The 72,089-nt window shown below is 33.1% G+C and overlaps 1 protein-coding gene across 1 annotated transcript; it reads left to right on the top strand.

The window, feature by feature from the left end:
- The first annotated feature begins 45,620 nt into the window (after positions 1-45,620).
- On the top strand, positions 45,621-56,940 carry LOC143917287 (uncharacterized). The gene is made up of 5 exons (XM_077438771.1): positions 45,621-45,753; positions 50,057-50,201; positions 50,279-50,389; positions 51,804-54,784; positions 56,648-56,940. Exons 1-5 carry the CDS (start codon positions 45,621-45,623, stop codon positions 56,938-56,940), a joined length of 3,663 nt encoding a protein of 1,220 aa, XP_077294897.1.
- Positions 56,941-72,089: the final 15,149 nt, after the last annotated feature.

Genomic DNA, 72,089 nt, shown 5'->3' with positions numbered 1-72,089 from the left:
ATGAAACAATTAAATTCATTATTTATAATATATCATACATATATGTATAGCAAAATTACAACGTAAAATGCCTTCAAAACAAATATAAACAAAGTCGAGATAAATATAAAACCCAAAATATATTAAAGCCTCTGTTTAAAAAAAAAAAATTTATTTATGTACTAAAAATATTATCAAATAATATCATATTTTTAGTATATAAAATGAATAAATTCAATTTTTTAAATTTTACAACGGTCACTGAAAAATTTCGTCAATGTGATCACAAAAATTGCATTTGATAAAATAATTTTTTGCAAAACAAAAAAAAAATAGAAAAGTCTAATGCTTTATCACTCGTTGTTCGATAAATCGCTTACATATATGTATTTACATATGTGTAATATTTAGTATCGCTTGCTATGAGAAACTCATAGCGAGCAACTTTTCGCGTGATAAATCGTTGGTTGAATCGAGATTTGTAATCTTGTTATAAAATTTAGGAAACAAAATATTATTGAAACGAAAAATTCACTATTTTTTTAAATCTATTTCTTTCAAATAAAATTAATCCAAAAGCATAATAAAGGTTGACTGACCATGATGAATCTTGGATTAAAAGGTGTAATATGGCAATGAAATACGATAGCAAAAGTATCCACAAACTTTCGGTCAGTTGTATACATATTAATTAGTAAATACATATTTATTTAGTTTATTATTTACAATAAAATGACCAGTGTGACCTGACAGGTTGCCCCAAAGCGTCACAACTAGTTTTACAAAACAAAAGAAAGAAAATAGAATATGTACATTACGCTTGAAATGTAATATGTAGTATAATCAAAAACCGAGAACGAAAATACCAAACAGTGCAGGGTTTGCAACCTCATAGCAACATAGTGCATTGAATTCAAGTGAATTACACAGAGCGAAACTTTCTAAGTGCGAGATCCACGAACGAAACCCTCCGCGGGGTTAATTAACCCTAAAGCACCAAGTTCCGTCTGTCGGCCTGTTGCCTACTTCGCAGCGAGCGAATGCGCATCCTTAACGTAATTATTTGTAAGATGATATGTGATATAATTAAGATAATACACGCGAGATTATGTTACACTACCCTTCCTAGCTAGCTCACCCCTGACGAGCGACATTAAGAGACTTCAGGACAAATCTCCAGCAGGTCGAATTGAATTTGCTGCGGGGCACACACATCGTGTTTACTATATGGCGACACTAGCGCCCTTTCATTTTATTTTATGAGATTTGACGCATTCCGAGTGGAAGGGATGCGTCCGACCCTCTTTTCCTCCAGTGAATGGTTGTGGTCGTAAAAAATGTTCAAGTCGTTTTCATCACACGGCTACCTTTCCGTTTTCTTCATAACGACATACCTATAAAGTGTGCAAGGGCAAAATATACAGGACGATTTAAAACGCACGGTAGATTGCTGCAAACGCTGATAAGGATAGTCATTAAGTACAGATCATTAAAAAATAATGAATGGACAACATAACCGTTCAAATCTTTATTTTTTTAATTGCTGTTATTATACATAAAAAGTGTTGTTATTCAGGCAAATTAATTCTAAATTTCATCATTAAATAATATTCATCCTTCATTATAGTTAGGTTATAAAACTGTTTTTCGACTGTCTGGTTTATACAAGTAATTAATTACATATATTATTGTATGTACTAGTGTTGCGCCCTAACTAGAGAGACCATTGCCGGAAAACCGGCTTACCGTAAAAGGGACCGAAAAATAGCTCGGCAAATCAAAAACATATTCACTGCGTTTTATAACATGCCTCTGTTTTATTTTATCATCTGGCAACACTGGTCCCATTCCAGTGCTTCATTCAGGAGAAAAAAATATACAACAGTGAAAATAATTCGAAATTATAGAATGAATTTACAAAGAAGATGTAGTAAATCTACCAGATTCAGATTCCGATGATGATATTGCATTAGTTCTATTTACAACTAAATGTGTGTTATCAGTAAAAGAAAGGCTATAAAAATAAAATAAAACTGAGGTCAGTTTGGGAAAGGAAAAAGAAGAAAAAATAAATTGTGAGAAAGGAAATGAAAAATAAAAATAATGAAAACTCAAACTAGATCATATTTGTCGGAATATGTTACAGTTGAAATGTATCTTTCAGTTGTAATATATTTTGACTATGGAATATATTCCGTCTAATCCACGTGAGTTGATTCATATGGCGAATTACATTCCAACTGGTCATAATATATAACAACTGAAAGTACAGTTCAGTTATAAATTGGTACCAGGTTATATGGAGAGGTTAGGTTTTCGTGAAAATGTCACTCAACTGGTAAATTGAGTTAGAAAGTCACACTTTTGTTTTGAACACATTCTTAGCGTTATTTTAATACGGTACTTATTACCTTTATTACTAAATCTTAGAAAATATTAACGCATTGTTTAATTCTAAAGCATTCGTATAACATTAGAGCTGTGAAAACTCAACTGTTATATTAAAACTGGCACACATCGTTAAAAGTGTATTTGCGGTTTAGAGATATAATTTACAAGTTAAATTGTATTCGATATATTAAAACTGAAAATACACTTCGACTTTAACATAAATATTATGTTTTATTCGCTGTTATTTTATTAAACGACGAATGAAAATACATATAAAATTTTTTAATCCCTTATTGACAAATCATTGCCACTCATACCTTTTTTTCGGGAAATATACCTTAGTATATAATAAATAGTGTTATTGGCATTTGGTTAAATATATTAAGTAAAAAAAATTGTTTCTTTTTGAGATTGCAAAATCCAGCAATCTACTGGTTAATTTGTAAAAAAAAATAATTGGATTACCGGTAAACGGAGATTACGGTAAATTGGAGTTCCTAATCCTAGCCAATAAGGAATCGCGTACGTTGAGATTCATATGAAAGCTTTTAGGCTAATATGTAGGAATCGAAATCGAGTTTGCTTATAACTTAGTTAACTTTTTTTTATCTACGTAAATTACTTTTACTATATATATTAGAAATACATATGTATGTATAGTAATTATGTTTTATTCGTCAATATGTATCATTTAATTATACCGATAGTAATTATGTGATCAAAAAAGATAATAAAAAAATAGATAGTCGTTTTGTAAGCAATTACGATATATTCGTTTTAATTAATTTGGGTCATAAGAAATAAATGGTAATTGCCCCATTCACTCGAAGGATAGAGGGGGATATTTTAATTTAATGAGATCGTTGTTCGCAAACGGTTCGCTCTGGGACAAGCAAATCCTGTCTTCGTCAGCCTCGTAAGGGTTCGTATGCGAAAATAAGGGTTCTAGAATGGGGGGGATGGGGCTCGGAAAATGTGCTCAATTCTATTAGTCTACTTGGCAATGGCGAATCTGCTCCCGCTAAAACGTAAAAGATTCACTTCACTACGAGCTGTTGAGTCAAATTCGAATTCAGCGTTCCCCCGCGGGATAAACGGATAAAGCGAGATTCGAATAAAAATTATTCCTCTCTAAAAAGAAAAATATTGAATATTTTCGCACCAAAATGAAAGGGCGGGAAATCTTTTGAGATTACGCGAAAACGTAATAAGTAAACAAAAAATTTCCAAGCAACGCTTCAAGAGGATTTCCGAGTCGAAAGTTCTTTGTCGAAATTCTTCGACGAAAAAGAAAGAATAATCAGCAAAATTACTGACCTGTAAATTGATTTGCCACAATCAGTGGAGCTATGGATGTGCATTGACGAAAATCAAACGAACCGCGTCCCACTCATTCTTTTACTCTCTCTCTCTCTCTCTGTCGTTAATTCTTCATTTTCGTTTGATCATCTGAAACAACAGAAAAGCCTATTATACATATGCACAAAATAGCATAACATCAAATATTATTTTTAATATTAAAAAAAAAAACAATTTTGATTGAAAAATACTATTGTAATATGTACGTATTTCCTGGGAGCTTTTCACGCATTTTTCACCGATTGGAAAAGCGACTTTCACACACGTCAAAAACGACACCATTCCGCGCAAAAGTGTTCTATTCTAATCGCGACGAACAGATATCGATAGTCGATAATTTATATCGGCGACATTTCTGTAAAACGAAAGTAAAAAAAAAAAACACCCGAGTATAGCGTATCCGCGTAACAGTCACCCGAGACGGGCCGGGAAATTTATGCTAATCTGACTGTCAGATAAAGTAAATCCAGCGGCAGCTCGACGTGACTCTCGAATGTGTCTTTCCCTCTCTACCTCTTTCGCTTTTCAAATTTGACGATTTCATACCGGCCGAGATTATTGTATTACAATTGTTCGCGACGAGACGTAAAATAAACCGGGAACCGGCGATACCGTTCTCCTCACTATTATAAAATACAAGAGCGAAATGACAGAGATGTTCCAAATTATACTATGACTATTTGGATCGTATCCTGTACATCCATGATATAACGAACGAAGATAAAATAAATAAATATTCATATTTTACATATTTTCAGAATAATTCGCAATGTATTATGGCATAATAATTACGCTATAGTTTATACATATGTACATACATATATCGGAGAGCTTTGTTATTTTATTTTATTTTTTACATAGATATATACCAGGAAGGCTTGACAGGAAAACCTCAATGCAGCATTTTATTATTACACAAATAACTGTATTTCCAGAAGCAGAAGAACACGAAATAACAATAAATTAATTAATTAATTAATTACAGAATTAATCCATTGAGACATCTATGGATTTTAGATTTGTACAAAATTTTTACAAATTGTACATACAATAAATACAGAAGTTATGAACCTATGTTTATGTACAATACACGAACCTCTAAATATGTGATTATCATTGGATATAACATACATTTATTTGTTTACTCAATGAGGTATAGAGTAGCCCTTTACTTTATTAAATTTCTAATGCACATGGTTTTAAAGTTGGCAAATAAAACAATATAATAATTAAAGTAGGCAAAGACAGCAATAATATCTATCGCTTAGCGGTTTTTGATTATATTGTAATTACATACACTCTTTTTCTGTAGATTTTTTCTTAAGTTTAATTTTTTTTATTAAAATTCATATTTTACTATGATGCCATTACGGGTTTTAACCCTGAGTGACACCTATGGTATTTAACTTATATCTAATATATATTACAAATTTGAAATTATATTCAAATAGTGGTGACAAATAGTAGGTAGGATGGATTTGCCAATTTGATGAACAACCGTTTCAAAAATTACATATATCAGATAAATCGGAAAATTCTGATAGGAAACGACCGAATCGGAGTGAAAAATACTTGAGTCTGACTAGCAGCATTACAGAAATACTCCGAATCAATTCTCTTTAATCGAGGTCAACCAAGAATTTTAATTCGGGAGCCTGGCTACTTCTAAATATTTCAATATAAACCAGCTAAATCATCAGAATAGACTAGTGGTTAGCATATAATGTTCTCGAATAAAGTGGTCACGGTTTCAATTTTCAACTTTTTTGTTCCTAAACAATAGACACATTAATGGTTCGGGGAAGCTGGGATGTGGAACTTGTCCTTTATTAGGAGGTACACACGGTACATTAGATCATTTTGTAGTGAGCGGTGGATCCGTGTGGACCTCTGGAATCGTTGAATGAATGCTGTGAAGTGACTTTGGCCTTTATTTGGATCCTGAACCCACCTTTACGCAACAATACTTATCATATTTCTGTACAATGTTTGACCATAGATGTTGTATTTATTTTGATACTCGTATATAGTACCGAATATATAAGAGTTTTACTATTTTTGCTTACTAATACAGTTTCAATATAAATTTATTTGCTGTCAATAGATTGAAAATCTTTCTACAGATTGAAATTATTTTCTTTTTAAATTAAACCTTTGTAAGATAAAAGCTCTACATACTTAAGGTAACAAATATAAAAACAAAAGGTATGATTTTCTTTGAAAAAGGTGATTTGCTTGGTTATAATATTAGTATGCTTGCAGGCAACAAAAATATTGTTGTAAATTAATAGCAATACATACATCCTCGGTGGCGCCGGGCTTAGGGCTATTTACCAAGACGAAGATTAAGAATACCTACCCTTCGAGAGTGTAGAACAAAGTTGCGCAAACGTATTACACGTGAATAATTTTACGAGCCTCGAGTAGGTAAAATCTATGTACTCGCGAACGCCTAGTGTAAAATCAGTCTAGTTGCTTTACGGTTTGAAACTTCGAGTTCGGCCGAAAGGGTGCACGGGAGAAAACGGGATGAGGAAAAGGATAGAGAGAGAGAGGCTCGCTGACCACACGGGAATACAACAGAAGACCGAAAATAAATATTGATTTTATTTTTCGGCAGCTGTTCTGTTGTTTTAGGACTAAATATCTGCGGAGCCGATTATGATACTCTCGTTCTCTGCTCTAAGCGCGGTACTTTTTGCGAAAACATCACGCATTTTCCTTTTCATCGCACTTATCACTAATTTTCTGTTATTATCATTTTTTATCGTTTTCAGGGTGGAAATAGGGGAGGGGCTCTAATGAAATTCGCGCACGAACAAAGGGGACAAAGTGAAATTACCGACGTCAGGTATGTTTTCTTTTCATCCAGGTGAACAATGGATGCGTTGTGAAGGGTCCCGTCTCAGAGGAGCTCAGAGGATGCCCTCTTTTATCGGGGGCCTTGCGATAAGGTTTTACCTTGTTCGAATGCTCCTTTTTAGCACACGCAATAAATATCGCTCGAATGTGTGTAAGTAGACACAGCCAACCTTTTAGAGATTTTACACTGTAATTAAATATGAATAGAGCACACGTTTATATATTACATAAAGTAGCGTCAATTTCAAGGAACTTGAACACTTTCGGTTTCCAAACAAATATTTTTTTCAATTATTTCACATCGTGCAATATATGCACGGTAACTATAAGTGACTTTTTAAAATTATAATTAAATACAATCAAATTACATATTATATATATATATATATATATATATATATATATATATATATATATATATATTTATATATATATATATATATATATATATATATATATATATATATATATATATATATATATATATATATATATATATACATACATGTATGTATATATGCATGTACAATAGAAAATACCTCTATAAAACAGTTTGCTTTGATACATACTCAATTTGGCGAAGAGATTATATCGCAGAATCACTAACAAATTAATGAAAGGTCTCGGTGATTACAACAAGCTGTCTCTACCCTTCAGGTATAAACACAGATTAACCAGAGCACAATTTGCTTTAGATCCTCAACTTTTAAATAGTCCTTAATTAAACAACATTTTAAATGTATAATGAAAATTTGACAAGAATTATACAAAAATAGATTTTTGATTTTTTTCACCTATTATGCCTTAAAAACTAACATTATAATAAAAGAAACAGGAAATATAATACCAACAGCGAGAAAACGAGATAATGATTAGCAGATTAGTAATTATTAAATTAGACCAAAGACGTACATATATACAATTACCATAATTTAGTTACCATTCTCACAAGTTCAGCTCACCTGTATTTGTTGATTGTTGACAAACATTTGTAACGTGTATACATTATTATATACATAAATTATGATATGTGATATTATATTGAATTTATGTATGTAACATGCATGTTTGTCTTACCATAACGCAAATTGTAAAATTAGTACCACTATGATACAATTGTAAATTAAATAAAGTAAAAATATAGATACAAACATGTAATAAAATGAATAAGATAATAGTAAAAAATTTAATTAATAAAAGAAGTACTAAAATGTGAACTAAATAACTATAATACCCGCTATAATAACTAAATTTCTATCTTAGACAAATGATCTACATACATATGTATATGAACTTAATATGTACTGTATGTATACTGGATGTCGACATACATATTAAATGGTAAAAATAGTTTTAGAAGAATTTCTTTATATGACCAAATATAAAATCTTGGAGTGTATGGACATGCTTTAAAGGTAATATAATATATGCAGTATATTTGGTAATTTCACTCTGCTAAGTTATGAAAAAAGCGTATGTAAATACACTAAAGAGGAATATGAGGGGAGTGGAGGAGTAAAAAAGAAAGGGGAGGTAGAGGTTAGTGTTATGCAATTTTTCATCGTTGAACCACTTCTTTATTCATGTAATATGTTTCGCTGCCGTTTGTAAAGAATTTTACTTTAATAACGATAAAAAGCTTTCGACAAACAAAGACATTGTGAAAATTACGTACAGGTAGGTACGTGTAGGTTTTTAGTCAGCCAGTCAGGTAGATCGTTACGTGAAAATTACCGGATGTGTACTTGTCTCCCAAGAGAAATAAGTGGGTATGAAGAGAAAGCGATCTCTTAAGCTCAGTTTTCCGTCAAAGGTAAAGCCCTCTCTACGGTTACTTACGAGTGTGTAGTTCGGTAACAAATCGCGAACGACTTGGCGTATCTTGTAGCCATTTCTAAATGAAGCGCGGCCGTGCACAAAGCACGCCATTTGTCACCGGTTTGTCGGGGAGGAGAGTGCGGTGGGTGGGTGAATGGGTGGGTGGGTGGGTGGGTCACGCTTGTGTTTTTAAACCGGTACAGTTTTTGCCGGTTCGCCGTAATATTTCAACGTTAGTCACCCAGGCATTGTCCTGCGACGCCCGCACCCATTCGGACACAAAGGATCAAAAGGCTCAAAGGCGCTGTTGCGATTTACATAATTCACCAGGGGATGGGATTAATCCTCGCGCTACCCGCTACAAATTATTAAATGGAAAACGTTACCCGCCCGCTTTCCGTCAAAATAGTTTTTCCGCGTATCCGTTTGTCGCGCTCGTCCGCTCGAAATTATTAAAACAAGTTAAGCGCGCTGCCTGGCAGTACATCCGTACGGAGATTTAACCGGATTTTACCAGTTAGGATATCTGTCTGGAGAAGAATATGTGTGTAGGGGAGAACAGCTTGGGGTTTTTGAATTTGCTAAAATTACAACGGCAGGCAAGCTTGGTTCAGGCTATTTGTATCGTGTTTGTCACTTGTCGAATTTATGCCTCTTATTCTAGTTTTCTTCAAGTTGTCAATTAAATTAGTCGCTCCTGATTAGTTTCTCCATTCCGAGAGACACAATTAGAATTAGATCTAAATATACATATGTAAATATTGATTACAATATGATATGCTATTTTGGATATTGCAAATATCCAAAATTTAATATATTGATATTGTTAAATTATTTAGGGTAAGAATATTTTAAAAGGGATATTCTAGATGTATTCGAAATGTGGTGTTGGAAACGGATGCTGAACATACTATGGACTGCAAGACGCGCGAAAATCTCCATTCTCAAATGCAGGAATAGGGTCCTTTCATACTTTGGCCATATGTGGTAGTCACCGGATCGCTGGAGGGAAGGCGAGTGAGAGGACGATCTCCTGAGAGAAGGTCTGACCAAAGCTGGGTACAGAACTGGGAGGAGTGGAGGTGGATCGTCAATTAAATCTAAGATGCCACCAATGACCACGACTATTGAGCAAGCGATAAAGAAAAAGAAGAATGATTAAGAAATAAGATTCGTTTATACCAGTACAGCAGTAACTGACACGATCTATTCATATTATACAGCAGTACATGTCACTGAAATGTATCAAGCAGAACCAGTTATATTTGGGCCACTATGGTATATTCACACATGACTTGAAGTCATAGTGGCGAGTGCACCCGTAGCCACTTGCTTTGCGCTCTTTCGAAATAAGTATGAACGTGCTAAAAATGAGCGGTGCTGTAGAGTGTGATTAGAAGTATTATTTTCCGTACAGTGCTGTGCCGTGCTATTGACGTGCAGTGCTGGATAATATAAACGGACCTTAACACGATTAACGAAGCTAATTACTAATAAACTATTAGTTGCTACATAAATATGTATATACATACATATATGCACACACACACACATTAATATACATACACATATACACATTTTTACAAATACACACACACATATTTTTTTCTAAACCATGAAAATGTGATCAGTGATCGTTTAAATCAGTTAAAATTTCGAAGTCGAATTTTGCATGATCACAAAACTTCAAATTTACTGTGTTACTGTATATACTTTACTGTTTTACTCTGTATTTTTACTTTATCTATGTACGTAGTAACAATAGATGAAGTTTTGTGATCATGCTAAAATTCGAACTCGAGATTTTGACTGATTCGAACTCGGAATCGATTACTGATCACGTTTTCGTGATCAAGAAAAAATGTGTGTGTGTGTCTGTGTATTTTGGGGATTTTATGAACACCGTGAGTCCTATCGAACTGAAACTTAGTATCGGTTACTGAAATCCTTATCGACATGACGTAAATTTTTTAGTTTGTCATAGAACTCGAAATTATTTTTTCCAGGGTCCGAGATTTCTCTTCGTGGCCCTGAGTACTAGAATATGTACATACATAGGACAAGTTTCAGCCACGTATTAGTCTATGTATATTACGTAATTGTAATTTAAATTATATGTATATGTATGGCTTAAGCTACAAAAACAAAAATAATTAAGCCAAACTAAAATTAAAAGGTTTCCCCAATAATCTCTAATTGGACATGTACAAAATAAAAATATTAATAAAATAAATTGAATTGAAGACGCTAAAAAATGAAAATACGAATTGAACAAGTTGAACCTTAAAATAAATTTTTTAAATAGTTTGTCTACAACTAATTATTTTATTAAATATAGAAAAATTTAGTATTAGAAAGACCTAGTAAATAAATACATATGTACATAGATCACAGTGAAATTATAATTTCACTGACATTTCAGTGAAATAATAACCAGTTACATTTTCCCTGGGTATTTTATTTTATTATACATCAATTAATCAAGCATACTCGTCTAACAGATGGCTCAAAAGCGACGAGTGTGCTAAAAAGATTAAGAATGTAAAAAGCACATGAAAATACAAGTAAAAATACAGAAATGGAAGAAAAGAAATAGAGAAAAATAAATAAACATGACATAAAAATTCTTAACTGATCAATTCAACCGTTCTAATTGGTCGCAACTTCCGTAACTTAGGAAGTGGTGCAGAAAATGACGTGAGATGTACCATCCGGTGAATCTAAGAAACGGAGGCCACGAAGAATGGGAGAATTGAGTGAAATCATAACCAGTTAAATTTTCACTAGCCCCTATCAGTGAAATAAGAAATTATATTTTTGAGAGTTGGATGATATTGCATCGGCGATACCAATCGCGTCACCCCACGTCACAACCCCGCTCTCCTCATGGTGCACTATCTGTTTCGATTTGGTATTTTGTGATGCCGCATGTCTGATTTTGTAATTTGAATTACAAAATCACTGAAATTGAGCAGTGAATTTGTAATTTTGTTATACCCATACTCACTGCTCGAGTCAGTGAAATTATAATATCACTAGTGAAATTGCAGTTGCACTGTAGCATATGTAGATACAACGAAGATATTGGAATCTATGATACAACTATTCTACATATCCGTGTAGAAACGAGCTAGGCCTACCGTCGAAGCGAGGCTTTGTTGTGGCGAAGCTTTCTTTCCATTGTGTGTATCGCGAAGGTTGACTGCGTTAATTAAAGCAGTTTTATCGGAAGACGTATAGTCGGTTGTGCGGTGATTTGAGCCGGTTACGTGGGAGCCCCGAAGGCTTCCTACCAGTAATTGATTATCTCGGCAAGACCGGATGCAGGAGGGGGCCTTACACGCCAGTTACTCCCCTCCACCGTCAGAAGCAGCTGCTTCTAAGAACGGTTTGAAAAGTTTCCTCCGACCTCCCCCCACCAACCGTTTTCTTACCTAATAATGAGGTTTTATTGTTACCTGATACGACGTATTTGAAGCGCGCCCTTCCAAAGAAACCTAAACCTCTTTCGGTCGACTAGCCTAGGAGCACTTGTTGATTTCACAAATGTCTAATGAAAAATGATAATAAATTCCAGACAATTTCTACACATAGTAAACACACACATATACATATAGTGCAGATGTGTGTGAGGGAGAAACGGGTAAAATACGTTAATTGGAAAAATAATACCGTTTCTGAGGAGCGCCAGTTATCTGCGCATCGTTCATTTCCTTTAGGAAATTGTGCTGACTCGTGTGCGGAATATAATCGCAAAGTCGGAATTAGTTTAAAGGATTTTCCAACACACAGGTGTGAAATTTATCGGCGATAATAGATAATAGTAGAAAATTTTGCCCAAGTTAAAATATACGTATAACACGAGCAAAAGTTAAGCTTTTGAATTATTTGCGTTATACGCGTACATTATGAACACCTAGTTACTAATTAAATCATGATATTATATACGGGTATGTTATAAAGCGAATGTATAACCTACATATATATATACATACATATATATATATATATATATATATATATATATATATATATATATATATATATATATAAAATATGACGTAGATATTGTACGTTCCTTTTTATGATACTAATTAATTAATTAAAATAGTTACAATTTAGATACACCGTGTTCAGCATGCTAATGACATCTCATTAACGTAATAAATGTGTCGCAACGTATTAATTTCATACGAGCCGAAACATGAAAATCAACAATAATGACGATAAATGCATATATGGGGAGTTTGACAGTGATAAACTACCCACAAACACCAACATTTCCAATTCCATTATCTTTCAAATACGTTCGTAAGAAACTAATGGAATAACCAGCAAGTAACCGAAATACGTCCAATTGTTTTTGTGTAATGGAAATAAGGTAAATGTATCATTGAGAGAATGTTCTCATTGTACAAGGAGCTACAAAAAATAAATACTATTATTTAACTATGAAAATAAACTATCACAAATATTTTGTACGTTTATTTAATTTAATTATTTATTTTGTACATTTATTTAATTTCATTATTTAATTTGTTTATTTAATTTCATTATTTACTTACAACACGTGTTTTTATAGTGTATTCCATGATACTGAGATACTTATTTTTAATTTTTTAAACAGTAATAAAAAATAATCGGCTGGAGGACCTAAACCGAAACCTAACGAATTTTGAGATAAGGTTAATGTTTTCGAAAACATTTTGACTCCTCAAAATGGAAATACTTTTTATAGGTTTATAAAATATGTCAAATCTTTTTGTAATGTATTATATATTTTACTTTTAAATTCATTCTATATGGTATATTTACATATACGGATAGAGTTTATATTTTTCTGTTTTATTTTATTTTATTTATTATAAAAAATAATAATAATAATAACTGATCCAAAATCCCTTTCCTATAAATGGAAATGTAAGTTTAACGAACATAATAATAAAATCATACGACACGAAAACAACGTGATATGTTTCTAACAATCTACGAAATGAAGAATATAATGTTTTTTTCACAAAGCGAAAGAAATGCTAGAATAAAAAAATCCACAATTCAATAATGCTTCAACAAGATCAGCATCATCATCATCTACAGCTACTCACCATCCACTTTTGGATGAAGACATCTCTAGCACACTTTCATTCATCTCTGTGTTGCGCAACTTTCATCCATCTCACTCTATACATTTTCCTTATTTCGTCTAACCAACTTCCTTGCGGCCTTTTTTTCACCATTTTACATTTTCTCGGATACTATACTAGCACTTATTTTGTCCATTTTTCTAGCTACGTGACTACTACTAATACTCTTCAATCTCTCCACTATACCTACTACCATTTTTTTACTCACGTATTCCGTTTCCTATCTTTCCTCGATTTATCCTAGCATATATGTATTTATGTTCATAGCTGATACACGAGGGAATTGTACTTTGTGTAGCATCTTGGCGTTCAATGTTCAAGTTTCACATCAATACGTCATCACTAGCAAAATATATTGATCGAAGATATTTTTCTTCAGGGAAAATCTTATATTGACTATATCCATGTCGACAGCAATCTAGTTGAGCAATTTTATAATGAGATCATCATATTAGTACGTGCAAAAAGACAAGGAATAAGCTGTAATATATGCATATGTACATATGTATATGAGAACTCGAATTTAAAAGTTCAGAGTCTAAACTTAAATTTACAACATGCTTTGACATTTATCCGTTGGAAAACATTGTATTTTTCCTCAGAACGTCGGTAGATGATTGTTCAGTCAACTCTATAAAATACGATTCGCTTCCGACGCACAAGCAACAGTTTTATTTGTTTTTTCCTTTTGTTTTTTTTTTGCTATACCGGGGGGAGGCACTAACGGGAAAATATACGACTTCTCTTAGGCCCCCAGTCGGACGAAGTTCTTGAAGAATAAGACTAAGGGTGGGAGAGTGGGCGTTGTAAGAGGATGAGGTGCGAACGATTGACCCATAATAAAGCGATTCTTCGCAGACGAACGGCGCTGGAAACTCACCGCTCAGAACCCATTGGAAATAGGAAGGAGTACATCCGGGTAATAAATGTTCGACACGGGGACACGAATGTTTGTCTTTCGGGTCAGCGGATGCTGCAGGGGCGCTTATGCACCGGGCTGCTGCACTTTGTCCCGGGGCGTTTCGTTTTGTATGCATTATTTCCGGAACGTTTGGATAAGTCTCGGGGTGCTCGCTCTTCTGCGTCAACGGAAACGTTTCCGGTACGATTGGCGTCGCTGAAAATCGCTACTGCGGATTTGTTTCCATCGATGATAAAAAAATTATGCATTGTTACTAAGAGTGGCCGGATTTCAATTCGGAAAATGTGAAACTGTGAGTTTCCCGCCGACGAGCAATCGTGGAAAGTTTTATGCATTCGAAGTGAGCACTTTTGCACGATGCGAAAAACTTAAATAAAATTCAGAATAATTTTGCATTTACACCATGTCTGCTACAGAATACATCAATAAAAACCCGGATAAATTTTTAAAGAAATCAAAAATATGTTCGGTTTTCTGGACTCAGCTTCAAATCAACACTTTTATAACATTTTTTTAAACATAATTTGTTTTTGTCATATATATATGTATATATATATATATATATATATATATATATATATATATATATATATATATATATATATATATATATATATATATATATATATATATATATATATCATCACCAAATCATCACTTTTATAACATTTTTTTAAACATAATTTGTTTTTGTCATATATATATATTTATATATATATATATATATATATATATATATATATATATATATATATATATATATATATATATATATATATATATATATATATATATATATATAAGTATGTCATGTGATAAACCGCATATTATTGTGTTCTATTACTGTTTCTGTTGATACTGTTTTTTTTATTGTTATTTTTTATATTATATGATTTAATGAAATATATTTTTACCTGTACAAATAAATAAATAAACATGAAAAATATATAAATTAATACTGACCATACTTTTATAGCGCGTAGAGCAGTTTTTAAGGCTATTCAAGGAGGAAAATGGAACGATAGAAGGACTTTTCCCATCGATCCACCTATGTTTTTTGTATGTTTGTTTCAGCATTGCAAACGGGGTGCTGCTGTCACCATTCATAATTCACTATACTGTCTATTAAGTAGTTTTAATTCAAAAGGCTTACAATAATCATGCGTATGATCAAAAATTCGGAAACTTCGACGAGATTCTTGTTTAAATTATTATTATATGTATTATACAATACATACATATCTACCGTGCCCGGATAGATTTCCCCAAGGCGACATCTATGGTCAAATTTTTGTTCATAAGTACTAAGAATTACAATAAAATTATTAAAATACAAATAAAAATAAAGTCATCTATAGAGAAACTGGTATAGTTAACAAATTCGATCTTCTACAAATGTGTGCGAAATACATTCTACTGACAATGTTGCAAGTATATTTTTAATATTAAAAAATTACATATGCGACGTATTTACAAGAAATAAATATGAAATTATATTCAAATAATGGCAAAAAAAGGTTGCAAATTTGTTAGGAACCATTTCAACAATTGAATCAGATAAATTGGAAAAGTCTGATAGGAAACGATTGAACTGGAGTAACATCCGTATAGTTTAGGTCCGGTCAGCAACACTAGATCATGAATTAAACCCACAGTCGGAAGCATTATACGGTAACCACTGAGATATGCTACCGGTTACATATGGATGAACGATCAAAATTTTCTCTTAACATTATTTCAACATCGAGAAATTAAAGTATACATTCGAGGTAGCTAGTCTAAGCCTTAATTTACACAAACAATATTATCATCTCGTAAAACAAACTTCAATATGAAAATATTTATATATATACATATAGTAGGAAGATTTTAAGACGGCAAACTCCGCCCACGTTGAAAATCATATTGAAATACGAACCTAAAATGATGCTCACTCGCTATAATTAATCTGACTCGCAATTAACGGTGGCTTCGTGTTTGTTGAAGCTTTATTTTTTCCCTCCGACTATTACAAAGGTACGCACACCTTGACTGGGGAAAAGTGGATCACTCTCTCTCTAGGCGTAATTAAACGAATAAATGAGTGAAAACGAGCGGAGCGAAGGAAAACCCGTCGTCAGCTCGTTTTATGAAATCAAAGTAGCTGAGGGTTGTAATAAGGGGCGGAGGGCGCGTGCCGCCCCTGAGAGACCTATAAATCAAGGCAGAAGCCTTCATGACTCTTTGTGCGCCACTGACAGTGTTTTCTTCTACCCCTCTGACTCTCACGCGTATGGACACGTGTTGTGCAGGAGCACCTGCACGTACCCCTTTCGTCGACATTGCACAATAACAACAAAGAAATTCTTTGACAGGAAGAATTGCTCTGCTACTTTTTTCCCTATATATGTGTATGTATGTACAATAGGCCGGAGCGAAAAATCGAAACTATCCTCAAAAAAGAGGTAAATCAATAAGTTGGAGCTACAGGGCACTGTTATAAATCAATGTTTATTTTGTTTTACGTTTCCTTAATACGGCAAAAGTTTTCTAATAGGTCCATCGATGAAAATATACAAACACAAACATGGCAAGTGTGACAATTCAGAAGATTTGTGATCTTATGATGAACGGAGAAATAGCGTGAAATTGTTTATTTTTATTTCTTTCTTTCTTAAAAGAGTCGGATCATGTAGAAAAGCTTTCCTACATGATCCGACATTGCATCACCTTTCGTCATCGCCCAGCCTTGCAAATATTTCATCGATGACTTCAAATACCGCACTCCGTAGCACTTTTACTATCACTTATTTTTAATAAGATACTATTAAATTGCTTAAAAATGAAAATGTTTTTCAAATTAATTTTTATACGAAAAATCAAATGACAATGCTTAATGGTTTTGGTAAGAGAATTTTGGTCACAGTTTTCGGAGACAAATTAAAGCACTTCAATTCACTGCACTTCAAAATGTTATATAATTTATAATTTATAGGTGCCTACAACATAATATGTCTGCTAAAACATGTTTTTGTATACCAAAATTATAAATTCTTTTATCAACGTAAGCAGTTTATTTTTATAATAAATGATAAACCACAATTTTATATTCTTATAATTAATAGAAGAAATAATTTGTCTTTCGAAATTGAAGTGGAAAATTTCATATGAAAATATGTTGTTATTAAAAGAAATTTTATTTTTTATTGAACGTAAAAAGTAATTGGCGTTGTTGGAGATAACCTTCAGTCAAGAAGAATAAGACGGAGAATATTTATGGTAATGAAAAATAACGTCTGTCAAAATAATGAAATTTTAAACTGTGTAAAACATTTTTCACTACAACGTTGGCTGTTTTATTTCAAATTAACAAATACAAAGAGGTAACCAGTTTCAATTATGTTTGTTAAAACCTATTATTCCTGTTAAGGGATAAATAATTATCCCGAAAACATCAAACATGTAACATAAAACTACGTCTTTCTTTGTTTACTTTGATCTTTTACGACTAAACTCATTTGAAAGGTTTATAGTTACATACCTATATAAACACATTTGAAATAAAATATATAATTTTCCGTCAAAATTGAGCCCAAAAATAGTATAAACAATAAAACCAAAATTCAAAGGTTGAAATAAGATGGCGTGATGATTTGAATTCGGCGGACACGAATTGACACGAGTTATTATAGTGAGAGGAGAAAGTAAGTGGGCGGGGGAGCAATTGCGATGCGTGTCCGTATTCATTATGGCGGTAGCAGCCCCCATTGTTTTACTGACCAATTGATTCCCATTGTGAAAACAGGGCCCCATTACGGAGGGCCAGGAGGGCCAGCAATAAACAAGAATAGCCGCATCCGCCACCTACCTCGTCTACTCATCCTCATCCGGGAAAAATCATTCCCCCCCAACCTTCCATCCATCCATTCATCCCCCACTGATATCCTCCCCCTCACCCTCACTCCCGGTTCGCAATTACGAGTCACGCGACCATAACCCGTCATCGTGTGTGCTCGGGGACCGACACAGCCTGTCCAGGTTAATGTATGACCGACCTTGAGAACAACACCACACCTTGTATACATTGTGTGCTTTTTATATACATATGTACGTATGTACATATATGCAATATGTACTAAATAGTTTAACCGGTGTTTTATGTGTGTGTATGCATACTTGCTTAAATAAATAGTAGAGAACGGTCAAGAAATATGTCATATTTTCCGTATAATTTCAATCATTTTCCTTATATTGTATGTATACAAAATGCAGATTTTGAGTTTCCTACAATGAACCTAGTGAAAAACTCGTGTCATGTCAAAGGAAAGTCAAATGAAAAATTTCGTCAATTTTAAAAAATGTCCTGTGCTTCCAACTAATTGACAAAAATGATGAAAAAGTGGGGTTTTTCACATAGGCTAAAATTCATATTTTGGCGTGCAGAAATAACAGTATATTTTAATATTTTTTTGAGTTCGAAATAAAGTTTTATGAGAAAAATTACAATTTTATGAAAAAACTGTTTCCGAATGACAATGACCGCTGCGATCGCTTTGTTTGAGAATTTTTCATAAATGTAAAAAAAAGTGCGATAGGTGATTACTAAGCAATAAGTGATTGTTATGTTAAATGGTAAAAAAACGTAAATATGAATATGAAAAAATCCATTTTTCGATGATTTTTGTCGAAATAAATCAGAACATTATTTTAAATCGATTTTTTTTATTTAAATTTCTCTTTATGTTATATCAAGAAAGTTTTCCATCAAGTCCAACGTGGGAAATCCAAAATTCATAACCGGTCTATTGTACACCATCCTCATATTATATATATTAGCACATTAACAATTTACTTCAATATTCTATTATGGAAATATGTACATATGTATGTACATATGTTTATATGTGTACATAAAATTGGTTTACTTTCCCCACTATTGTAACAGTGTGCTTTGCATTCGATGATTGTTATGATTTATACATACTCGTATTGTATAACTCTCGTCACAATGTAACGACGTTGACAAACATCGATGATGTTTTAAATATGATTATTTGATTGTGTATATTAGCCATTATATTTGAAAGTGGTCCAATTTTCATTTCCAAAAACACTATTTCTGTTTGACTTAATTTACAAATTGTTATCATTTCTTTTAATCCGATATGTCCAGAATCTCGGAAAAGCAGAATAAACGTATTACAGACTACCAGTATTTTTAAATATTGTTGAACGCAAATATTATATTTAATGTTTTAAGAAAAGTGGACTTTTGCCACTTTCAAATATAACGACTCATATGTGATTTGTATGTACACGGTTAGTTGTAAAAAGTGTCTAAAATGTCTAAAAATAAGTATAATCGAAATGTATTACACAAAAGGTACCTAATTTACGTAATTCAAACATTGTATAAACAAGCACTTTAGAAAATAGAGTAAATTACACACATAGTGGATAAAAATGAAAACCGATACCACTAGATACATAATATGGTACATACATACATATTTTTCAAATTCATACTGTATTCCTTAGACAAATGCATTCAATGAAAAATTATGAATGGGTATTTGAATTTACCGGAAACCATGTACATATGTATGTTACATGTTACATTAAAAACGTCCTTCTGTATTAGACAGAAGCATGGACCCATACAGATGCCATGTGTAAAAAGCTGCAGGCATTTGAGATGTGGACATACAGAATGCTGAAAATCTCATGGTTCGCGTGTAAAACCAAAGAAGAGGTGCTGGCCGTGATTGGAAAACATATCGAAGTATTCAAAATGTGAAAAGGCGCAATAGAGTATCTAGGATACGTGATGCGAAACTAGAAATACGATCTCCTGCGCCTAGTAATGCAGGGAAAGATTGGAGGTCAACGTAGTTGGGGCTGGTGAAAGACATCGTGGTTAAAAAATCTTCGGCAGTGGTATGGCCCTCAAGCACTCAAGTACATATAGCCCTCAGCACCCAAGCACTATTTGAAGCAGCTGTTGATAAAATACGGATGGGAATTCTAGTTGCCAACATTCTAGGACGAAATGGTACGTGAAGAAAAATAAATGTATGTATGTATGTGTAGAATTTAAGAAAAAAATTTATATGTACTTAAAATCAAGTGGGTACAAATTATATACAAAGATATATCAGATCAGTAATCAAAAAAGTTCTGAAACCTCTGCAATATACGATTTTGCTTCAGATTACCCATTTTTTGTCGATTTTGTGCTTCTAACATGTTTGAAATGAATAATACTAATTACCGGATGGAATCAGTTGATAAAGATTCTAAAAAATAATTAATAAAAACTGAGCAATATATGTATATTTTGTTAAAAATTGTACATGTGTAATTAATTTAAGAAGCATGCAACGTTTTAAATCAATTTAATGAAATGTATTTATATAAATATATACGTATTACGGAATGACGATTTTTTAAAACTACATATTTAACCAGTGACATAGCTCAGAAGTAAGGGTATGATACCAACAATTAAAGAGTCATGGGTTTGAGCCTTGATCAAGTGTTCCTTGTCAGATCTTGGATACATGTACATATTATATATACATATGTGACTCCAGGTTTGCCAATTTATCTGAATTCATGTTGAAACGGTTCCTACCAAATTATCAACCTACCCTATTTAATTACAAACTTATGTATATACATATATGTACATAGTACATACATAAATATGTATAACTTGGCGATAGGTATCGCGTCGCCTTGGGGCAATCCCGTAATGGTAAAAATAATACCAAATTAAATTTTCATACATCCTTACATTATAACGTAAATGATTTGAATAATGAATGCGGAAAATACACAAGAAATCGTATTAAATTATACAAATGTGGAAGAGAATCTCATTGATATGAAAAATATATTATTCATTTTATTCACGAAGCGGAAACGTATTTAAAATTTTAACATTTCAGCCACATAATGAGGTTGCGTTGGAGTTGATATATCATCATTAGTTTTTATCGTAAAAGTAAGGGATCGCTCATACGGTGCGGTGATTTTCCGCACGGCAATTACTCAATTTTATTTCGCACCGAGTGGCGGTAAATTTTCTTTTGTTTTCGTACAAAATTGATGTCGGAAAACTTGTTCTGCACATGCGTCGTCCCGGACTTGGCAGTAGTGTTTCTGTTGCGGACGGGCCTGTGCCAGTCAGACGCGAGCGGCCGCCCCTGGCGACCGCTGCCGCCCCCCTTCTATCCCCTTCACGATTGCGTATAACGCTTCTCAAACTATTGTTCCGTATTAATTCGAAAGCAAACTAACTCAAATCTCGAACCGGCCGTTATTAAATCAAAGTATTGAACATGGAATGTGTTGCAGTTTATGGTGCAAAGCACTATGAAGAGTGCCGAAACTTCACATCAACGACTAATTGAGTCGTTATAGAGGTGATTTATTTACTTTCAATTACAATATTATATTTTTGACTTTTACATTTAAGACGAATTAGTTATCAGATAAGAAGGATATGTTAGGAAGATGTTAAAAACTTTTTTTTTATAACGTAAAATCGTTATTCTAAATGTAAATTAAAGTTTTAAAAATGAAATTATCATAACTTGTTTGTATCAAAGCTTAAAATTAATGTTATTATACTGTTTCATAATCGTTTGATTCCTGAAATAATTTTCAAAGGAAAATTCAAAATACCCAAAGGGCTGATAAATTAAAGTAAGTTTTTAATGAAAAATTTTCGCCCTGTTTACTTTGTAGTATAGAATAATTACAAAGTAAACAGAATTTAATATGAAATATATTCAACTTAATGCTTAATAAAATTAAAATGAAATATTAATCTTGCAAAAAATAATCAAAGCGAAAATTCTAGAAAGGGAAATATCGTTGAACGATATTCGTATTAATTTAATCGAAAATTTATAAACCCATATTAACTGTGGTAGGCTTTTGAATGACTTCTACAAGATAAGACTTACACACACAAAAAAATCGTCATAGTATTTACAGCAACAATGTTTTACATTCAAAGTTTTAGAATAAAATAAGGGTATCATATACATACATATACATATAAAAATTTCAGTCTGTTCCATCACCACACCTGCTCCTTCCTCCGATGTGCCATTTTCGTAAAATTTATGCAACGGTTATGATTTAAAATATTTTAATTTATGCCCGAGTATTGAAACGCGACGGTTGTGGGCGAAAATCGCGTGCCATCGCCTCGAACAATTAGCGCCGTATAATGATTCCACATAATTTATTATGAAAGCTTCATTATTCCGCTCGCACTCTAAATCATTATATATATATATATATATATATATATATATATATATATATATATATATATATATATATATATATATATATATATATATATATATATATATAAATATAAATTGAATATACGTATATTTATATGCAAAACATAAAGCTTTCAATAATAATAATGAAATAAAGCGGGAGATATTTATGCCCCGATCGTCAAATTGTCACCGCGTTGTTTTGTTCTCGACGACTAGACGGCTCGAATTTCGCACTTAACCGGATGCGGATGATTTCCGGTCGGCTCTGTTATTATATATATATATATATATATATATATATATATATATATATATATATATATATATATATATATATATATATATATATATATATATATATATATATATTGTACGTCGCAGTCGTAAAATTCGTAATATACTGGGTGTGTTATTGTGGACGTGCATACATACATTTCGCTTTGAGTGGTTTTGTTACGCTCGCGAGTTTTCCGCGTAATAAGTAAAAAGTAATTTTGTGTTCGCATCTCGCGGAGAAAATGAAATGATCGAATGTTTTCGCAGAAAGGAAATTTATTTCGCAGAATGAAAAATAACATTGCTTAGATGTGTCAAGTCGAATGAAACATTCCTGCAACATGTTATGACGGATGAAATTTCATTCGCCTTTTAAATTTTATTTTAAATATATGTAAAACTTTGTACGGTGTGCGTAAAGCATCGAGTTATTTCAATACAAATATTTTCAAAATGGTTCCACTTGAGAAACTAATAATAAACATACTTGAATCGTATCAACTTGTACGACGTAAGGGTAAATAAGTGAAAGTTCAAGGAATTTTCTGCAATCGAATTACGTAGGTGTGTATAGTACGATTATGGCAAAATAGCATCGAGCAATAAAGGAAATAGCAAAGTTTTAACTTGAACTATTTCCGTTACTAGCTTTTCGACAGGCCAAACAATTTTCCCCGGTTTTCACGGCGAACAGTTTTGCAAATGTACTGATTTATTATTAAACGTTGCTGGAAGTTCAGCTTACTACCTCTGCTAAACTTTTCGAAAGTTTATTGAAGCTTTTAAAGGCGATAGTTATAACGAGATTTATATATACATATATATTTGCATTTAATACGTTTGAAATGCAGTTAATTAAAAACTTCAATCAATGTTGAACGGAAGGAGAAATAAGATTTATAATGTAGTGTTTTATAAAGAACCAAGACACACATTGCAGTTTCATATTATGATGCGTTCAAATTGTTTCATATTGCTTTTCTTTTGATGTTTTTTTATTTTTTATCAAAGATGAATTCATAATATAAACTTGGTCGTTGATCTCAAAAATACTACGCAAACACGAGGGATCGAAATATGTACTTATTTCGAAGATAAGGCTAAAGACTATGATCAAAGTAGTAGAAATACTGATTATTCTAAAGTAGAAAGAGATTTAAATAAATTAACAGAATATAGACAAAGAGTTCTGGGACTGTAACCAATAGATATCAGAGAAATCAGAGTGGAGACGGATTGCTGAAGGCGAAAGATAGACTTAAATTAATGGATTAGAGAAACTGTTATTATGATTTCAAGTTTAAAATGAACTAATTTTGAAGTACATATATCAGCTAGTACAAGTAATTCATTATTTGATTATGCAATATATATGTATATGTATGTGATATAAAAATTACGTTACTCGAAATTCGCAATGAATATTGATTTATATAAATAGTACAATTTTGTAAATATAATATGTTTTTAAATAATATCATACTATATAATATGAATTGATGTATTATATAATATGTACTCATACTTGTATGCATATACTTTGAAAGAGTTGAAGTTCTTTTGCATACATAACCGTAAGCCTACAAGAAATTTAATATGAAAATAACTTCGCCTCACAAAGTAGGACATTTTTGGGTAGGCTGTCAACTCCATAAAACTATTTGAGTCAACCACCTACTTCATTCGTTTACACGTACTTACTTACTGTCGTGTATAATAAAGACTTGTGGACGAAAGTTTTCATACATTATTCTATATTACACGCCTGCGAGTGTCAAAACAAACTTGACGCACTCTATTGTCAAACGTTTTTCTCAAGTCTGTCAATTATAAATAAAGTATGCAAACATTATATGGGGGGAAAACAAATTGAATTTAAGCAGGATGAGAACTGAAATACCAATATTCAAATCATGAAATCACACAATTAATTATACTAGAAAAATGAATCGTCGCCTTAACAATGCAGAACGCATAACGAGAGAGAAAACCAGAGTAGAAATAATAGATAAAAAATGTTAATAGTTATGCAAATCACGTTATTGCTTGGCACAGAGCTTTGGTTTGGGAGAACTCCGATTAAAGGGGTCAGGAGGTGCACCGTCTGGACTGCAGCTGAATACGGAGGATTTTCTCACCCTCTCTCTTTTCAGCCACCTCTTTTTCGAGCGATGCAGTTCGAGGGACGGGAAAAGTGGAGAAAATCGTTCGCCTCGCGAGAGAGACACTTTAATAGTGTAGAGGATCGCTCGTAAAAAATAAAACTCAAGGGAATGTTATATGAGAGCATGACGTGCCTTAGGAGGAGTTTAATGGCAATCAAACATCGATATACAAATGTATATGTAGGTATGTATGTATATACATATCAGTGATTTAAAATCAAATCTAATTATAGTAATTACTTATACTGGCATTTAAGTAAAAAATAGTATTATAAAGAAGGAAAATTTCAACGCTTTACATATGTATGTACCTATACATACATATGTTAAGTAAAAAAAACGATGGAAGCAATTTTGGAAGATAAAAAAATTCGGATCCAACAAAAAAGGCTGAAAAAACTGACATTTTGCGCGCCATTTTAGCACTTTTCTGTTTTAGTTTTTGAATTTTTCCCGTTCTTGTGATTTTCCAGTTTCCGTTCGAGTGTAAAAAGATAAAATAAAATAAAAAAAGTCACACCGCAAAGAAACCAATAATCACGTTCGTCGAATAAAAAATATTTTCGTCTGAAAAACTTTTATGCCAATGTTTTTCGTGACACAAAAATATTTTTCAACCGGCGAATGTCACACTCCGGGAAAACTTGCAAAGATTCAACAATGCGCGTTTGGGATGATTTTTACCCTCGACATTTCTCGACGCATGAAAATGTGTGAGAAATCGATGACTTTCCTTTTCGTGAAAACTTTTACAATCGGAAGTCGTTGTTTCTATATACATATGTACATACTTATATATGTGCATTGTGGAATATACTATTCAATATAAAAATGAATAACATCTGTAAATAAAACACATAAACCTGCAATACGGGCATTTTAAAAATCTAAAGTTTATTGCACATTCAATTTTATGACCCTTAACATGCCAGAAAAGTTTTCATGAACGCAATGGAAATTAAATTTTGATTTTATTTTTTAAATTCATCTTTTAATTGAATTTATATTGCGTAGGTTTGCCAATTGCTAATAAAATTGCAAAAGCAGATGGGAAATATCGGTGAAAATCTTTAAATAATTTACTATTACGACAATGTTGTGTGTACAATGAACATATGTATGTATGTCCATACATATATTTTATTACTGCTTCAATTTGTTCCAAGTGAAATAAATAATAAACGAGGCGTCGAGCGTACAACTTCATTTTTATTTCTTTCTGTCGCACAAATTTTCGAGCATTAGTCTTATTAGTAAACATTAGCCAAAAATAATATTTTAATAATACCCATTCCATTTTATTTATGTCATGTCAAATTAACGTGAAAGCTCAAATTTCATTAGAATTTCATTTTATTATATATTTCAAAATATACATAACAAGAAAAAAATTCGTCACAAAAATTCCGTAGATAATTCTTGATTAAATTTTTAATGATATTAAATTGTTTTATTTTGAAGATACCTCGTAGAGTAAGAATCTCGAATTTTTATGCATATCATATCTTTTGATTTTGATTTTGAATTATTACTAAATTATGTGCACAATACATCTCATATCTATTTTAATAGCTACTGATCTACTGATCATTTTTTATTTTAAAATTTTAATTTAATTTTGTTACTTATCATAGTATTATATTATTCTAATGTTAATGTACAGCATAATAGGAAAAAAGAGTTCAAAAACCTATTTGCAATTTTTACATATAAGTAATACAAAAGTAATAAAAAATCGAAATATTCTTGTATTTTAAATAAGTTCTGATATCTTCAAATATGTACATAGGTCAAGATGAATGATGCATGTAGGAAAAAGACTATGTTGCAAAATATTGTTTCTGAATTTTTACGGTTTTTTTTATGTCTTTTGATAAGCCTGGTATGTATTGTATAATTTATAATATCTTTGTGATAGAAATAAAATTAGAAATACAGGATCGTCAAAATATCATTAACCGCATAGCCGGTTACCTTTCGAAGTCAGTCGGGACAACAGACGGGAAGAGGAGAACGAGGAGGCGGGATGGGGTGGGAAGTCGGAAAATGCTAGTAGTGGGGAGGGAAAAAGCTTCGGAAAAGCGGGTTGGCGAGTGGTAGTCGCGGGCCGACTACGCTCGCGAATGGTCGCGCGGTACGAATTTTAGCCCTTTTTGACCTATGCAACGTGCCAAATAATCCAAACAAAACGCGCGAATCTAATTATGAGCTATAGAGCCCTCGATTGGGAAGCACTTTGAAGATGTTGAACATGTCAGGACGTTTATTTATGACAGTGTTTTTGATGTAGAACTATCGAACAAGTAAACAATACCAATGGATGTAATGTAGCAATACGAACGTTTTCGATCTCAACTTTGGCAGCAAATTGAGGTTTAAATTTGAATTAAAATTACTTTTATGATATACATATATTGTAGATATAATATAAATTTAATACCGATTGATCATATGTATGTACATATATCGTGTTCTTAGATTGCAAAAATGATGAATCTACAAGACAAGAGCGATCAAATATAAAAATTATACTTTTTTTTTATAATTCAAATCACCTAAATAATTAAATATCTTTGAATTGAACTTTTGTTTTGATTTCATATTCTATTATTGTTTTATTCGTTGATATTTAAATCAATGGGTGGTTTTGAAAAATAATTGTTTTGATGTGATTTGTAATTGTGTATATCCAAAAGAGATGAAATTTATTTTGAAAAATTACCAACGTATTCTAATAAGGTATGAAATCAGAAATAAAAATGCATTTACCTCGATTTAGCCAAATTGTGGAATTATCGCTTTTGCTATCTAAGGACGTGTATATGTTTGTATGTATGTATGTATGTAAATGTTTTATTCGTATCAATATTATAATATACAGTTTTTGTTTTTTATACTTTAATATACATATCTATGTATTTTGAAAAATTTAATTTATTTCTTAATCATTAAATGTTCGTTATTTCACCATGTGAAGACACAGTATATTGTGAATAAAATATGTAATTAAATATATTTTAAGCCTGTTGTTTGAATAAAATATTTGATTAAAGGGTTCAAAAAATCATGTAATGGAACTTTTAATGGCATGATTTTTTTTCAGTCTACGAAATATTTACATATTTGACTACATATTATGTTTATTTAACATTAAAGATGTACCTAACAATTTAAGATAATTTGATTGTTTAAACAGAGTTGCTATATGAGATAGGCATAAGATATACATGCATATGTACATATTATATATGTATGTAATCTTTTTTTATACCAATGTATAAATATCATTAATTTGGTTTGAATGTGTGCATATTTTTAGCGAATGTGATCATTGGCGAAACAACATTGTTCGTGTATTTAAATTATTTTTATGAGAAGATATACATATATAATCGATTGAGAATTATCGTTCGTTTTCATCAGGTAACCAATTTTGATTAAAAAAACGTCAAAATCAATTTCCATCAATCAATACATTTCATCTGTCGAACGGGCGCGCAATGAAGCGACTTTGTCTAGGTTTCCCGGTGTCGCGACGAGGGGTTATATTGGGATCGGTAATGGTATTGTTTGCTTTCTAGTTTCATTTAACCATTGTCAATCATTGTCTACTACAACAATAGGTTCCAATTTTGTCGAAACTTTCATTGTGAGCACGCCCACCCCCCTCTAACTCCATCATCCACCACCGTTTTGTGATATGATCAAAGCGAGTAAACAACATCAAAAGTAATTTATATATTTGATATATCGTTTTCGCATACATATATATGTATGCATACACGTACAATTTATCTGCACTAAATCTATACCGTCTCTATTTTTATTATTGCTACATATTATTCGATGCCGCCGCGCCGTCTCGAAGTATGCGTCTGAATATTTCAAGAGATTCTCCATCTGTGAAATATGGTCCGCATCAGTACTATTTTTGCCCTGACGTATCATTTATATGTGTCGGAGCTATTGAAACAAAGGTCGCCCTTAGAAGCCCTCCCCAAACCAACCCTCCGCGCTTCGAATGGAAGTTGAGGGGTCATACGTCGTTTGTGTCAATATTCCCTGTCAAATGGTACGATTTCGAGCAAGATTTTCCATCCCCATTCCGTCGCGTAGCGAAAATAACTATTCGATTGAGAATTTAACCGGGGAAAGCTTCTCGAATTTGCCGTGTCGAAAATTGGAATGGACAGTCACGAAACGTATGACGTATCGCATTCGAGGTTGTGTCAATTTTTCGTGAGGCTTTCCAAAGTTCCCCTCACCGTTTGGATCGGGATAAAAATAAGAAATAAAAAAACCGAGGCGTTAGCATATTATTCAATGAAATTGGGTGCGCTGACCTTCCATATATATTGTATGAAATATCCAATTCACTGGGGAGATTGTGCGCGCGCGCGAAAAAAAAAAGGTTTTTCTCGCCTCTTTTGACTCAGCTCGGTAGTGATTTTAAGGGATTTTACGAGCGACGTGAGCTCTCCTAGTCGGATATCCTTAGCAACTTTTTTATGGTCCTTTTAAAATAAATGTAAATTCATCGAGTCCCTTTAGAGCGTGTCGACCTTTTCTTCGAAAGTGTCCCCAGAAAAACCCCTTGAAACGTATGGCCAGAATGACACTGTACGTGAATAAATACTAAACGACATTACACGACACTTTGAATATTTAAATAGTATTTAAACGTCAACGCAAACAGTTTCGAACCATGTAAAACATATTTACATTGTAAAATAATCACGTTTTCAATACCAGCGTGTGTATTATTAAATAGCGCACTCTGACAAAACTATAGTCTATGTGTATGTATGTAGGTATGAACATATCGATTTATTCATGTACGTATGAAAAATACTAATCACTCGATACGGTCAAATTGATAACCGACAGATAGACTTATGAAAAAATTATGTAAATTTACTCAATTATGTTTCATTATTGACATAATGTGTCGCAACACGCGAAAAAACAACACAGAAATAATTGAAAGAAATCATAATGATAGTATTTCAAATGTACATACATATACATATGTATATATATTCAGGGCCGCGCCTATGATATATGTACATGTGTGTGCAATGCACACCGGCGGCTGAAATATACAGGCAGTCGAAATAAATCGAAAAAAAATATATTCCTTAAAAAATACGAAACAGGACATCGTACTTTTTATAATGCATTTAGGTTGTCTTGTTGTATACTTGTGAATTGCTGTTGCAAGTTACAACTTGTAACACACCTGAACTATAATTCGTGGAAATAACGGGTTAGGAGGTATACATAGCTTCGGTCCGCGTAGAGCTAGGTCTTTTATGTTATATTATCTTTGCGACTGCCACATGTATTTCTTTAAGGATGTTGAGTATTGGTTGATCATCGAAAGATCGATGTCCTAGATGTGTGATTGGGGGTAAAAACAATTTTTATTTTTACAAATTAGCTTGAAAACATTTAGGGCCTGGCCGCACCGTGCAACTTTGTCGGCCGACTTGTTGCGCGACACGAAAAAATGTATGGAAATGTGTGCGACAAACAAGTTGACGAGTGTGGCATGTCCCATCTACCTGCATGCATTGGTCTGGTCGCCCTCAACCAAGTTGTTCACGAGTTGAGCGGTGCGGCTCGGCCCTTAATCTCTCTTGTCACCTGATCTAAACGTTTGGTTTTCTGTTTGTTTTTCTGGTTAATTTTTATTATAATTAAAAATTTCAATACTAAATTTCTCATACAATATATATCACAAGGTAAGATTTTTGCACTAATCGCATGCTCTACATTTTTTAATTTTTTTTTTATTTATTTGATTTATACAAATGTTGATAAAATTAAAGAGCTGCCGATTTAAGTTTGCACACAGGCAGCCGAACTTCTAGGCGCAGCCCTGATATATATATTTTTTACATAGATTGTATATATCAGAAAGGCCTAACAAGTAGACCCCAATGCGCCTTCCTAGACAATTAATAAAAAACACTGCAGCATTTTTATTACATAAATCCCTATATTTCGAGAGGCTGAAGAACATGAAATTAACAATTAATTCATTAATTAATCTATAGAGACAATTATAAACAATTTAAATTCAGATATTTGTGACAGCGGGTAGGATGATTTTTACCAGTTTGATAGAGGAACCGTTCCAACAATGAAATCAGATAAATTGGCAAACTCTGAGAAGAAACGATTGACTTGGCACAAATATCCAAGTCTGACCAGCAGTATTAAAGATTGGCATGGGATCGAACCCGGTAACTTCTCAATGCTAAACATAAACGCAACCACCGAGGTATACTGCTGGCTATATAGTATATTATATATGATGCATGCGGTTCTATCATTGTTTTAATTTTTCATTTAATGTTTTCTTCATATAATATATGAAAAAAAAATGTTTTTAAAACCCCAATTGTTAATGAATTCGTGTCATATTGTATGGATTTTTCTTAATTTTTTAGATGAATAGAAAACGTTAACATTTTTCTAGGGGTCTAACAATAGCTTCAGTACTTGCAAGTTTCCATTTTGTATAGTATTGAGTAGTACAAGTAACAATTTAATTTATATGGTATATTTTGAAATCGAAAAATTACATGCAAAAACAAGCGAGTTTTCTGGGAAAATTTTATTATAAAAATATATATTTTGATTACATCATCAGTTCTCAATTACTCAATTTTGTGGAGTATAATTTGAGAAACACTGTTGAAGACTGAAATTAATATGAACGTTCGGATCGAATATCTATATTGTTTTTCGGAAAAATTATCTGCGAAAAATTCAATCATGTCATCTTAATTAGAGAGCATGCGTTTTAATTTGAAATTTAATATGTTACAGCTTAATTTAATTTGAAATTTAATATGTTTATTTTTATTTCTTTTCGGCGTAAATTTATAAATCAAAATTGAACTGAAACGACTCCCGACATGCAATATGTTACGGGTAATTTTTTATTTTATTTATTACGAACATCTTTTTGATATACGACTCGGTTCACAGGGCACTGATTTACGGTTGAAATACTAGCACGTGTGTGCACATTCCTTTGATTCAAACATCGATAAATTGAAACAAAATTTAAAACAAAACTATGTACGTAGGTATAAAGAACCAATTTCCAATTCAACCACAACCATCGAAAAGCATTATGATCGAGCCAAAATTTTTAAAATATTGAGTTACAAGCGGCCATATGAAAAAATCAATAGACAAATTAGAGTACATATGAAGTCGTCAAACTTAAACACCATTCATTTCACGAAGCGTAATTTCACAAAAAATAAAAGGGCAACTCGTCATTAGTAACACGGGACGAAAAAATGGTTTTGTCGTATAAAATATTCAAAGATCGATTATAAATTAACGATCGTAGGCGTTTCTCGATTGAAATATTTCACCGGTCGGAACTTACGAGTAATAGAAATGTACATATGTACATTCATACACATAGTAGTGTGGATACTATTATGTGAAGAATGCAGAATTTTACAAAATGTGAAATACATCTATTCTATTGTACACTGCGCGCTAATTTGGCCTATTGAAATTCGTCGTGTCGACCGGATACTAAATATTTAATACTACCCCGAAAGGTCGGAGAATCTTGGGGGTTAATTTAACTAGGAGAATCTTAATTGGGGACATTTAAATTGTTTCCACAGTTGATGATTACAAATGGAGTCGGAAAGCGGGTCACGACACTTCTCGGTCTTGTTACTGCCCATTGTCTGTGATTAGATTCGAAAAATCAATACGATTCGTGTCGAATCATTTATACTTAAATAAATTAAAATTCGAAACACTTTGATTCGTCGGAATTCACCGATAATATTGCATAATTGAAGCTGAAAGATGATGAAAAATTAGCGAAGTAAAATAAATTAACATTCAGCCTTTCCGAATTACATTGTTTCTATTGAGAATAAAACACGATTGAGAGTTGAAAGAAATACTCATTTTTATTGCATGAGACTAATTTACGTATAGATTATGTAGATTTTTTTGAATTCTTTTCAAAGTATGTTACATCACGCAATAATGTGATTTATTAATTTCAGAAGCATTATTTTGCATTACAACACGTAATTTATTGAAACACTTAATTAAAAATACGATTTTTGTGCAAAAAGAGAAGTTTTGTTTTGCACAAATGAAAATTATACATAAACATCACTCTACCATTGTTTTCCTTTGGCATTTCAACCATAAAATGGAATTATAATAGAAAAAATATGAGAATTAATTGAAAAATTATGTAACGGCAACGGAATTGATTGGTTTTTCAAATACGTGGAAGTTTTTTCAGCTAAAGAAAATTCTCGTTTAAAAATTGGAAGAAAAAATGTATAATGTAATAATAATAACAGCGGTGAATTTTTCAATATGGTTAAAGTTCGCCGTAAAAATAATTTAACTTGGATTAAACGGTTTAATGTTGTTATCATTTTTCAACGTGGATACTTTCATATTAAAATTCTACCCTTGGCGAGAGAGTATCGCTAATAATTTCGAGAAAAATAGGGTAAGTCTCGTAATATAGAAAGAAAACACACCGTCCACCCTCGCAAATATTCTAGGCACGCTTTTATGCGACGCGATCCCTAACAACAATTTCGGAACTTTCAGTTTCTATTTAATTACGTCTGTTTAAACACAGATAGAGATTAAACTCAAGCATCGGGAAAATTTCGGAAGCAACAAATAAACGACCTTTGCCGAGATTCATTCCGAAAAACTTCTCATTTACCACTAAATATTATATAAAATTATTTAAAAAATTTAAACAATGATTACATGCTATATTATTCCTATACAGTGAGTGAGTGAGGGTAGAGTGAAAATCGACCCATTCGGCATTCGAGACATGTGAAGAGTGACACGTGAGTTTTACGATTCCCTCAAAGGATAACATTGGGACCAGCTGTCGATGCTGGTCGGTGTTATGAAACAAACAATCATAAAGGTAAGCTTTCACATTTGACATTCGTATATTTTTCTGTTTTTATATGAGGAGCGAGGTCGATATTGCCGTTGAAAGAAAAAGCTTTTTTCAATCGAAAGCCATCTCCGGAATCAAATATTATGCATATATTACAAAAAGAGTTAATAATGATCGGCTTTTAATCATGATAAAGTATAACCTATTGTGGAAATAATGCATGAAATTTTATAACCAATAAGTAAATATACTATTTAGCATATCCAAACATGCATCGAGTACGTGTTATAAATAATTCAAAAGTAGACTTATACCAATTTTTTTTGTTATACAACCATACAAAGGCCGACCGAGTTCTTCTTTTGGCTACAAAGGAATACTTTTTATTGCCGTTTCCGGTTGTTCATGGGAAAGCGAATAATGTGAGTCGAAACTCGCCGTATGCAAAAAGCTCGCACAAATGCACAGCGAGTAAATGCCGCGTTCGTCAACATAATAAATGGAAAATTTCGGTACAAACTCACGATATGAAGAATGTCGGAAATTATTCTTCTTTCGCTTTTAACGGTAAAAAATGAATGCGTATAAATATACGTAGAACGGTGGGGGCAAAAAAAAAACTCGCAACGTAGCGCCACTATATATGTATGTATGTATGTACATAGAATGAAAATTGATTTAATTACATGCCCGTATATTTTGTTTTAAGAAACGTCGGTAGCACGAGAATTTATTTTTTGCGTATGATATGTAAAAGAAGGTTTACGTGATATACTGGGATGTGGTTATTAGCGGATATAAGAAAAAACTCGCAACAAAAAGCGAAAGAAAATGAGGACTGAATTTCTTAAAACAACAAGATGAATTCGATCGCATTTGCTTATATCAATTCGGTATTAATTAACCTGATGATAATGCCTGTACACACGGTTCTTACCGAAAAATGTTTGATCCATTTACATCAAGCCAATTTGGACAGTATCATTTTCTATCAAAATTTGAATTATTTTACTTGTTATTTTATTTTCAATCGAACATGTATTTACATACATATGTACACTCACCTTTACAGATCACTCTAAAGCGACGAGTATACTAATACAGATACAATACAATAATACAATTATTAGGTACAATACAATAATACAATTAGCCAGCAGCATAGTCTCATAGGTCTTTAAGCTTCTGCCTAACACCGAGAGGCGCCGGGTTCGATCCCATGAGCTGACTTTGATTGAAAATAATTTTTGTGAGTATATCTGTAGCTCTGCTGGTCAGACTTGGATATTTGTGACTCCAGGTCGATCGTTTCCTATCGGAGTTTGCCAATTTTTCTGATTTCATTGTTGAAACGGCTAAAAACCTTCCAACCTACTATGTCACCACAATTTGAGTATGATTAATGTACAGTAAAATGTATGTAAAATGTATGTAGCCAGCAGCATAGCTCGGACGTTAAGCTTCTGCTTACCGTCAAGAAGGTGCCGGGTTCTATCCCTGAATGAAAATGAATTTTTCAGAGTATGCTGTTGGTCAGACCTGGATTTGTGACTCCAGGTTGATCGTTTCCTATCAGAGTTTGCCAATTTTCTCTGATTTCATTGTTGAAACGGTTCCCGGAAAAAAAAATTGGCTAAAAATCCTTCCTACCTACTATGTCACCACTATTTGAAATTTGATGGATGTACAATAAGAATTTATGTACAATTCATAGATGTCTCGTTAATTTGCGAGTTTTTTCAGTGTCTCGCAATTCAACGAATTATAATAAAAAATGCTGCATTTGTATTTGTAATTGGCCAGGAAGGCGCATTGGGATTTTCCTGTAAGGCCTTCCTGGTATATATGTAAAATAAAAATAAATAAAATAAAATAAATAAATGTACAATTCATAGATGTCTCGTTAATTTCGAGTTTTCAGTGTATCGTAATTCAGCGACTTATGTAATAAAAATGCTGCATTGTTTGTAATTGGCCAGGAAGGCAATTGGGGTTTACCTGTAAGGCCTTAATTTTTTATAGAACATTTTTATTATTTTAAAGTACATTTTTATAAAATGGGAATTCATACAAACATCATCCACAGTGACATCTATGGAGAAATTTTTGCAGCATTTTATTATGCAAATTGTTGCACCCCAAGACGCTGAATAACCTGGAGATTTGCAAGAGAGATTGGAAAGGAAATGGTAATTTACAGGAACCGTTTCAATGAAAATTGGAAAACTCTGAAAGGAAACGACCAACCTGGAGTCACAAACCATGGTCTGGCCAACAGCTACTAGTAGGAGTCGAACCGTGACCATTTCGCTCGAAAGTATAATACACTAACCACTAGTCCACGCTGCTGGTTAATCTTAAAAAACACCTTCTCAAATATATCTTCGATTAACCTTCTCAAAAAATAAAAGAAGATTTTTCACGTTTTTGAATCATCAGCGAGAATGGATTTCGTTGGAAAACCTGTTTAGTTTGTTACCATAATAATTAATCGATATTCAATACTTGTATTATATTATAGTCTTGTTGAATAATTCACATTTGTGAAACAATTGTTTTTATACGATATTTTATATATCAATTTACTGAAAATGAAAATATTTTAGAAATGAATAATAGATATACATATATATATTTTTAAATCAAACCATTTTGAATTTTCGAAGTATTATTCAATTTAACTATTAAATATAACAAAAAATAAATATTTACTATTCTGAGCAAAAAAATTATATGAATATTTTCGTGAATACTTGCGTTTAACAGCTGTAACTGAAATATTTTCAATCCCGAATGACACGGGTAGTATTATAATTTATATCTTACGAATGTTGGAACGACAAAATATAACTTATGGAGGTGTGGATTAAATATTATATGATTAATGTGTAATGTTTCAGAATTGTTTGCATTTGGGAAAACGTTTTTTTTTACGCCTATTAATTAAAATATAATGTAAATATCAACCTAGTATCCGTGTCAAAAGCGGTTAGTCATGCTACCGAAAATAAAAATACATACATACAACTAAAAAAACTCATTTCCGATTTTTCGTTGTAAAATAAAAACAAAATAAACGTCACATCAGGTGATTACATAAGCGCGATATGTTTTTTTTGGCAGTAGATTGACATTTTACAAAATTGTAAATTTATATAATAGTGTGAAATTTTATCGAAGTTCGAGAAGTGGCGGTGGTTTTGGGACTTAAAAACTTTTTCTAAAAATATTTCTTTCAAAGTATGGGAAAAAATGAACGCTATTTTCATACTAATGAGGCTTTCCTTTCAGTTCATTGAATGCGATCTTTTTTTCAACTCGCCGTATATATATAAAATAAAAAAACACTCAAAGCTTCAACGGATTATGAGCGATAGGAACCGACGGTCACGTTAAAATGTAGGTCTATAAAATGAAATGGAAAAGTTTTCCGTTCGAGAGGCATATCGTCCGCCCGGGAAAAACTTTTGTTAATAAGTTTGTATTGAATCTCAAATTAGGCACTTGAAATATTCACCGGCTGTATTGTACATACACACATACATATAAAAATTGAGTGTCCGGTAAATTACTCGATCGTCATATTTTTCGAAATACGATTTCTTCGACTGTCAATTGCTCGATTTATAATCCGCTCGAATAAAATGATGCTGTGAAATATGAAATATCTTTTATATAATTTTCAATTATTTATACTAATGAAGAAATGTCCACACAAGTCAAGTATGTATATTCATATACATATGTATATGTACACATGTATGTGCAAAAATATATGTGTTTGAAGGCCATACAAGTAAACCACAATTCACTTTCCAGGTCAATTACAAACATCGATAAACAATTACATATGTATATTTATATAGGTATCATATGTATATACATCTATTTTTTTATGATTTTTAAATGCTTTTTATTATTACTAAATTATGTTCACAATACATACATCTTATATATATTCTAAAAAATACTGAACTACTGCTCATTTTTTATTTTACAATTTTATTAGTAATTACATGTAGTATGTATTATATTATTTTGATCTTACTGTACAGCATAATAAGAAAAATAGCTCAAAAACTTATATACAATTCTAATAGAGACATCTATAGACAAATTTGACAATACTAATATTTCGAAAAATATATGCAAACATTTTACAGAGTGGGTAACATTTAGAATATCAGATAAATTCGCAAACTATGATAGAAAATGATCGACCTGAGTCACATTTATTTTTATTTTTATATACACATACATATACGTATGTATACCAGGAACGCCTATCAGGTAAACCCTAATGCGCCTTCCTGGCCAATTACGAAACAACGAAATACAACTTATAGATTAATTTTAACAGAGCAATAAGATTAATTTTAACAGAGCAACAAGATTAATTTTTAAAGAAAAATTTTTGATACATTTTCGGAGCATCATTTAAAAAACCCAAGGAAAGTGGCAGATGATCTGATGTAACCATAAAGAGATCAATGTGATCGAAAAGTAGGTTGAGAAGACGAATGACACGAGTAATGGGCGACTCAGCGAGGATATATCCAAGCCAGCAACACTGGGCCAGGGAATTAACCCATGACCACTCAGTTGAAAGCATTATAGGCTAACCACTGATCTATGTTGTTGGTTGATTTATGATATTTTGTTTTTATCTATCTGGTTTATCTATTTTTGTTTTTTTTCTTGACTTCTGTAAGCACTCGAGGAACTCGTATTTCAAGCAGTGTGACATCCGAGTAATTGATTTTCGAGCAATTGAATTTAAGCAATTTACGAGACATAAAAAAAATAATATGCGAGCAAAAAGCCGTATAGAACATTTTGAGTAGCAAAACTTTCCTTTTATATAATGGAAAATTATATGATAAATTTACTCAATTATTGGTACGATGGAACCTGTTGATCTTGGTTCTATTGAATTTACTTAATGTTCTCACTAAGTGAGAGTTACCGAGAGACACTCAAGTAGCAATTGTTCAATTTAAAGCCGATTTACTTTCATTGTATTTTATTACTTTCTCAAGATTTATCTAACGGGCACATATTAAATAATATACACGTGTACATAAATATGTACTAAAAATATCGCTTTCTTATAAATTTTCCACAAACACTTGATATTATTATTATTATTATACTGACAAACAAAGACGGGCATAATTCGAAGCCTTCGACTCAATAATACGCATATTGTTATACAGTATATTGCCGACAGCAACAATAAGTGACTGTGATCGTTATGGCTAAGCCGTTTGCGGCTCAAACCTCGTGACGTATGAAATATTTCTAAGCATAGAATGCCTCAGAACAAATGCACCTTTGATGTCTTTATATTTTCGAAATTTGTTTGATGCCAAACCGGGACTTTTGAGAAAAATCCAATTATATACATATGCTCGCTTTACAATTGGTGTTCATCGTCATCACAAAGTAAGACTATATGTACATGTGTACATCGAATAAAATGCAATATTTAATAAATTCCAATACTAATTCATTGTACAATGTTAAAAAATTGATAATTTCAAAGGCGAATATTTTAAAAATAAATTAAGTCACGTATTAAGCTTAACATGCGATACAAAAGTACTTACTAAACTTACATACTTGGTAGCACAGCTCACACGTGTAACAAACGGATCGTATGCGCTAATTAATAATGAAAACTTTGTTTACAAGTCGTGCACGTGAAGTTTCACGTTATTTTTTTCCGCAGAAGCTTTTGTACATTGTATGTACAAAAGCTATGAATAAAAATTTTCACCGAAGCGAGGAAATATGTCATGATCGATTCTGAGAACGTCGAGATTTAAAATGTATTAAACGAACACACCGAAGCTTGTGAGCTGAATAAATTCCTATTTCGATTGTATCCGTATTGATCCAATTATTCCAAGGTTCATCGAATCTACATATGAACAAAAGTCTTATCGTATAGCGTTCTGAAATTTACAAAGGCGACAAAATCAACATTTACAATGTACATATTTGCTATGTATATATTATATAGCTATATATATATATGTATATATATATATATATATATATATATACATACTATAATGTTTATCACGTGACGTGAGATATACTAAGCTCGGTAGAGCACGAGAGATCTTAATTCAATATGTATAGGCGGGCATACATATACATACATATGTATGTAGGTGCGTATTAAAATAGGACGTATCTCAAAAACCCTATGCGGAAAGACGCTTAAGAAAGGAGCAAATGCTATTATAAAAATTTATAAGGGTCAAAGGTTGAAAATTGGGTGTGGATCGGATCCCTGATCCTGATTTGTAATGCGGGAGTGCTCCCTCCCCCCCTATTCTCCTAAATCGGGTACGTTTTTTCAATGCATTCGAAGCCGATGATCGAGAGGATTCAATTCATAAATCTGATCATCTCTGGGTAAAATTTGCCCTGATAAAAGAGAACGAATCGCAGAACTAAACCACGACTCCTTAACTAATGTGAACGAGATTACGTTATCGATAAAAATAAAAATACAAAATACTTTTGCACATAAAGTTGACGCAAATTACACGTATGAATTGCACGAATGCGATAACGAGCTAAATTTAAAATTTGTCGACCCCCCGCGCCGTTTATATCGATTCGCGCACAGGTACCCAGGAATGTGATTTATTTATTGCGAGATTAGGCACGAATTTGCGAAGCGGAGTCGTAAATCTCGGCGAAGTGTTAAACACTCGCGTCTAGTGTATTTTAAATGGGCAACTTTACTAACAAGAGAAAATCTCACGTATGAGTGAACGACCACGGGGTGCTACAAATGGTGGGGTGGGGCCCTCTGGAAGGGGGAGGGGTTGGAAGTGGAGCAAACTTCTTAACAAGGCTTGAAAATATATACAGCCTTAAAGTTTATTGTTTTGTCTTAACAACTGCCGTATAATATATCAATCGAAAGCTCTTTGTATCTAAACTTTTGCTCTTTAACTGTTGCTAAAAGCTCGGCGCTCGCAAGTTCGTCGGAAATTTCCCCGTCTCGCGGGCTTGCAAAGCAAATCCGGACGCGGGGAGAAATTTTTAATGGTCCTCTTCTGCTCTCGCGAAGACTTTTAAGTCATTTTGCGCAAAGTGTGAAAATCGCATTTCGACTATCTGTTTTTATCAACGCCGGGAATATTCGCCTTTTCCGCGTCGCGTCGCGTCGTCTCGAAATTACCTCTCATCCCTTTTATTCGACAGTGAAGTACTGCTTTGTTCCGAATCTCCAACTTAATACTTAAATACTGGAATTGTGTGCTGTGAATTAATGCTTAATTCACCCAAAATAAAATTACAGAGAAATGTGTACAACGAAATTAAACAATGTTCACTAGACGTTCGAAGAATACTTATGTATTGAGAGTTACTTTGGCATTGAAACAATATACGCCTTTTTCAGTTATATAATATGTATAATATAAGTACATACATACATATATATAATTTTCAAAATATGTATGAGCAATACAATGCTTAGCTGCTTTAAATCTTCGACTTCTTTAGAAAGAGTCTTTAGTTTAAATATTATGTCCCATGAATATTTAAAAGAATTGTAAATTGATTTATGATCTTTTTATTTTAGAATTTAAATAAGACAATATATACATACATATATACATATGTAGTTATATACGAAAAAATAAATAACTTGTAAAATAGAGAATGATCGCTAGATCAGAAACTATTATAATATACCTAAGATGTATGTATTATGAACGCAATTTATAAACAAATAAAAAGCATTTCAAAATCAAAATCAATGAGCAATACAAACTACTAGGTATTTAGATATAAATATATTCACCCATATTTGTCATATAATATTTCTGAATAAAAATTCACACATATTTACATTAAAAGTTTTACATTAGAAATTTTACAAAAAAGGGTACAAAATATTAACGATTTCACTGTTGATATTTCAGCAAAACTATGCACATACCTTCAACTAATTATTTTAAAAGTTATGTATAAATATGTGAAAATTCTTAATGGTTTTTCTTAAAATAATTATGTTGTTTTTTATCAATTTATGTAATTTAATAAACAGTTAATTTTACCAACAAAATAAATAAATAAATAAAGCCTGATGAAATCTCTATAGTTTCACAATAAAATTTGATTTATATTCAGTTTAACGGGATTTTTTATCAGATAAGATCACAAAATGACAGAATTCAATCCATATATAATATTTAGTTATCACCTATGTCAGTGTTTCCAAATTTGGGGCGCACGCCCCACCATGGGGGTAAATTTGATTGTTTTGTTGAGGCAATAAGAATTATTTGTTACATTAATTTGAACATTGTTATTTTTGCTAAGAAATCCATTTGGAAAAATAAATTTTTGATATTGCAAATTGAGAAATTTGAAAAAAATATATACAAGAAATTGAATGTTCTCTGCACGAAATGCTAGAACAAACTGTACTTATGAAGCAGTTATGATATTTATCTACTCATAGCTAAATCTGGAAAAAATCATATAGGGGATTTATTTATACTACGAGTTGTATTAGTTTTTCTCCACAAAGTTATGAAATTAGATGTCAAGGAAATGTAATAATACTGTAATAGAATAGAATAGATGAAATAGCTAAAGATGTAGAAGCACAACTTATTGAAAAGTTAAGAATAAGAAAAGTCTCAATAAAGAAGATTAGATCAATACACACGATAAGAGAGTGAGCTATATTGATGGTTTATGTTGGCTGGATTTATGACTTATGACTTTCATTTTTTTCTAAAATTTGTTGAGCTATGCATATATGTACATATGTATATAGTTATGAGCTTGATGACTGGGAGGGAGGGTTAAAGATGGGGGAGGGGGTGATGATCTTGAAGTTGTGTATGAGTTAATTTATCTCGGATCAATGCTATCGGATAACACAGAGTGTGAGACGGAAATTAAAAGTCGTAAAGAGTAAGGTCTTTGGTCTTCCCCGTATTTCTATACCGAGTGAAAAATGGACGGTACGAGCTTGAGAAAGGCAGAGAATAGCCGCTTTTGAGATGTGGTATTAACCCTTTGGCTGCTACGAGGTTTTTCAATGTCCAAGCGAAAAATGCTAACATTTGTAATTATTTTGAAAAAAAAAAAAAAAAAAAAATTTTTTTTACATACTTACTTCGTCGAACGCGCGTAATTTTTATAATACTTTATATACATTTTTAAGAAGCAGTTGTGGACTCGTGCTCTCTCTTTCTGTCTTGCTTTTACATGCGTGCGTGCGAAAGAGATACCTACATATATACACTAAATAAGTTTTGACGATTGTTTTCCGACGCTTTATTTTTTTCAATAATCTATTTTTAGACATCGATGTATCCTTACAACATGCGATATATTCGAAACAGGTAGCGGTCTTTCTCTCTTTCTTTCTTGGTTTTAATTGTGTACGTGTGAGCGAGACACACAAGGATGCGAAGTTTCTAATAATCAAATAATTTTTCAACATGTATCATAAACATTTTGTATGCATTTCAGTTGCATTTGATTGATTGCACGAATTCGTGACGTCTCGTGACCTATATAATTGAAAGCGGATTTCTATTGTTTTTTGCCATTTATTTTAACTCTGCAAAATGATATCGGACAGTGAAAGTGACGAAAGCGAAATAATAGCTCCTCGCCGAGGAACTCGACAAATCGGCAGCTCTACTGATTCTGAAAATGAATTTATCGACAATAATCAATTCCCAAGTAATAACTCCTTATATGACTTTGACAACGAACCCGAAATTTACTTTGATGATGAACCCGAAATTGAAGAGCTTTTATTTAAAAAATTGATAAATATTTATAAAGCTTGATTGAAAAATAAATATAAATACGTATATAAAAAAAATGTTTCGTGCCACTGATGCGCTGGCGGCTCAAAGAAAGTATTGAAATACGACAATTAATGACGACAACAACGATCGTCGTAGCAATCTTCGCCGATTTCAAAACAACGATTTATCGTTGTTGTAGCAGTCAAAGGGTTAAAGACGGATGCTTAGAATCTGTCGAGTTCTTAATTTTGGGAAGAAGATTAAGAGGACGATCCCCAATATGATGGAGTGACCAGGTCAGGTCTGGAAACCACGGGAAAAATGGTAGTTGAGTCAATGCGAGCTGCCGGGTGTTGGGAGGTTTGGAGGACCATGACGGGTCGCATTATGGAAGTTATAATAGAAAACGGGAAAGTCATGGCCCTCAGACACGAGGAAAGCGACCGAAATGATATAATTTTGATAGAGGGGGGGGGAAGAGAATCATGGAGATTTTGAGGCATTGAAGTAGAGCGTGGCACAAATAAGGTTGGTAAACACTGGTATAAGCCTTATTATATTAATAATCACGTAATTTTGTACATTTGACGTTTGAGATGATGTTTGCGGCAAATCGAACAAAAGTCAAAGTCAAAAAAAGTCAGGTAAAAATTAAGTATCACAGGTATAAGCTACCCCGTTTATAATTTCCGAAAGTAAACGATCAAAATTTGGTATTGAAATTTTATAATCGCTGCTATTATTGTGACGCCGTCTGCATACTGGGGCGCGCATTAAACGTTGAAAAGTGTTCAAGACCTATTAAGGCGTGATTTGTGGCGAGCTTTCGCATTTGCGAAACAATGGCTAGGTTACCTCTAAGTTGAACCGTTAACATTGATATGATTGATCGAGCAACAAACAACAAGCTCATACAAAACAAGTTAGTTTACGCGACTTGACGTATTCGATGATTGAGGGTCGTTCACGTGACGAGCGTTCGCTCATAATGCCTCTCGCCTTAAGTACATTTTTTTTTATATTTCATATACGAATATATACAATATAAAGGCTTGTTTATGTCGCAAGGACAATCAAAAACACGTTTATATATATGTATATTATAATATTTTGACAAATGTGCGGTGGCACATTACTGCGTTCAAATATTAGCGTTGCGGAGCAGACGTCAATAAATCAAAGACGCGTGGAATAATTAATTTCCGAAACAATTACAAATGCTGATTAGATCGAAACTGATTGACAGCAATGCAAATCATATCCGCGAGATTTGTCTCACGTAATGAAACAACAATAACGCGTTGTCGCCGTAGTGGAAGCGTCTTCCACGAGTAGGTTAAAGTTTGCGCGAATTAGTGCGGGCTGAAACGGGAAGTTTCGGCTTATTTATCCGACAACAATATTGATCCGACGAATTCCACTGGGTGTGTGTGTATACATATGTTGTCGTAGGATAACTTGTTTCAAAGTTAGATGAAACATGTCTCAGTGCAACTGATTTGAATGTTTCGGTGTGTTTTACTCTACTATGATCACATGTACTTGCGTTTGCATCTCTTTTGAGCTGTTTAATGTGTCTAATGCTTTGTGTTTTACCTGAAAACGGTACCTTATATGTTTTTCCTCTTTTTTTATTATAAATTATCTTACTTTATTTGTATTTAGAAGCGGGGGCATGCGTCGCTGGCCGGCGCTGTTGTGGTGGGCGGCGCTGGTGGTGGCGCAGAGGCCTTGCAGCTTCAATTCCTTATGCTGGTGCCGCCCTCGGGAGATCTCCTGCGTCGCTGTGCCCCTGCACAAATTACCAGGTAAATAAAAAATAATATAAAATGTCTACCAAAACCAAATTTTGATCAAAATTACAATCCGCATGAAAAATAACGACTCGTCCATAAGTTTGTTGGCACACTTTGTGTATTCCTCGACCTTAGCAACCACGGTTCTCAGTTCGTGTTGGCCATAACACTGCGTATAGTGTATTTTAAAAACTCTATTGGGCAGGTTTTATACATTATGTATATAAAGGAACCAATAACGTATTCTTTGAAACTGTGTTAGTGAACAATACTTGTATAAAATCTTATATGTGCGTACAGTGGCGGAGCCCCAGCTTATACTCTGGTTATTATTTTTAAAATGATGATAATACAATAACACCAATCGACGGTGAATTATTAAAAGTTATAAGCAACAAAAAAGTATTGGTTTTTTATTTTTTAACTTTAAAATACTATAAATGTTAAAATTTAAATAAATATACAGATGTATATTTGGCTCTATATAAAATAATAGTTGTTTTATCCGGCTTCGCTCAGTATTTGTAATATAAACATCTTAAACTTGGCGAATCTAATAGTAAATATTCATTTGTTTTTTTATCAAATTTATTTGAATCGAAAAAAAAAAAATATTCAACTAATCGAATCGTCGTCATAGAAAATTTGACTTGTTTTCGATGTTTCCAACCAAAAATACTTACATAGAAAATTAAAAAGTCTCTTTCGAAATTATATATTAGAAGAATTCGAAGATTCTTTTATTTTGGAATTTTGAATACATATTTTAGTCTAACAAATATGCCAAAAATTTTAATATAATTTATAGATGCATAATATAAAGACATAGTATTATTTTTTAAATTTTATTTTATTTATTCAATCAATCATGCACACTCGTCTAACAGATTGCTCTAACGTGATGATTGTACTATATAGATTAAGAATTATTTTTTAATTATTTTAACAGGTATACATCCATTTATTAAACATGATATCTAAGGTCAAACAATTAACAGCCCTAAAACATCTGTGGACAAATTTTTGGAGCATTTTTTAATCAGCGAAAATCGAGATGCTGAATCATTCGAATTTTTGCAAAAGGAATTGGACAGGATTGCCAATTTGTTGGAAGCGTTTCGATGAAATCAGATAATATAAACTCTGATAGGAAACAATCGACCTTGGAGTCACATATCCAAGGTCTGGCCAGTAGCATACGGGATAGAATCCGTTACCACACAATTGCAAGCATTATACGTTAACCATTGATTTATGATGTTGGTACATACGTGTATTACTGTATGTTTATAATGTTTATTTTTTTGAGACCTTGTTTTATTTAGTAAGAACGCTTTTTATTTTAATTAAATTCTAAAATAATATAATGCATCGAGACTTCTTCTATTCCGTATCCATTTAAATTCAACTTTAAGTCAGTATATGATTCCGTAAGAATCAGTCCATTGTATAATACACTTTCTTCCGACATTTGGCACCAACGACAGACTCGCTTCACCTGCCAAAACAATCTAGAGCTGCAAACGAAATTTTACTACTCGTTAAATCGCTTCAGCGAGCGTTAATTTTATGCGCAGTTAACGAGATCGTAAACGGTGTCGAAAACTCACTGGTCCCCGCTTAACGTTGCAGTTTCGCGCGTCGTTTCCCCGCTAAGCCGATTCCAATTTTCGTTGTTGTAGAGTCGAAATATATGTATATCATTAATAATATTGAACGGCAAACGTGATCACTTAGGCTTTGTTATGCGAGAGTTAATCTCGTTCGGAACACAGAGCTCCAGCCCGGTTGCGGTGATGCACTTTTAGTAGTGCATGTTCATGCTTCGCGGAAGGGGAGATTACCCGATGCAGCGTCCTGTTGTACGGCAGTGTGTGCAATTTGCAGTGTGTGCATTTGATGCGGCGCATTAAGGGATGCACGAGATGAACGTCATATGACGTGACAGGATCTAGGGATGAACAGCGGTTTTCCCTTACCCACTAACGGTTTACGTCGCATTAGATGAAATGACGTCGCTCGGTACTCATTACTCAGTATACGTTCGTAGTTACCCGTGGATTAATAATAACCGCATCGTATGCACTAATAAATACTATGCGTACTATACACACAGGTATATGAGTGCATCTGGGTAATTTTGAAACGCTTAAGACGTCACCTGTGTACGTTGATATCTGCTCGTACAATATTAATTAAAATAGCACTTGAGAGAGTCGGTATTATGAATGGTCCGTATAAATGATGGGTATTTACACGGCAGCTAGAGTGATGTTGGGATACGTGCGGTATTTATTCAGGTGGATTTCTATTTTATAGTAATAGCTAAAGTGGTTCTCTGACTTCATAAAATCATCCTCATTATTGACTACATACATTACAATGCTATGTACGTATGTACATAATAACATCGGATAAGATACTTATTTTTCGAGAATAGTTTAGATTTTACTTTTTTTATAATAATGAACGCTTAATATTCACATATTAAAGCTTATTTGGGTCGATCATGATAAGTTTTGACCGATTAACGAGAGTTAAAAGTCACCGTTTCGCTCAATAAAAAGCGTGTCGCGCTCGCAATGGGTGTTTGTACGGAGAAAGCGTTATTTTCAGAAAATCATCATTTTTTTCATATTCCTGTCATTAGTTTGAAAATAAAACTCGTTGAGTGCTTTTTTGTGTGTATACCTTTAATTTGAACACAAAAATTCCTAAAAAATTTACAAACTTCATGAAATATGTCGAGCTCAAAATTACCTGTTTAACGCAATTACCTAAAAACATGTAATTTTGGTGAAAAGATTAAAGGTATATAATCAAGGAAGATCTCAACGCCTTTCATTATTAAAATAATCACGGAATTTCGAAAAAAATGACGATTTTCTGAAAATAACATTACACATATTTCGAGCGTTAGGTGTTTATTAGTCAAAACTTATCATAATCCTTCCAAAAAACTTCAATAAGTGAATATTGAGTGCTTATTTATCCGTATGAATGCTGACCAATACCGATCAGCGTTTTTCCGACAAAAAAAGACTGGCTTACACCGGAATTTCTAAATTTATAACCATAGCAAAATTTCTCAATGGAAATCCCTAACTGCTGAGTATTTTAGATTGTGTATTGGCATTTAGATTGTGAGCATTGCATTTTAACAACATAACAGAAAATGGAACTAGTTTTGGAAAAATACATTCATTAATATTATTTTGTTTTTTTATTTTGTTTATTTTATATTGTTGCAAGATATACATACATATAAGAGAGTCTAAATACACATTTACAAAACTCGAAATCTTTGGCAGTAGTTACCTAGGGTAGTGATCTAGGGTTTGTTTAGATAAGCTACAATTTTTATACCTGCTTTCTATTGAATTTCTAAATAATTATAGTTGGAAATGTTGGCGAAATTTTCAGCGTGGTGGGCTTTCAACAGAAAAGACGTCAGCACTCAAAGGGTTATTTAAAAAAAATACAGTAAAAAAAAATCAAAACTATTCTATTCTATTCGTAAGCTTTCCATTAGGTTCATTGTGGGAAATTCAAAATTTGCATTTTATGAATACAATTTCAAAATTTTTTGTTACGTATTTTATTAGTAGGATATTTATAAGTTCGAAAAAATCAACCTATGTACATAAATCAAAATTAATTTGTTCGAATTCATATTATTTCATTTATTTTCAAATATTATATTAGTTCATTTATTTTTAAAAATAATCTGTCTTGGATATATTGCGGATTTTAATGTTATTAAATAGCATATCTTTGTAACTATTTGCTACTGTTGCAAAAGTTGAAGAAACACTGTTGCATTTGCTGAGGACTCAACCCGTTCGTCTACGGGAGTTATAGGGGTTGTGTCAGGAATTGGTTAAGGCGACTGAAGGTAATGGAGGCATTTCCATATCCGCTTCGTATCGTTATCCAATATAAGCTCACCGACATTCTAAATCAGTACAATAATTTACGCGGCGCGAACAATGAGAGTGGGTCGAGAGAGCGTAAGTGATGCGACACGCTCGCGTAATCTCCGGGTCGTTCGTATCGACGCGACTGTCACGGATCAAAATTAATGGCAGTCGTTCTGGGGTAACACCTAGATTTCACCACGATATTGCCTACACAGTGTAATGGAGAATTGTGCTGATTACGACCGGATCAATCGGGAACTACGCTCCGGTGTGTGTGTACGAAGATAATTCGCGGGCTGTGGACCGCGTCGAGTATCGCGGATGCAGATTCAGCCCGATTAAATTGATAATTCGTATTGTATGCACATTGTGGGTGTGTTGTTGGTCTGTTGCAGAAATGAGCGCTTCTGGGCTGTTGCATGTCGAAATAGCCGGCGCTGGACTTCTAGGACTAGACGGAGGTGCATTGGATGCACTTCGATTGCAGTCGCTAGCTCTGCCGGACAATCGCCTACACATATTACCAGATAAAACCTTCAGGTACATACATACATACATATAATTTAATAAATAAACAACTATGGTTATTAATATAATGAAAATATTATTTTTAATAGCTCTATGGCAACGACTCTTTCATCACTGGATCTTGGATACAACGAATTCTCGGAAATACCGCTCAGCACGTTGAAAGCATTGAAAATACTCAACTGGCTTAACATGCAAAAGTAAGTATAAAGGTCTTTGAAACCGTAGTATTCTTTTTGTATAAGGTCGACTGCTGGTTATTAATAGCTTGTACTGTAAGTGATGTGTATACTCAAAAGGATTCAACCACTTTGAGGAGTATTTAATTAAATATTGTTGAGAAAATCCTCGGAACAATAGTGGTAGATTTATTTTCATCGCAATTTCATGAAAAATGATGGTATATTAAGATTGGTTTGTTTTTTTTTTATTTCATTCATATGAAATAAGGATCTAAGCTTAATTAACAGGTTATATTACGTATGTATGTACTATGTATATTGCACATATCTATGATTACGACAAGTGTATTTTGCGTTTTTTTTATTTATCAAATTAAATCGAAATGCAAAAGTTATTTAATTGTAATAAAAGAATATGAGTTAATTTATATATGCCAAATATACTATAAGAATATTTTTTTATATATGCATATACATACATATGTTCATGTTAGATACGTGCGACAAAAATCCACAACAAAACCGGAAAATCAATGGATACTTTTTATTTATTATATGAATTAATAAATTTGTAAAAATAATTGACATGTTCGAATGTGTATTAATAGATAAATACATAAATATAACATTAAAATTAATGTTTAATACTGTTTTCTATAGATATACATATCACTTATGTACATAAGTGATATGTATGTATGTACAAGGTACATCGAAAACAAATAATTTTGAAATTTGGAAACATATCTAATCGGAAAAGATGTTCTGTATTATGGAAAATCCGTAAAAAAGTAATATAAAAATACTAAAAAATATATTTACACCGCTGCCAGTTCTTTAAATGTATGCTCAGTTTTAGTAGTATATTTTCTAATTAGAAGTGTTTCCAAATCTTAAAAAGTTACTGTTTTCGTTGTACATATCCTAACATTACATACATACATATATAATATGTATGTATTTCTCAGAGCTCAGTTTAGAATTAATGTCGAAAATTTTAATGATTAATGGAAAATTGTATATATTGCAATAAGAGTGTTCTTTCATACACGCAGCATTATTTGTATATTTATTTAAGAGTAGTATGGAAAGGCGGCATTTTCGATGGACCCAAGGGGTTTTTTAATACAAAAATGTATAATACAAAAAATAAAAATATCACATAAGATAAAAAAAATCGGAATGAAATACGTACATATATAGGTAAAATAATTAAAAACAACCAGTGTTAAAGCGGTTAAGGTTACCAGAAGTTATTCAATTATTTGATGGACTATTCCAAATTTCAACCACTCTATTTGAAAAGACGGATTTTATAATTATTTTGAAGCATTTTTTTTGGAATCTGAGAGTATGACCTCTCAGAGGAGTATTTTTATTGGACGTAAGGAGGTTAATTTATATCGATAACTTATTTTGTTGTTTCTTTCAGTAACAATTTGGTGAGTACGGTTGGAGACTGGGGCTCAATGAAGGATTCGTTGACGAGTATAATACTGAGTGGAAACAATATCGTAGAGCTTTCGTCCGGCGCCGGATACTCCCTGTCCCAGTTGAAGCATTTAGTAAAAATCGATTTGGACAACAACAAAATCCACACGATAGGAAAGAAGTCGCTGCCGCAAAGCTTGCAGAGTCTCAATTTGGCGGGCAACTTGCTGGAATCGTTCCCCTTCGAGTTAATCTCGAGCCTGCATCACTTGCAGTCGTTAAACCTGAGGGGCAACCTTATACAACGAATACCGCACATTACGTTCAAACACCACAAGAACTTGGAAAAGTTGGAAATGGGCGATAACGGCCTAGAGGCGTGGTACAGCAACATGTTTAACGACACGCTGGCCGTGAGGCACTTGAGTTTGGAACTCAACTATTTGAGGGTCATACCGGCGTACGCGTTCAAAGGCATGAACATCGCCAAGCTAGTTTTGTCTTATAATAAGATCGAAATGATCGACGACGATGCATTCCAAGGCTTGGAGCACACTTTGGAGCAATTAGATTTGGAGCACAACCAGTTGTTGGCTGTTCCGCGGGCCATAATGTCCCTCAAAAGACTTAAACACTTATACTTACCGTCCAATAAGATAGCCACTATCGATTACCTGCCGCAGCACGTGAAAGTTTTGTCCTTGAATGGAAATTCACTGACTGCCGTGCCGAGAGAAGCTTTGAGAAACTGCAGTCTGACACACTTAGACATAGGCTACAACCTCATAGCTTACATTGAAGAGGGGGACTTTGACGTTTGGGGCGAGTCAGTGAGAACTCTTTACTTGCGAAGCAACAAGATAACTCGCTTGGATTCTGGCGTATTCTCATCCCTGCCGCAGCTGAGAGAGTTGAGCTTGAGCTTCAATGATATTCATTACGTTCACCCGGATGTCTTCCAGAACATGTCGCACAATTTGAAAATCCTTGAAATGTCGTTCTCAATGTACCGAGACGACTTTCCCGAAGATGTCCTCAAGCATTTAACAAGTTTAGAGTGGGTATCTCTCGACAACAATAACATTCAAGCTTTGGCGCAGACGTCCCTGTCGAATATGCAGAAGTTACAGTACATCAGCTTGGAGTTCAATCGCATCACCAGCATCCCGCCGTTCTTCTTCGACACCATCGCTTTGGCAGACGTTAAGGAAATAAAGTTTTCGTACAATCTATTGGAAGTGCTTGAAAGTGATACGTTCGCGTCTTTGCACGAGTTGCAAATCCTAGACTTGTCCGTGAACAGAATAAGGAATATATCCGCGGGTGCTTTTAAGAACGTGCAAAAGTTATTGCACGTCACGTTGCAGGATAATCTGTTGACGGATGTCGGAGAGGGTGCATTCTGCGACCTGCCCAACTTGTTGAAGTTGGAAATGCAAAGTAATCAATTGAAAGAGTTCTCGTTGCGGGCGTTCCAGAACGTCTCCGATATAGATATGCCGCTGTTGTTAAATATAAGTAGGAATCAAATTGTATGGTTGGACGGAAGTGGTGGAGATGTGTTCGTTGAGACTTTAGACACTTCGCACAATCGCTTGGCGGACACTCCCACAGGATTCTTGTCAAGGATAGCCAAAAGACTTAAACGATTAGTGTTATCTTTCAACGAAATAGGACATTTAGACACGAACTCTTTTGTAAATATGGAAATGTTAGAAATATTAAATTTAGATCATAACTACATAAGTTCCGTAAGGAGAAGAGCGTTCTTGGGCCTAAACTATTTGCAGATACTAGACCTGTCGCATAATCGCATCGAACAATTGAGCGTCGAGCAGTTTTCGAATTTGAACAGTTTGAGGTTTTTGAATTTGAGAAGAAATCACATACGATCGTTGCCGAGAGACGTGTTCAAAAATACGATGCTGGAACATTTGGATTTGAGCATAAACGAGTTCATCGTGTTGCCTGCGATCGCTTTCTCTCAAATAGGATTCACTTTGAGATACTTGGACATGAGTCATAATAGTATAGAGAGCGTGGATAGTACGATGTTTCAAGACATACAGTTCTTGTTGAGCTTGGATTTGAGCGGAAATAAATTGACTATTTTATCGGACAATTTGTTTAGCAGCATATGTAATTTGCAAGTATTGGATCTGAGCTCGAATCCGGTGCGAGCTAATTTCAAGGAATTGCTCCATTATCTGCCGATAACGAGGTCGTTGAGCCTCTCGAATATCGGACTGAAAACGTTTCCGTACATTCCGCTGAGGAACTTGACGTCGTTAAACCTCACGTTCAACCATATCGAGAACGTTAAGGAGGCCGCCGTTAAGGATTTGGGTAATCTGAGATACTTGCATCTGAAGGGTAACATGATGACTTCGGTGCCGTCGCACGTCTGGCCGTACATGAGGAATCTGAAAATGCTGGATCTGTCCAAGAATCCGATACAGTATTTGTCGAAGCAGAGCTTTTACGGATTGGAGAGTCTGGTACACCTGGACATAAACAATTTACATAAGTTGGGGAATTTCGAGCAAGAGACGCTGTCGACCGTTAGGAGTTTGGCATTTCTACGCACCGAGACCAAAAGTCATATAAAGGACTACCGGTTGGGGGATGTGGTTACGGAAGTTCCCGGTTTGCGGAAATTGCACGTGCACGTGAACGACGACATGCTGATCGATCAACTCAGCGGTGTGTTTGTGCCGAAGCTGAAGCACCTGGAGATATCAGGCGCGGGATTGCGCAAGATAACCGCTGAGGCTTTCGAGGGCGCGGAAACTTTGTACGAGTTGGAAGTGCAAGTGCGCGACACTGGGGTCAGAGAATTGCCCCCAGGACTGTTGGGAAATTTGGGACAAGTGCCCCAATTGTCCTTGGACTTCAGCCACAATCAACTGGCGGCTTTGAGTCCGGCCACGCTGTATCCGAACACTACGTCTTGGGAGAGGCTCGCTACTAAATTAGTTGCCGGTGAGTATTATATATTATATTATAAATATTTAAAAAAACCCCAAGTCTGAGAAACTGCAAATTATTTAAATAATATGCACTTATAAAAATTGAAATTAAAAACTTGGAAGTATTTCTAGAGGATTTGAGTTCTCCGATTTATTTTTTAAAAATCATCAATCATTTTTTTTTCTTTGTTTAAATTTGAAATCATATCCATATCAAAATATTGGTGAAAAATAGTAGGTAGGATAGTTTTGCCAATTTGATGAAGAGCCTTTTCAATAATGAAATCAGATAAATTGGCAAACTGTGATAGGAAACGATCGTCTTGGAGTCATAAATATTCAAGTCTGACCAGCAGTACTGCAGAAATGCTCCGAATAAATTCTCTTCAATCGAGGTCAATCCAGGGCTTGAACCCGGGAGCCTCTCGGTGGTTAGCATTAGCGCAACCACCGAGTTATACTGCTGGAAAATCTTACCTGTCAACTGTAGAAGGGTTAATTAAATGTTACACAAGTGCATAGGCACAGATAAGATTTTCTTAGAGCATATGAATTTTGGGGCGGTCTGAATCTACTGGCCAGCTTTCCTGTGTGCGACCATGATTACGTGTATAAAAACGTAATCATGGTTGCACGTTTTCAAAAGTTTTCAAATTTTAATGTATAATATTTATATATATGTATAATATTTAATGTATAACATACATATGTATACATATAAAAATACAATAAATCTTAATTTCATATTTTGTTCAAACTCTCGGATAAATTTTCAGTCTCAAAAAAAATTAAGTTCAATTACCTTGGGTGCTAAAACATAAGTGTCTTCTTGAATGATAATGGATATCTCTGTGGAAGATGTAATTAAATTAAGATTGTTAGTTAAAATGCATATGTATGATATATTACATTATAGTTATTGGTTTAAGTTTGTTATTTTGGTTGAATGTGTTAACTAGCAATTTGCTTTTAAATAAATAAATAAATAGGAGCACATAGCGTACAGAGGAAATATGTTGTCAATATATGACAGTCGAAGTGTATTTTCAGTTATAATATATTCCAACTGGCATTTTAGGTCATTCATATTCGAATACAATTCAAGTAGTAAATTATATCTCTACGAACGCAAATACACTTTCGACAATGTACGCCAGTTGTAATATAAAAGTTGAGTTTTGACAGTTCTGATATTTTTTCGAATGCTTTAGAATTCAATAATGCGATAAAATTTGCTAGGTATTACGTATAAAGGTATTGAGTATCATATTACGATAGCTCTAAGAATGTGTTCAAAACAAAAATGTGACTTTCCAACTCAATTTACTAGTCGAGTGACGTTTACAAATACTCTTTTAAAAGTTTGCGCCTGTTGTAATATAATAGTTGATTTTTGACAGTTCTTATAGGTGAACTGTATTTTCAGTCGTAATACATTTTAACATTGAAATGTAATTCGCCATACAAATCAACTTATTAGACCGATTATATTCCAAATCCACTAGTCTAAATGTATTTCAACTGAAAGATACACTTCGTATGTTTGTATAACAATGAAGCAATTTATTTTATTTTTAAAATTTGAGTCATAATGTCAGTGATATTATGGGTGTCTTCAATTCATTGATATTACTATATTTAAATACAGTAAGCGATACATAAGTGACAAGCAAAGAAGAAATAATAAAAATAAATTGAACAAAGATTTAAATTAACGGTTTTATAAATTTTATAATGTATGTACTTACGTGCCTGTAAGTAAATTATTACAAATTTTCTTCAACTATTATTAAGTTGTCACTGGTTCGAAAGCGGTATTTTTTTCCAATATACTTGTGCTATTTTTACTGAAAATATTTATTTTTATTTTGTTCAGGTGGTCTAACGTTGTCCGATAATCCCCTGTCGTGCGACTGTGCAGTGGCGTGGTTGGGTCGTTGGGTTAGGAGATGGGCGCGTGAAGCTGGCGGCACTGGTGTGACCTGTCCTCCAGTCACGTGCATGTGGCACGGCTCTGGAAGAACTTCGAATCTCCTGGGACTGTATCCCGAGGATTTGAGATGCCACGCGAGCGCATTAGCAGCAGCAGCACCGGCTCCGGCGCCTACGGCAACAGCCCTAATCTTAATGGCAGCTCCGTACCTCCTAACCGCGTTAATGATGAACTGAATTAGAAAGAGAGACACAGTCCTGAAATGAAAGAGAAAATATATATAAAAATATATATTTTTGTATCATTGTTTTTTTCCCGTTCCCCTTTATGAAATTTTTCCGTTTCTTTTGTTGCGCCAGTGTGGTAAAAAAGTCTTTTGTGTAAGCATTAGCGGTTCGCGAAGATCTCCTCTTTCGTCGCATTAACGTTTCGCCTCGGTCCTTTTAAAAAAAGGAGGAACGTTTCTGTTTGGTTTCCTCCCTCATTATTTACACTTTCCAACCCCTCAGCCTCCTCCTTTCATCCCTCCCAACGACCAGTCCTTCTCGCACAGCCAAATGAGTCATTTTTTTCTTGTCTCGAGACACAATGAAGAGCGCGATACTTAGCAGAATCTCGCCGCCCAAATCTTTCCGCCCTCAGTCAGGCCTTAAGGGACCTTTTATACTCTAAGCTGCCAAAACAATGGTCTATTATTGAAAAAAATAAAATTAAAAAATTAAATTTTTCTGTGGACGGTTGTACTCATACCTGGCAAGCGAACGTTCTGCACTTGAACGCTCGCTCGGCCTTATTCTGGCAAGGTATGCAATGTTTGAAATATGTATGTTATCTTAAAAATAAAATATTGTTTGAAGGGGGTATGTAATGAAAACGTTAACAAATGTAGAGAATTTTAATTATACCATTGTAAGCGTGGTTTTTGATTATTTCTACTAAACTTTGGATTCCAGAAAAATAATAAATCTACAATTATAGAAATGGTTAATGTTCGACTTCCCTTCAATAATTTTATTTGTATTTCCATTGCAAACCGTTTTAGAATAACTATAAAAAACCGATTTCGGTCTAATCAATGGGGATTATGTAAAAAAGTCAATTTTTAAGTGTTGAAATAAAGCTCGACTCGATCGATTGCTTTTTTCCCGTCACTAATTTATTTGAACGAGCTTAAAACCCCTTTCTTAGTCGTAATGTAAATACATCTATATATAATATAATCGACTTGAAAATTTTGTAATGTAAATACAGATAAATTAGATGAATTTGTATATAAATTGCGCACGCACATTCTTCTAATTTTTGTGATACTACAATTTAATCAGTTACGACGATTTTGTGAGGAATGCTATACGCAATAGACAATGTCATTATAATTGTATTTATGTATGTATTTTTTAATTATAATCAGCACACTATAGTCAAATTAAAATCCTTTGTAGATATTGTACTATATTGATAAACTTGATAAATAGTGAAATTGTATTGATTCCCACCGATAGATTTCTTTGTCTTAGGAAAATTGTGCACCGTTCACGATTTAAACGAAACTGTGCTATATACTGAACTAAAAAAATATGTATGTATTTATGATATACATATTATACATGTCATATTTAGATTTAACATTGGTAAAATATAAGCAACCTTTTGTACATGAAATCATAGGTATGTTACATTTTAAGAATTTTGTTAATATCTATGATAAATATTGTAACGAATGGATCGATATTCAAAACGGTAGGATGTCCTTTTCATGCATATCATTTTCTAATTCATAAGGAGCCAAAACATATTTTAGAAGAAATGTTTTTAAATTTCGTGATAAATGGAACCCATACGATATAAGTAGAAAATAAAGATTTCTCTAAACTAAAAATGATTTGTGTTTTACTACTTCCCATAAATCTTTTAATATATTTTTAAAACAATGATGATAATGTACTTACGTACATGCAAGTTAATTAGAACGTGCTTATATTGCATATATAGGTTCTTGTGAAATAAAATATGGGATTTTGATCGTGCTTTACGATGCCAGCATTCGACATTCATGGCGATTTTCTCATGTAAATTTTTTTTTCAATTTATGTGAAAATACCTAGCAGTTCCTGGCGCCGTCCCTGTAGCCAGTATAACCTGAGAGAACATAAGTAATTCATCTTGCCCGGGTCGGGACTGTCCCGAGGGACTTGGCCCCGTATACCCGATACTTGAACAACTTCAAACAGCGATCCGAAAAAATAAATCATAAGTTAAGAGCATGGTCGCTGCGGGTGGTTCGACGAAAATCCTTTTTTCTGGGCCTTTTCTACGAGAAAAGGCGTACATAATTCACGGCGTCCCGGAATTAATCAATTAATTACCGTGTCGCCATAAAGCAGGGCAACACCGAGATTTTCTTAAAAGATCTCTCATGATAAATGAATTTCCTTCCCATGGAAAAATTATTACGTTAAATTTACCAATAGAAAATCACAATACTAATTTATGACACGGAAAATAATGAGCTATCGATATTATAGTATCAATAAATAAAATTGAAACCATTAATATTCTCTTTTGATATTCAACGCATTTATTTTTTTAATCTGTTGGATTATTAGATTTTTTTTTATATAAAACAGGGCTGTGGAGTTGGAGTCGGAGCATTTCAAGCGGAGTTGGAGTAATAAAAAATCAACTGACTCGAATATTTTCATTATTATTATTAATTAATCGTATTGCGGTATGCGTTAACTGGAGTCTCTAATTTAACCGAATGAAATTGATTAATAAATTTAAATTTAATAATTTCTTTATAAAAATGATGAATTTAAATTAAATTACAAATAAAATAGCGGAATTGCACATATTTTGATGTGTTCTGGCCGAAACCGATTTTTCCTCCTTCTCATATTTTATTCTTATTCTCATTTTATTTTTTAATAAATTGATTTGTTTTTGTAATGAAATTCATACACATGTGTACATATACTATGTATGAATGTACTAATTTATTATTTATATCTATTTAATTACCAATTCGGTTACATCTCAAATTCGGTTACATTTGATTTTTATTTCCTTAATTTTTTATATTTTGAAAATCACTATTATTTTTATTACTAATAACTTTATACATTAACGAGAAAAGTCCATCCCACTAAAGTCGTTCAAGTTGGAGTGGCGTCGAATCATAAAATATAGCCGGAGTTGGAGTCAGTAATTTTGATTCGAGTCCACAGCCCTGATATAAATACTAAATTCAAATGAAATACATGACTAGCACAATAATTTAATGTGTGTATTATATTGTAAAATTTGTAAATCTATAATATACATACAAGTCAATATTTCATTGAAAAACAGTAATAAATCGATTCAATAATAAATTGATGAACAATAATAAAGATAAGTATTCGATTTTTAAAAACACACTTGCATAGATATATTGTTAGTCGGAGTAAATAGCTTGTGATTGTTATCGGTTTGTTTTTTTCATGAAATAATAATATAAAGGTCTAATGAAACATCAATAAATATTATGTATAGAAATACGTTACTGTAGTAACAATATGCCGACACCGTTTTCATCAAAATCAAAAGCTCATTAGGCTTATTAGGCGGATACGACGAAATATTATAATATTCACATATAAACAGTCGATAATACAAATTTATATTTGTATTTATATTTTACCGCATAATTTTCGTTTGAATACGTACTGGCCAAGTTTTGAGGCGATGCGAATTTAAATAGACCTGCGAATCGGCAATAAGCGAACGATTCGATAATAAAGACAAATGAAATTTTGATGGACGTTCCTTTTTCAAATAACGTTCTCATCTTTGCGTCCGGATTATATTCGGCATCGATCCGGAATAAAATAACGTCGTAAAAACGGCGAAATTGCCCGGGCGAATGCAATAAAAATCGGATTCAAAGTAGACGCTTAAATTATTGACGCGATAAAAATAACTGAACGCTTTGTGACATTACTGTATGTATAAAGCTGTTTTCCTGCCAAAATTATGTCGTTCGTGGATTTATGGACTGAACCACTCAATTTTTCTCAGGTGCTTTGTGGTGTCGTTAATTTCAACATTTACTCAGTCTGGTTCTGGAAAGCTAATTATAGTAGAATAAGGAGGCTGTGCAGTAATTTTCCGTCAAAGGCGTAGACAGTGCGATATCATATAAGATGCAAACAGCATCAATTATTAAAAGTTTACGCTCGGTTGGATCACGTGCATTACGGAAGTTTGACGGATCGCGACGGTTTGTTCATTATCGCTCAACCCCTCAAGGTTCGTTCTCTCATGTATATTTGAGCCGAGGGCGTAATGAACCCCGTGTAAATAATTGACGAGCGACACATCATCGCAAAATGTGTCCTCGCCCTCGGGAGAAACGAGGGCTACTTGATTTCTCGAAGGTCCAAAGTCGACCCTTTCAACGCCTCTCCTTTTAATTGACAATTAAGATCTGACTTGATCTCCTTGATGACCGAAAACCGCAGGCAGGCGATTCCCCGGGTCAAAAATAATTTATTAAAACCGGGACCAGCGCTGTTTTCACTATTGTGTACTTATATGGGGAAATGGAGTGGAGGGTGAAAGCGTCACATTTGACCCAAGGTGAGTACAATTTTCTCGTACCGGCGTAAAGGTCGTCCCAATCTTACCCTTAAGGTCCCACGTTGCTATAGTGTTTACAAAGTGGATCGTTAGACGAACGACCTATAGACATTCAGACGGGGGTTATTTATTAAAACGACGTCCTATGTGAAATAGTTGAATAATAGGACGTCCCATGTCAAAGGGTTCTTCTGATATAACATATAATATAAGCCCAGATGCTCATATTTTATAAAGTGAAACATATAAAATACAACAAATAAAGCAAAAAATGAATTGAATGATTCAGATTTGAAGAAAATATACAGATATACTGTATTAAATTTTCACGGAGAAGTATACATACTTCTATATGTACATATGTAATCACATGAGCTGTTATATTTGAAAATGGTATTTGGAATTGTCACTTTTCTTCATGTCGAGAAATATTTTGCAAAATATTATATATAATGTTTTGCGTTTAACAATATTCAAAAATACTGGTGGCTTGTAATAAGTTTACTCTGCCTTTCCGAGATTCTGGACATATCGAATTAAAATAAGTGATAACAAATTGTGAATTAAGTCAAACAGAAAGTGTTTTTGGAAATGAAAATTGAGCTTCTGCCACTTTCAGATGTAACGTCTCGTGTCACGATTTTCAAAGATAGCTTCAACTGCTTATATAAATTGATTTAAAATCTAACGTTAACATAAATTATTATTAAATTGAAGCATCTATTTTACACATATGCATTACATATTTACACATATATTATTTTACACATATTTTTGGCACAGTTGTAAAATAAATTACACGACAAATGTCAAAACGACGTTTAATGTCAAATTAGCATCTGTAAAATAGCTCGCACGTCAGGATCGGCGTTCACCCGGCAAATCAAACGTCAAACGGGTTACCAGTAAGAAAAATAAAATTTGACGTTTCAATGAAATCATAACCAGTTACATTTTCACTGGGTAATCGTAATATTTTAGCAGGTAACACTTATTTATTTAAGGGTTAGGTTAGGTTAGGGTTGGCCCTATTCATTTAAGATTAGGTTGTTAGGGTCGGTGTTTATTTTTGTTACTGGAAACCCATTTGACGTTTGATTTGCCGGGGCGAAAACCAAATCTGACGAGCGAGTAATTGATTACCAATAGAATAACAATACCGACCTCTCATTGTTTACCAATAGAGAGGTCGAGGCTTCAAATCCCGGAATCGAGTAATTATTCAATTTTTACATACATATGCCATATGAATTACTTCAATGCGTTAACCACAAATACTAACAATTTTTTAAACATAATAGTAAATAGAATATATTAGAATACAATAGAGATATCTACATGTAGATAGTCAACAATTATTTTTATACACGGCAATTTTTCGAGAAATACATTATGTGCGTAGCAAATAAGATTCACCAAATTCGATATGCTAATAACTCGAATTTGCGAAAAACCGAGGAAGAAGATACCGATTTCTTGGACCCTTCACAACAATTAGAAAAATTGGAAAGTTCTAACAACAGACGGTCGATCTGTGTTTTTTTTAATAACCACAAGACCTCACCAGTAGGGTATTTGGCCGAAACTTGAACACACGACCTATCAACTGGTATGGAACAGCTCTATTAGTGCACTTCTCTGTGGTTAAGATCTGTATGTTTACTAAATCCAGATCAACGTGTCTCCAAGATCAACAAGTTATTTTTTGCCATTTTATGTAACTTAACTGTTGGGACGGATCCACTCCCTAAGTTTCTCGCATATACTTCAACAATCAACAAATTCCAATTTGTTGATTGTTGAAGTATATGCTTATGTTATACATATGTAGAACGTGTTATGTATTTATCTAAAAGCTTGTCCACAGGTGTCACTTTGGGGCAACCTGTTATTGCACCAATGGTAAAAATGAAATATATGAATAAAAATACTCATATAGGTAGAATGATGAATGCATATACAAATTAAAAAAAAAACTGAAGAGAAAATAGCTATGTACCTACATATGTATGTTTATACAATGTTTATCCTAAATTTGATCACTTTCATTTATATCTTTAAAATATAGAATGATAACTTCAACCTGTCTAAGTAGTACAATAGAGACTAAAACTAATTAGACACTGAATGTTGCGAACTGAATTTGTGTGCCCGGATCCAGATCGGTAAATATACTGCCGGGTGTTGTGTCGTCAATGAAAATTATGGGAAGCGAACGTGTTGATATCATTATGGGGGACGAGACTAGAACCCGTTTTTGTGAAGTGGACATGCCCTCGTGTAAGTAACAAGGGTTTCCAAAATTTGATGGCGAGCACTACCCAGTGGAATCTCTATTACTTTGCAGGGTATTGTTTGTCATGTCTGCGCTTTTGATACGGTGTAATTAACAAAGTCTTACTACAGTGATAAAGTCCCTGCTATTGAAACTCGCAAGAATTCGAGGAATTGCTCTCATTATGACGCGATAAAGACGCGACAAATACATTATCATGGGTTACGAAAATTTACGCGTTAATTACACGTAAAATTCGTTTTGTAGAATATTTATTTATAGTCTCTATTTACGTATCTATAGGTATGTTATACACTTAATACCCTTTTTCGTAGTTTGGAAAGATCGGATATTTTTTTTGGAAAGGTTGAATGCCCCTGAATAAAGGTATTCATATTTAAAAGTAGGTAATGATTTTTGTAGGGTAGTAAAATTTCATTTGAGCCATATTATTGTTATAAAATGAATAAGTCGAAAGAAGGGAGGAAGTAGTAGCTGAAATATTATTTACTTTATGTCGTCGATTGGAAAAATCTCAAATGCAAGGGTTTCCAACCGGTGGGGAATTTCAGAGTTCCAGGGGGTGAACTTCTGAATTGGTTGGATTCTTATTCTTATTCTTGTATATTACAAGCTTTCACATTTTCTTTCACTAATAGATTTAATAAAGGAAAACGTTTTTGAAATGTGCGAAGCTAATATTGATGTATTTGGGCCAAAAGCGACAACACGTTACACTGAGCAACAAAAAATCACGCTTTTTACTTACTGGAGCGAAGACTAATAAATGTTTACTAAGTTTGGTTGAACTTTACTGAATTTCTCAAATTAGCACGTTCAGATAAAAAAATTATTAAGATGGAAACCAATCCTTGTGAACGTAGTAAAATATAATATAAACTGGTCCAAAAATGTGTAAAAAAAAAAACCGATATTTTTGACTGTAAAAATTCGTTAGACAATTCATTATGAGTATTTGAAATCAAATAAAATTAGAATCAAGAGAAAACATATTTGACTATCGATTCCGATACTCTTGGCACAGTAATTGTAGATTTTTAGTGAAAATTCCGCATTTTTTTTAACTCTCATATCTCATAACCAAGAGGAAAATCAACGAAAACCATCATCATATTCGAATTCAGTGGGCTAAACTTGGTAAAAGTTTATGTCACCACTCCGGTATTTTCCTTGTTTCTCAGTTTTATCAATGGAGAATGATCCTAATGTATATCAAATCATTCAAAGTGTATCAAATTTGTATCAAAGTTTTGTCATATGATTCCATGAAATTAGCAAAGTTGAAGCAACATTTGCAGTTCATCCACTTCAAAATGAGAAAAAAAAAGCTTTTTGGAACGTCGTGGGAACGCTCTCAAAAATAAAGCTTGATTCAATAGGGGATTTTCAAGAAGAAAACGAAAATATTATAGAAACTCTTATATTGCAGCACTAGAAATAGCAAAGGAGAAAAAAACAAACAATTACGAAAACTTTGATAAAACCATGTGCCCCAAAAATGGTGGAAACTGTAATTGAAAAAAGGTTGGAGAAAAAGGGGGGGGGGGGATTATATTCTGAACAATGGTAAAAAGGGAAATGGAGTAAAAATAGGTTGGAAACCGCTATATTAAAGGCTAAATACCGCAGAGTAACGAAATAGGAATGATAATTTTATAATCTATTGAACGTTGAAAGTATTGGCACGTAACAAATACATATGTATGTATGTATGTAAATATTATGAGTATGTATGTATATATTGTGTACTTACAAAAATTACATACAACAGACTGTTGTCAGTCGGTCAGTCGAGTCTGAATTGACCGCATGAATAATTTGTAGAGTTCCACCGAATTCGGACAGGTCGCGATTATTTATTCAGTACGTTTGCTGAACGAAACTAATAACTCGAAAGTCAATAGTAAATATTTGTTCTTCATTAAGCGGACGAAAACGTTTCACCCCTAGTGTATATGTATGTATATTAAATTCGAATATATTTCACCATTATCTAGTTACTATCTACATGCTACATACACACATACATATGAGTACATGTATAGGGGACTCTATAGCGGTAACCCTTTTAGCGCACGACTCCTCTACGCCAATATCCTGTTGTTCGTTCGTAGAGATGTCGCTCGCCCAAATTATTTTTAAAAACACCGAACGGGCACGAAGCGTGTTTTCTTTTTCGGCGGAAAATTTACATACTTAACGTTAAAAATATGGTAAAGAGGAGGACGTGCGTGGCGCAAAATATAACCGCAGTGCAAAAAGTTTGGCGAACGTTTTTTCAGCAACGGCTAAACGTTCGTTGCGACGCGCGTTCGGACACGTGGTTCGAGCACGCGATTCAAAAACGGTCAGTGGTTCTCCATTGCTCCAAAAAATTACACTGGAAAACTCTGAAGAAGGTTTTTAATCAATCGCGTGCGTGAAAACCGTCAACGGAATTTTATTGTATTCGTTATAATATGCATTTTATTTTAACGTACAAATATAAATTATATTACACAATTTGTTTAAATAGAAATAAAGATTTATTATTTGATAAGGCATACTTGATTATAATCGATAAGACATACTTGATTTTAACGTTGAAATACTCGTCTCTGCAATTGGATGTAAAATAAAGTGAAAGTCCAAAATAGTTGTACATGTGTAGTGTGTGTTTTTATCGAATTGTTCTCAAAATACAAACATACATTTATTTAAAGAAAATGAGAAGAGGTTAATAATAATTAAAACTTGATCTTTTTCTATTGGTAATCAACCTAAATCAGTCCGATATGCAAATAATAGAATGCTGAAAATCAGTATCGAGTCATGTGTTTAAAAATAGTGTGTAAAATAGGAGGGTGAGACACTTTAAATTTCAACCAGCAACATATGTATATATGTATAGTCGTTGCCAAACCAATATCTGCTATGTGCAAAAAGTAAAACTTTGAAATGTTGAAAAAAAAACCTTCTCCTGTCCATGCATCAGCATATATGTAGCATATTTTTTTTAGCGACCACAGTTCACCGTATAATGCTTAGAGTCACATAGAAGTCTTTTTATACCAAAATTTGATTAGTAAACTAGTCATAATGGTCAAAATGTCCAAAATGTCGAAATTTCCAGAAAGTGCACATAGCAGATATTGGTTTCACAACGACGATATGTAGCTGAGTGGTTAGCCGTGGCCTCTAAGTTGTTATAATGTTAACAACTTAGAGGCTACAGGTTCGAGCCCTGACCCGATGTTACTGGCCAGAATTTTATAATATATACTTTGGTACATTAGCAGGCTATTCCAGGGTGACATCTACATATGTGTGTATGTACTGTGTATAAATTTGGAATTAAATTAAAAAAATGGTGACAAATGAGGGCAGGTGACCAATTTCGTAGGAACAGTTTCAACAATGAAATCAAATAAATTGACAAATTCTAATAGGAAACGATCGTCCCAACAAATATCGAAGTCTGGCATTAAAAATTAGCACGGGATCGAACCCGGTAAATTATCGGTACTAAAAATAAACGCAACCACCGAGCCACACTGCTGGCTATTATTAAAATTAATTATAATACTTTGCATAGTTAAGTTAATTTGTATAGATGAAATTGAGATTTGAATAAAATCTAAATCATTAAACCGTAAGAGAAAACAGCCACGGAAGAAAAGAAAGAACTTTTCAGTTGCACAATCTGTTGAAGAATTTTCAATTGAAATTAATTATTCATACCACAGGGTGAGAAATGTTGCTTCTATGTACAATACATACATACATAGTATAGACGATTCTCAAGGTGAACAAATATCTAAAAATAGACTATTTTATGCATAGTACGTGTTTGGTAGCTTTATACCCCAAATTCAACATTTTCAATAATTATTAATTTTTAATCTACATGTTTAATATAAGCAGTCTATGAATATCATACGATTTGAGATTTTGTCCAAACATTGTATCACATCCGATCAAGGATAAATTCCAATTAAACCCGGCACCTATCCAAATATAGGGCGTGACACAGTAGTAAGACAGCTTTATTAATTTAGGTAGGTAGTGATTTGAAATTCGACGGCGAGAAAGCACCGTTTGAGGAACGTTTGTGTATCGAGGAGCTTTCCGAATTCCAGGTGAGCGGAAAGCCCCGCGAAGGTTGTATCGCGGCGCTTCCCCCAGGATCTGATGCCTTATTCATGAGGCTGGGGAGGACGGGGGGGAACACCGAAAGGGGTGGCGAAGGGCATAGGGCTTTCGTTTGCGGCCAACGAAATGAAATGTAAATAGGACGACCGAGAAACGCCAAAATTTACACCCAGTCGATGCTGTAATTAATGCAGCTCGAACAGATCGACACGCGAAGTCGAAAAATCCATCCGCAAGTAGGTAACTACCGACCTACCTGCCGAGATCTCAATCGGGTCGTTTTCGTTTTCCTGATTTGTTTGTTTGCATTAGTTTTGTATGGTCGTAGCGATCGCACAAATTGCGTCCGACCCTCCCGTCGCCTCCCACTTTCCATCTTTGGCCGAATCAGCATAATGCGCGTATCCCGTGGACCGTTTATGTAAATTTAATGGAAAATCACATGTTTTATTGCCGAAATCAACGTATTCACTCGATTATGTTCTGTCCGTGGAAATGGTCCGCGGGGACTGCCATAATGATTTCGTTTATGGCCGGAACATGTTTTGAAAATGCGGTCGCGTACGAAAACCGAAGCGGTTAGCATAAGTTAATAGATATATTGGTTTTTAATGTAATGCAATTGTAACCGATACCATTTATTGGCAGACTTTACTAAATTGTAAATTATGTAGTTTTGGAAATTGCGATTGTTTTGTAAAATTGCAAACTGGGTTTACAATTTTACAAAATAATTCACAAAAAAATTGCTATACAATATTTTATTAATTGCTAAAAAACAATATTTTATTAATGATTAAATTGCCTTATTTATTACATAACTGGAATATAAAATGAAATATGACGAATTCACCACGATATATAAGCCGATAGTTATAAATAATAATCAAAAATATGATATCAATATACATAATAAGAGAATTAATGGAGTTCGTTGATCTAAAAATGCAACAATATATCTGTGAGCAGAGATAAAGCTAGAACCAAACGGCAAACAAAGATGTATTTTTGTAAAGTTATAAAAAACAAAATTAAAAAAGTATCATTGTCTGCAATTGTTCGTAAACAGAAGTAATAAAAATATTCTTTGGTACATTCTATGTGGACACATCCATATCTTCCGTATCGTGCACGTAACGTATCTGAAACAGCAGTAACCGACACGATCCATTCATATTATACATTAGTACATTCAAATTATATAGCAGTACATAACTGGTTTTCTTTGGCCACTGTGGAAATATTCACGTATGAAATATCGTCACACTTGAACGTGCTAATGCGCAAATGACTCTTTTCGGAAATTTTAATTTTGACAATATGGACTCGACGCATTATTGCGCCGTATAGTCGCGCTCTGTAATTTATAGTTATACGAAAGCTGATTTTACCCTGTACTCGTCCAAAACAAGTATGCACGTGCCCAAATTGGGCGGTGCGGTATAGTATGAACAGAATTAGTCTTTTACGTGCTGTGTTGTGCGAGCTGTTGACGTCCAGTGCTAGTATAAATGGACATTAATGGTTGAAAGTGAAGTGAGGTCATCTTCTATTAATATATTTAAGTTTTCGATTATTTGTTATAATAATTGGAAACCAGGCAATATCAGATTCCGAAGAGAAAAACCCTACAATTTACATCAATGGAAGAAAATACATGACTTGAATGCATTGATGTATAATACACATAGATGGGCCCTGACGTGTGATTTTGGTCGGAGATCTTGTCTTCACTAACTGAGGGGTGCGGGGGGTTTAACTAGCGGGGAAGTTGGGTTTTTTTCCCTACGACGCAGCGGTACCTACCTACCTACTAAGAGAAACTGTGCATGCGCCATGTATTTTGCATGCGCCAAAAGGATTATTTCGAACATTGCGATCGCGCACACGACAATCGTTGTCACGAAAATCACGAATACGGAATATCTGGCACTCTAGCTTTATGATATTGTGTTTATGATATTATGTTATGATATCGTTAGTATGATAGCGTGGGTAACTCTCGATGGATGCAATTTTCGGGTGCCAGATGTTCAATGATTGAGATTTTAATCATGTGTACGAGCGAGATATATATATATATATATATATATATATATATATATATATATATATATATATATATATATATATATATATATATATATATATATATATATATATATATATATATATGTATATATATATATATACCTATGTATGTATATATAAGTATGTATATACAAGTTTGTAAAATCTAAGCTTGGCATATGCATATAAAACAAGGACAGTTATAGTATTATTTAGATATAGTATATATTGAAAACATTGTACGAAGCTTTATAAAGAATAAAGAATTCAAATTAAATTATCTTATATATGTACATATGTACATATGTATAATATTATACTTATTATTATTAAAGTTTTTTGTAGCATAAAATACGATAAAGTTATTATAAAATAAAGTTATTTAAAATTATTATGTTATAAATTAAAAATTAAATTATTATTATAAATTAAAGTTAATATGTTACTATAGAGCTATTATAAAATAAGCTAAAGTTATAAAGGCATTATCACCCACCATTATTTACAAGGCTCTTTTGTGTTTTATTAAAGTTTAACAATCGCGGAGGTGGCTCATGAAGAGATCCGATTAATAAGTCGAATTGGATATTTAATAGTTTAATAAACGTCCGATTTTCTTACGCGCAGCTCCGTTTGTGTATTACCTTTTTAATTGGAAGATTTATATTACTTACATATTACGCGAACAATATGTCTACATATAATGCGTCTGAATTGTAAGGGCAGAGCACCTGGGTCCCCATTTAAGGTCACCCACCCTCCCCCGGCCTTATATAGGGCCGTCCCATAAAAACATTAAGCCTTTATTAGCCGTGACGGAAGGGAAAGTTTTCAACCGGGCGTCTTTCTCTACGCTGAACCCAATTTCAGTATGTATTTACTTTGTGGAACTTTGTACTCGTTCAGATTAAAACGACATTTGTAACGCGTTTTTAACGAAAACGACATCGGGAAAATTTTCACGTCATGCATTCATAAGTAACTGTACGACGTTTTTAAATTATGTTTAACTAATTTGCGGAAGAAAAATTATACACGCAATATGCAACTCAATATGACTCGTTCGTTTAATAAATACAAATACGATTTTATTTAAGCGTTATTTTAAGATCTTGCGAGAATGTTCTTAGTACTCGATTATCTTCATTTCAAATATTGAATAGATGAAAGTGCGTCTTCGATTCTTAAATTTAAATTCGATACATACATAGTTTCATATGTCAAATAATGCCACGGAGTTTTCCCTTAGATTTAAAACAGCTTTTAGATAATTAAATTAAAAGCCTCTATAAACGAAACCTGTATATTTAGGACGAATTCCCACATACATAATATGTATAGAAGGCAATTTCAAGTAGTTGAAAAAACACGTCAAGTAGTGTTCGAAAAACGTAAATACATATGTATGTATTTTATTTTTATTTATATATATTTTAGCTATCAAGCTAATTTAAAAAAAAAAAAAAAATACATCTTAATTATTATACTTAACTCTAAAATTTATAATTAACTTATATGTACTGTCCCTCACAGAGGTGTCTCTTCGCACCTCGCAGGAATGCATCCATGTTTTTAGCAGACCTGACGCACTCAGGGAGGGCATTATACATGAGCACACCCCTGTGAAAAACACCCCCAGCCGTCTTATTCTTTCTTACTCTACTTACAACTAGTTTGTCCTTATTTCTAGTATAAAAACTATGTTTATCTCTATTCCTTATTATATAATCATCAAAATACTTAGGTAATAACTTATGATCTAACTTATAAACAAAAGACAATGTACTAATATTTAGACTAATTCTAATACTCATCCATCCTAATTCATCTAACATACTTCCAATACTCTTAAATCTACTCACATTCAAAATAGCTCTCATAGCTTTATTCTGTATTTTTTGCATTTTTTCTAAATCTTGGCCACTAAACAAATTAAGCACAGTGGCACAATAAACCACATGTGGCAAGACAATTGAATTAAACACTAAAATTTTACTTTTTTTACTTAAAATATTTCTTAATCTACATAATACACCAACTTTTCTAGCCATTTTTTTTATTATATAGTCAGCGTGCATTTTAAAATTTAGTCCTGAATCTATGTATACACCTAAGTATTTTATATTTTCAACTTTTTCAATTAACTTATCATTAATTCTAATTTCATTCAATATATTTTTATTTTTACCATTCAACCACATCATTTTTGTTTTATTCACATTCAACTTTAATTTATTTTCACACAACCAGTCATTCACATAATTTAAT

Source organism: Arctopsyche grandis, chromosome 9 (assembly GCF_051622035.1).
Source record: "Arctopsyche grandis isolate Sample6627 chromosome 9, ASM5162203v2, whole genome shotgun sequence".
NCBI classification, from domain to species: Eukaryota; Metazoa; Arthropoda; class Insecta; order Trichoptera; family Hydropsychidae; genus Arctopsyche; species Arctopsyche grandis.
This window is presented reverse-complemented; position numbering and strand designations above follow the sequence as displayed.

What these genes read in the sequence shown, in the direction of transcription:
- LOC143917287 (XM_077438771.1), top strand. Translation starts at nt 45,621, where the DNA reads ATGCGTCGCTGGCCGGCGCTGTTGTGGTGGGCGGCGCTGGTGGTGGCG. An exon ending in GCCCCTGCACAAATTACCAG is followed by an intron (nt 45,754 to 50,056) that starts GTAAATAAAAAA and finishes GGTCTGTTGCAG; the next exon opens with AAATGAGCGCTTCTGGGCTG. An exon ending in CGCTACTAAATTAGTTGCCG is followed by an intron (nt 54,785 to 56,647) that starts GTGAGTATTATA and finishes TATTTTGTTCAG; the next exon opens with GTGGTCTAACGTTGTCCGAT.